The 72,089-nt window shown below is 40.2% G+C and overlaps 1 protein-coding gene across 1 annotated transcript; it reads left to right on the top strand.

Annotated features, from left to right (window-relative positions):
- The first annotated feature begins 16,556 nt into the window (after positions 1-16,556).
- zswim5 (zinc finger, SWIM-type containing 5) lies at positions 16,557-64,732 on the top strand. Its single transcript, XM_073849162.1, has 14 exons — positions 16,557-17,130; positions 45,438-45,794; positions 47,089-47,237; positions 47,667-47,817; positions 48,804-48,980; positions 49,069-49,245; positions 50,332-50,478; positions 50,618-50,755; positions 52,936-53,193; positions 53,822-53,957; positions 55,513-55,670; positions 55,775-55,938; positions 56,909-56,990; positions 61,272-64,732. The coding sequence occupies exons 1-14, from the start codon at positions 16,632-16,634 to the stop codon at positions 62,132-62,134; spliced, it is 3,456 nt and encodes a 1,151-aa protein (XP_073705263.1). The 5' UTR covers positions 16,557-16,631; the 3' UTR covers positions 62,135-64,732.
- Positions 64,733-72,089: the final 7,357 nt, after the last annotated feature.

The raw sequence follows: 72,089 nt of genomic DNA, 5'->3' as shown, positions 1-72,089 counted from the left end.
TACCTTGGCCGATATGGTGCAGACCATCTGGTGGTTCCTCTAGCAGACAATGGTCTCGTGAGATGGGGGTTGATGGAGAGCATTTGGCTTTGCTCAGGGTATCAGCTTTTAATGCAGTGGTCCAGAACACTATGCTTAGTCAAAAGGACAGGATGGGACTGAGCTCTTCGGAGGCCTGCGAACGCTCAATGCCATTAGAGGGGGAGAAGGGTTGCAGGCAGTGAAAGGACCGGATGGAGACTCTTATGAATAGTGCATGATTTATTATCTTTAATTTACTGTGCTTTCAGAGTGCATGATGTTAAGTGGACCGGTGCTGTTGCAGGTATAGTGAGATCCGTTGGCTGAACGGAGACCAGACCGCGACCCCAAATGCTGGACGGAGCTCCTTTTATGTTGACATTTCTGCAGGACCAGGTGTGGGAAAATGAGCAGCCCGGCAGGTGCCTGTTTTCAAAACTGTTGTGTTGAGAGGGAATCCTTAAAGAACTGGAGACAGCAGGAAAGTAATTAAACATGATTTCACAGCCTAATTGTGTTTACAAAGAGCTCCTTTTGCTTGTCATGCTGTTGGAGAGAATGAAAGGCTAGTTGTGTTGCCTACTGGCTCTTTAGTCACAATAAGCGGGCAGTGATGAGGGGATTTAAAAAAAATAAATAATGAGCGTTTCCTAATTTTGCCACTAAATCATTGCAAATGGTGGACTTGAAAACAGAAGGAGCGTGATCACACTTACCAGCAATCATGAGTTCAAAAGCAACCGAACTGTTTGTTGTTTGAAAGAATGGACCTTTTCTCAGATGTTGTGAAATCCCCATGATTGGAAAACCATGTTTGAAAAAGAAAGAAAAAATCTGTGGTGGTCTTTCAACACTGTGACCAGGTCTTTGCAGCATTGAGAATTCCTAAATTTGAATTGAATTTGAATTAAGTTGCAAACAGGATGCAGAAAAATGTACAGATAATTTTCCTCTTTGCCTTCCAAGATAGTCATGTCTTTCTTTTTTCAGTCGTAAAGAAATTATGTTTTTTGAGGAAAACATTTTGGGAATGTTCTCCATATAGAGGACTTCAATGGTGCCCCCAAGTTTGAACTTCCAAAATGCAGTTTAAATGCAGCTTCAAAGGGCTCTAAACGATCCCAGCCGAGGAAGAAGGGTATTATCTAGCGAAACGATTGGTCATTTTTTAACCTCAAATGCTCGTCTTGTCGAGTTCACGCAGACATAAACAAGACAAGCGTTTAAGGTTAGAAAGTACATAAATAGTGAGTTTGTTTCAAAAATGACCAATGGTCTCACTAGATAAGACCCTTCTTCCCTGGCTGGGATTGTTTAGAGCCCTTTGAAGCTGCATTTAAATTACATTTTGGAAGTTCAAACTCACGGGCATCATAAAAGTCCATTATATTGAGAGAAATCCTAAAATGTTTTTCTAAAGAAACATAATTTCTTATTGACTGAAGAAAAAAGATATGAACATCCTGGATGACAAGGGGGTGAGTAAATTATCTGTAAAGTTTTGTTCTGAAAGTGAACTACTCCTTTAAAGGATTAGTTCACTTTCAGAATGAAAATTTTCTCATAATTTACTCAAAGTTTTTGGAGGAAAACATTCCAAGAAGTTTCTCCATATAATGGACTTCAATGGTGGCCAGTGGGTAGAAGGTCCAAATTGCATTTTGAAGGATTAGTTCACTTTCAGAATGAAAATTTTCTCATAATTTACTCAAAGTTTTTGGAGGAAAACATTCCAGGAAGTTTCTCCATATAATGGACTTCAATGGTAGCCAGTGGGTTGAAGGTTGAAATTGCATATTCAATGCAACTTCAAAGGACTCTACACGATCCTAGCCAAGGAATAAGTGTCTTATCTAACAAAACGATCAGTCATTTTCTTAAAAATAAAAATTTATATATTTTTTAACCACAAATGCTCGTCTTGCACAAGATCTTCACGCATTCCATATTTGATGTTGGAAAAGTCATGCGTGGTAAGTACTTCGGTGTACTACCTGTGTACTTCGGTTCAAAAAGGTAGGGTAGGGCGAAACACTCATTTTCTCATGCCATTTTCTCCTCCAACTTCAAAATTGTCCATCGTTGTTTTACCATTTTGTAAAGGACATTTGACTTTCTTTTAAAATTTGCTTTGTGAACACTGGGTCCGTACTTCTGCCTATGTCACGTATGCTAGTGCATTTGTGGTTAAAAAGTATGTACATTTTATTTTTGATCGAATAGAGCCCTTTGAACCTGCATTGAAACAAAAATTTGGACTTTCAATCTGTTGGTCACCACTGAAGTCCACTATATGGAGAAAAGTCCTGGAATGTTTTCCTCAAAAACCTTAATTTCTTTTCGACTGAAGAAAGAAAGACATGGACATCTTGGATGACATAGGGTTAGTACGTTATCAGGAAATTTCAATTCTGGAAGTGAACTAATATTTTAAAATTTGAATGCAAGAAAGTAGAATTCATAAAATTGTAATTTTAAAATAAAAAGCAAAGATTGATAAACATTTTTGACTTCATAAAGCTTCCTTTATGAAGTGGAAGAACAAAGAATGCATTACCTGTGTTGGATTTCTTTAAAGGGATAGTTCACCCAAAATGAAAAATTCTGTCATTAATTACTCATCGTCATGTCGTTCCAAACCAGTAAGACCTTTGTTCATATTCAGAACACAAATTAAGATATTTTTGCTGAAATCTGAGAGCTTTCTGACTTTGCATAGGCAGCAAGGCAACTGACACATTCAAGGCCCAGAGAGGTAGTAAGAACATTGTTAAAATAGTCCATGTGACATCAGTGGTTCAACCTTAATTTTTATCAAGCTACGAGAATATGATGTTTTTCCTTACTACCTTTCTGGGCCTTGAACGTGTCAGTTGTGTTGCTGTCTATGCAGGGTCAGATAGCTTATTGAGTTCTGAAGATGATCGAAGGTCTTACAGGTATGGAATGACATAAAGGCGAGCAATCCAATTAAGGAATTTTCATTTTTGGGTAAACTATTCCTTTAAATTACAATCCAGTAAATTTCTCTTCCTGTCTTTCTATTCAAAATTCCAGTTCAACTTCCTGTGGGTGTGGCCAATTTGTTTCTAGTTCACACTCTTGAATTGAAAGGGAACCAGTTCTTCAGTTCTGCAGCACATCAAACAGAATCCCAAAACTATTTGTGGTGTGAATTATATAAAAATGTTTACTTTCCAAAAATAGGGCTGCTAAAAATGTTGCTGATGTATTATAGGAGGGCCAGAATGTGTCTCTGTATCTTTCTAGTCTGACTACACACAGACCCAGTGCTTCCACCGCAACAGCTCTCTCTCCTGTCAAACTGTGTTTCACTCATGCAGTAGTGAAGAGCAGACTCTCAGCAGGGTGAGGCCTCACTGAAAAGACAGCAGAGAGCTGGAGGTATGAACTCAGAAAGGTTCAACAATGGCTGCCGTAGAAGTTGAGCAAAGAATGTATTCAGAGGTTGCACATCCTGGCAAACTCTTGCTGGTTATTTTAAACCACATACCTCATGAGACAAACCTAAAATGAAACACGCCTTTAAAAATGACTTTAAAAGGATACAGAAAAATAAATATAGCTGCAAGCAGTGATTGTTGGCGTTCAAGCGCTGTAAGGCATTTAAACACATATGAAAAAATACATTATTTAGCATTTTTTCATACAAAACATTTTTGGCAAATCCAGATAATTTGCCATAGAAATATTATGCTTTTTAATGTTTATGAGTCTTATAACGCAAGCTGTGGTCCGATCTCCTTAAAACTTTGCATGCTTGTTTAGAAGCACCTGTCGCATGTGTTCAGCAGGTTTCATGAAGTTTTGAGTTTTCCTTTAGACTTTATAGGATTTTGGGTCAATTTGGACAGGCCCCTTTTCTAAACTACCCCATTATAGCTTCTCAAAGGGTGAATTTCAACATTTTTTGATAATTGTTGGCCTAGAGAGTCCAGATAATTGTACTGCAGTGTTTTTTTTTAAAACCCGACTACACTCTTAAAAATAAAGGTGCTTTAAAAGGTTCTTCACAGCAATGCCATAGAAGAACTATTTTTGGTTCCACAAAGAACCATTCTGTCAAAAGCCGCTTTTCCACTATCGGGCCGAACCGTTCTTAGAATGGTCGGGTACGGTTCCAGTTGTGTTTCCACCTGAGCCTGGTACGGCACGGCGCGATTACAAACCGTTCTCGACCCGGAATTCTCGTCACGGTTAGACAACCGTACTGAGCCAGGCTGGTAAAATGCGTGTGCATGACGTCGCCCCTCTGTTGCCTGGCTACCAGTTTCTCTATGGCTTAGCGGAAGCGCAGTAAACAGATACGGTAAATATAAATAAAAATGGCTGAGACACTTTTGTCTGTGGATGAAACATTTGCTCTAATTGATATTTGGGCAGAGAGAAAAATTCAACAACAGCTTGAGGGTGCAAAGAGAAACGAAAAAGTTTTAAAAATTATAGCACAGTGTCTTGCAGAGAAGGGCATTAAGAAAAGTTCAAAACAGTGCCGGGAAAAAAAACAAACAAACAAAAAAAAAAAAAACTCAAACATACATATCGTGTCCAAAAGGAAATTCTATGATGCATTGGACAGAGTTTTGGGATGCCGCCCAACCATGCGGAATGAGTGTTATGAATGAACCTGCGTTTTTAAACAAATCTTGCGTTACCAAGGCAACGACTGACGCATTTGTATTTACATTCCAAAAGAGTTCCATTATCTGCACCACAGTGTAAAATCAAACCGTATCCATTCTGACTGGCCCAGATCAGCACGGAACAGAACGGTTAAGCATTGAGAACGGTTCGGCCCGATAGTGGAAAAGCGGCTAAAGGTTCTTTAAAGAACCATCTCTTTCTTACCTTTTTATAATCTGAAGAAAAGGTTCTTTATGGAACCATTTAGACAAAAAAGGTTCTTCTATGGCATCTTGAAGCACCTTTATTTTTAAGAGTGTAGTTTGCAAAGTAGGTTTTTTACATCTTCATTTAAGAAACTATTTGGTTGACAGCAGTGGTTCTGGATGCAAAGTTGTCCGGAATTAAGAGTTCTATCATATGATACAAGCATTGCGCATATATGCAAAAAAAAAAAAACGTGCAACGCACAGTCGTTTATGCCCCTGCAAAATGCGATATCGCCATCCCCAGTGGCTGATTTCTTTCTAATTTCTCTCAGACGTTTGGGGCCATGATTCGAACAAGCCCACAAGGTTCATTCCAATCGGCCTCAGTTAACCTTGTCTAACAAGGGCTGAAACTTTGTCGGCCAATAGTGGCCATGTTTTTTTTTTTTTGAGATGGCACTTTGGACCAAGACCGTGCACACAGATTGTCATGTTGATAGGACAAATAGCTGCGCAGTTATAGCCAAGCTCCACAATGTTTTTCCTCTGAGCTCAGATTGAGCTCTTACATAAGTGTTCTGAGTTGGTGAAGATATCTCATTCTGTTCAGGAGTTATAGGTATTTTACTAAAAGTGGCCCTGCCCTTTTTGATGGTGAGTCAAAAGTTCTGCTCTTTTTGATAATTATTGACTTTCACTCTCCAGAGAATCTTTCTGCACTGGTTAGGTTGCGATCAGGTGAAAAATCTAGAACTAGTACGGAAAAATAGGTTTTTCAAAAAATGTTACATTTTGCCAAGCTCACAATCGAATCTGAGGCATGTTTTGTTCGGCATGACTGACAGTACTTTTGATCGCTGTAGCGCCCCCATCAGGCTGATTGGGGCAAGCCTTGGTCAGGTTGTAGGCGGTGTGGGTACTACCATCCCTCTAAGTTTCAAGTCTCTATGACTTACTGTTTGGTCTGCGCGATCAGTTTTACATAGAGATAGCTAATCTGTGACCATTCTAACAATTGGCATCTACACAGGGTCAGAAATCTTTTGCATTTCATTAGAAATATCATAATTTGTGTCCTGAAGATGAACAAACTTACGGGTTTGGAACGACATGAGGGTGAGTAATTAATGACAGAATTTTTATTTTTGGTTGAACTATCCCTTTAAATTGGTGAAGTCTGTTAAACAATCAAACAATGCTTTATGCAAATGGTGACCCAGAAACAGTATCAAGATGAAACATTCATTTATCCATAAATCCATTTTCCAAATCGCTTGTCCTATGTAGGGATGTTGGAAGACTCAGCAAAGAAAACTGTGTCTGTGAGCAGAAGAATGAAATTAGGCAGACAAATCAAAAGAACAAAGACAATGGCAATATCCAGCGTATATGCCACTGTTGTTGTAAGTTCACTTTCATGGTTGCATATCTGCATTGTATCTAGACGACTGGTATCCATAGAGACAAGCTTCACAGATCAGGGTGGCATTCCGAAGTAATATCTAATCTTCAGCAACCTGATCTCATTGTCATTCATCTAAAGCTTTGCCCTTTTGGTGGTATTTATTCTATTGTGGATTTCGACTTATTTGAACATGCAAATGAGGTATAATGTAGACCTGGGGCATCTGCTGTGCTCAAATACACACATCACGGTTATCGGGATGAGCACCCACCTCCCCGTAGCCTATCGCGCTAGTCACATAAGCCTCTTGGACCGCATGGAGGCGAGCGAGTCCTAGAGGCCTGCTGTGCGTAAAATCACCCTCTAACACCATTAGAAACATCCAAGCAATCACACTACATGGGTGTGAGACAGACAACAGTGCTTTCTGTCCGTGCCGTTTTGAAGCCATTCAGACTATTTGGTGGAGAGGCTCATTTAGGAGACTGGCCATTTCCATTGACTGTTTCCTTTCTCAAAGAAGCTTGATTACTAGAGAGCGAGAGAGACAGACTGTACAATTCACATGAATGTGGTTGTTACAGGAAAACATGATTTAGGAGAACTGATTAAAGAGAAAATGAAAATATATTGGCACCATTTTGGCTCATTTCCATAAGTAGTTGGTGAACACAGTGTAAAAAGAGAAACTGTACTTATGTAAAAGTATGGGTGTACTGTGGCAACACTGTATCCAATTAAGAGTTACTAAAATAAAAACAAGTTTATTTTTACTATAATATAATAGCCAAATTTCCTTTAACAGTAAGAATAAAAAACAAATCCACATATAGTGTTTTATGCTGTCAATTTTAGTTTGCTCACTGGCTTTAAGGGTTATAATAGATTTATGTAAAGCACTATACAAATAAATATTAAGGTTACGGAAAATGATTCTCTTTAAAATATTTTAAAGCGATAGTTCACCCTAAAAAGAAAATTCTGTCATTAATTACTCACCCTTTTTTCATTCCTGTAAGATCTTCATTCATCTTCAGAACACAAATTAAGATATTTTTGATGAAATCTGACAACTTTCTGACCCTGCATAAACAGCAATGTAACTGACACTTTCAAGGTCCAGAAAGGTAGTAAAGATATCATTAAAATAGTTCAAGTGACATCTGTTGTTCAACCATAATGTTATGAAGCTTCAAGGATACTTTTGTGCACAACGGAAACAAAAATAACGTCTTTATTCAACAATTTCTTCTCTTCTGTGTGCATTCCTCTGCTTGCAAACAAGGCGCAGTGCATCCGGGTTCTATGTCAGTGTCATGGTATTCTTGTAAATGTGCATAAAAGACTGACACGGAAGAGAAGAAATTATTGAATAAAGTTGTTTTCTTTGCGCACAAAAAGTACTTTCATAGCTTCATAAAATTACAGTTGAACCAGTTGAATTTTAACAATGTCCTTACTACCTTTCTGGGCCTTCAACATGGTAGTTGTGTTGCTGTCTATGCAGGATCAGAAAGCTCTCAGATTTCATCAAAATCAAAAATATAAAATATAAATTTGTGTTCCGAAGATGAATGAATGTCTTACGGGTTTGAAACAGGGTAGCCAGGTTTTCACAACAAAACCAGCCTAATTGCTACTAAAAACTAGCCCAAAAGTAGCCCAATTACTTTTCGAGGGGGTTCCCCGAGTAAAAATCATGTTCCAGAGGTAAAATACATGTTTTTTGATGGGGTTCCCCTGGTAAAATTAGCATTCCAGGGGCTAAATATTACGTTATTAGTGACGCTTCAACCCACGGCAACAGTTTTAAGGCCCAGAAAGGTAGAAAAGATATCGTTAAAATAGTCCATGTGAAATCTGTTGTTCAACCATAATGTTACGAAGCTACGAGATAATGACTTTGAATGAATGAAGGTCTTACGGGTTTAAAAAAGGGGTTGCCAGGTTTTCACAACAAAACCTGCCCAATTGCTACTAAAAATACACATTTATTGGCGGGCCCTGGTAAAATTCCACGCGCTAATGGTTCAACCCGCAGACATGGAAAAAAAACCTGCGGCAGTGTTAAAGTAGCCTAATTCCGCAGGCTACTTTAATTTACTTTAAAGTATTTACTTTTGCACACAATATAAATGTGTGTGAAATGTGTAGTATAAATGTGTCTTTATGCATTAAAATATATACAGTATATAGTCCCCTACAAGGCAGTGATTAAATTTGATGCCGATAATCAAAACCCCTGCTCTAGGACTGACCAGATGTTAAATTCTCAACTGTTAATTTTAGATTTGTTTGAATTTAGCAATTTACATGAATGAGTTTTCAACAATGGCTACAACAAAGTTGTAAACGTCTTGCTTAGGGTAAAAAGACTCAATATTGTGGTGACTAAAGAGACATTTTTAGAAAATTACAAATACATGATGAACAGTTTTTTTGAGCCAGTTACAAAACACATTGAAATTGATTTAAAAATAAAACTTGTTAGTTTGGTAGAACAAATGATATAGGTCTATATACACAGTTTGGGGTCACTAAGATTCTTTTGAAGTGAAAAAAGTCTCACCAACGCTGAATTTATTTGATAAAAATACAGTAAAAACAATTATATTATGAAATATTTTTTACTATTTCAAATAAATGGTTTCTATTTTCATATATTTTAAAATATAATTTATTCCTGTAATGGCAAAGCTGAATTTTCAGCAGCCATTACTCCAGTCTTCAGTCACATGATCCTTAAGAAATCATTCTAATATGCTGATTTGCTGATTTATTTGATTTCATATTGACAGTATTAAAAACAGATGTGCTGTTTAATATTTTTGTGGAAAATATGATGTATTTTTTTCCAGGATTGTGATTGAGTAACATTATTTCAACAGCCCCTAAGTAAAGTACAAATTCCCCCAAATAATACTTGAGTAATTGTACTTTACTGGAGGATTCCTGTGGACAGGTGAAAGGAGGCGACACAAAGGCCTTCATCCGTGCTTTTTCCTGCAGCTGCATGCTCAGCACAGCCCCAAAGGACATATCAGTGCCTCCACAGTAAACACTCCTACTATTTGTCCTGGGCCCTCTCATGAGACCAGCTCCATCCTGCACCCTTAAATAGCTTTAGGCCACAACAAAGAGTAAGGACTGGGGGAGGAAGAAGGTGAATGAGGTAAAGAGAGAGAGAGAGAGGGCACGGCACAGAGGAGGAAAGAGGGTGAGGATGTGTGAAGAGGGGCTAAGAGCTTCTGTCACTTCTGGTGTGAACACCGAAGAACCGGGGGGTTGAGTGGACGAGGACGAACCCGATCATAAATTTAGCTCCTGTGAGGGAACACACAGACAAAGAGGCATAAAGGAGGTGACGCTGGCACACTTGTAGGATGAAGCCGGCACGCTAAAGTAATAGCGGTTATGCCGGGCCCAATACGCAAACACCTAATTGACACCAATGTCTCAATCATCACACTGTCAGCACAACAAATGCTCAGTCTGACCTGACCCTGACAGACATCTTATCAGCCCAATCAAACAGACCAAATGAGACTGAAAACCTCTCACCACAGGCAACAAAGAGGCTGGGCTTTATACGTTTTGCATGCCAAACTACATGCTGTCTTCTCTATTGTGTGGGGAGAAGGCTTTGTGAAGAGATCAGCATGCCTTCAAGACATTAGCTGAGCCACACTCTGTGAGACAAAAGGCTTAGGTAATTCTCTTTCTTTCTCACATGGGTGACTTGGGCTCTCCTCTCTTGCTAAAGTCTGACTCCATTTAATGAGCGCTGCAAAGAGCGATGACAAGAAGGGCCTGGGGGAGGGGGCCGCCACACCGCCGCAAAGATAAAAATCAGGCCCTACAGGTGGAGCTGGGTTCTCTATCAACACCGCCATTGTTCCCCTCGCCAACCGCCGCACGGCAAAGAGCCGCAACCTGCCCCGATTTTGCTGACATCATCGCGTACGAAGAGGGGAAGGCAGTCAAAACCTTCCGATACACACATATGCTCTTGCTTGTTTGGTTTGGTTATGCTGAAAATGACGGCCGTGACGCAGCCTCAACTATTAACCCTAGAGGCTTCTGCGCATTCTTAGACACTGTGTCAGGCTGAGCAACACCCCGCTCGAGTTTGCCAAGTCCAAACAGAGCCTAGAAGAAGAAAAAGTTGTGTGAAATGAACGGAAAGGTGCATCGCAAAAAAGAAAAAAAATTCTGTTGTAAAAAAGTATTATCACTTAAGAAAATATAGTGACAATATAGAATTTAGAATAACATATTGGTGCCTGTATATTTTGACAACTGTATATTTCATCAAATTATATAATATACTATACCATAACATTCCATATCTACTTGAAGTACCAAAACCTGCTTTTTACCTTAAAATGTGCTCATCGCCATTATAAAACCAAATTAATCAGAGTTCATCGTACAGCTAAAGTCAAAAGTTTACATACACCTTGCAGAATCTGCAAAATGTTAATTATTTTACTAAAATAAAAATGATCATACAAAATGCATGTTATTTTTTATTTAGGACGGACCTGCACAAGATATTTCACATAAAAGATGCTTACATATAGTCCATATAGCTTAGTGATAGTTGTTCATGAGTCCCTTGTTTGTCCTAAACAGTTAAACTGCGCACTGTTCCTCTGAAAAATCCTTCTGGTCCCACAAATTCTTTGGTTTTTCTGCATTTTTTTTTTTTTTGTGTGTTTGAACCCTTTCCAACAATGACTTTATAATTTTGAAATCTATCTTTTCACACTGAGGACAACTGAGGGACTCATATGCAACTATTACAGAAGGTTCAAACACTCACTGATGCTCCAGAAGGAAAAACGATGCAAGAGCCAGGGGTGTACATTTTTATTATTTTGCCTAAATATTTTTTTTTTCATTTAGTACTGCCCTTCAGAAGCTACAGAAGATACTTACATGTTTCACAGAAGACAAAATAAGTTTAATTTACACTGATCTTCTAATTCAGAAGGTTTTCACCCCTGGCTCTCAATGCATATTTTTTCCTTCTGAAGGATCAGTGAGCATTTGAACCTTCTGTAATAGTTGCATATGAGTCCCTCAGTTGTCCTCAGTGTGAAAAGATGGATCTCAAAATTATACAGTCATTGTTTGAAAGGGTTCAAATATACGAAAATGCTGAAAAACCAAGGAATTTGTGGGACCTGAAGGATCATGAACAACTATCGCTAAACAAAAAAACACAGCTGTGGATCATTCAGGTAACAACACAGTATTAAGAATCAAGTGTATGTAAACTTTTGAATGGTAATTTTTATAAATTCAACTATTATTTTCTCTTGTGAACTATATATAAACGTCTTTTATGTGAAATATCTTATTTAGGTCAGTACTAAATAAAAAATAACATGCATTTTGTATGATCCCTCTTATTTTGGTAAAATAATTAATATTTTGCAAGGTCTATGTAAAATTTTGATTTCAACTGTAAGTAGCCTGTCCATGCCATGCAATACAAATGTAACACAAAACACACTAATGTACATTACTAACAAAAATGAAACAAAATAATTTAGATTAAATGTAATCATATGTATTGTGTCACTCACAGTACATATGCTCCCAGGTGAAAAACAAGGTCACTTCCATAAAATTGTTCTTTAGTACGTTTTAAGATAATCTTAAGAACATCTAAGTTTACTCAAATGTGCTATTTTAGGACACAATGAATATGAACTAAAATGTGCTTTTAACATACTATCTCTGTATTAAAAAAATGTATTTAGTTACCACTTGTAGTACACTTGAACCCATCTTTCATACACTAGTGGGTTCAAGTGTACTACAAGCAGTAACTAAGTACATTTTTTAATACAGAGATAGTTATGTTAAAAGCACATTTTCACATATATATTCATGGTTTCCCAAACTAATTTTAGTATATTAAGTACAAAATCAGTGCACTTATTATGGAAGAGCACTTTTTTCGCCTAGGATTTTACTCCAGGGTTGCCAAGTCCACGGCTGATTAGGGCTACTTTTAAACTCTGCGTTAAAGTTTTGAAATATTGCAGAAATTATATACTGACTAAGATGTATTAAATAAAATAAAATATATATAAATATAATATTTTATATTTTCCCAATTTTTAGTGCTGGACAACGATTAATCTCATCCAAAATAAAAGTTTTTTTGAACATAATATATGTGTGTGTATATTTGTATACATAAACACACACACATGCATATGTATATATTTGTATATATATATATATATATATATATATATATATATATATATATATATATATATGCCAGTATATATTTAAAAAAAATATGTTTATATATTAAACATATTTATATATAATATAAATTATATGAATATAAATAATGTAAATATTTTCTAAATATATATTGTATGGGTGTGTCTTTATATATACATAATAAATATACACAGTACACATAAACAAAAACTTTTAGGATGCGATTAATCACAATTAATCGTTTGAACAGCACTAATACATTTTTTTATAGTCTGTTTTAATCTGTGTTAATTCAAACAGACTGGTTATTACTACTATAGTGATTTTAAGTTGGAATTGTGCGTATTGCATAATAATAATTGAAAAATATGTATTTTAGGTATGGAAGTAGCATATTTCGATATTTGAGCTAAGGTTATTGGGCTATTTTTGACTGGCCAATGGGTTAGTTGGTTACTTTTATTGTTTTTCACTGTAAATTAAATGGTAATTCCTATTTTTTGCTAGAAAAAATCTTTTATTAGACAATATTTTACATTAAAACTACATATAATGTGATACTAAATCGCAGTATATTACATGTAAGTTTGTCAGTGAAATGGAGAAATGGACTTCTGTAAAAAAAACAACAAAAAATTTAAAATATTCATTGCAGCTGAATAATTTTCGATGTCACTTCATTTTGCAATCTTTCCGTACACTTTCACATGACAGTAGACTGACAGATGTGTTGAATCCATTGAATTGGGCCTGCAGATAGATGGACAGGAGGCTGCCGATGACTCGAAAGGATGCAAGACCCTTTATTGTATTGTTGTTATTCCCAGAGAGACCATTCTTTGATAGGGTTTTTTTCCACTCTCTTGTACCCCATCAATCTTTTTCCAATTACCTGTCTTGTCTCCCCTAAATCTGTCACAATTGTTGCCTTGGAAACTGGTAGCGTCCAGCGCCATTATATTTCGGTCCATTGTTCGATTTGTGTTGATGTGGCAACATTCCCCCAGACGAACGATGCTGAAAAAAATCACGGCGCGATCAGGTTGGGAAGCACTTGAATCAGATGTAATCAGTACTATAACACAACTGCACTGGCTTAGAATGAAAATGTTTGATAAAAATGTCCGATAGCAGACAAACATCGTCAGGGTTGGCATGTGGGGTGCTGTGCGTAAAAAAACGGTGTCTCTGCCCTCAAGGACATTTCCGTACACTGGGAGCCCAGGGTACTTTGAAAAGCACCAGAAGTGACAAGACTCCCTCTTCCAGACTGTCATGCATATACATATACACATACACACAGAGACTTACACACTCACACAGAGGACTCACAGAATGTCATTAGACGCCTGGTATCCTGTGTGGTGAGCTGTCAGCTTGTCATCTTTCAGTCGGTGCACTCGACTGGACAGCGGCGAGCATGCTGGGATGTGACAGCCAGTAAAATGGAGTCCTGTCATTACTTCTCCCCACACCTGCTGTTCTGGTTCCCTAAGAGGTAGCAGACAAATAAACATATAAACAAACAATCTTACAAACATTCCCAGTGTTTAAAACCAAATATGCAAAAAACATGCCCTCGTGTAAATAAATGAACAAGATGTCACGGTTGAAAAATGTGATCTTTTACTTAATTCTGTCATTCCCGGGTTGCGATGTTAACATGACACCTTACAAAATGCATGTCAGCAGAGTGAGACAACACACAAATATCAGCAAGTTGTCAGCGGCCCTCAGGCCATCATGATGTGCATGAAGTCAAGAGAATAGCAATAGGGCAACATTAGTATCATCTGCACTCTTTGTCTTGCAGATCTAGGGATCTATAAAGGTCACATAGGAAATTTTATAAACCGTCAAGTGAAATGATTTCAAAATTAACAATAAAGCAGATAATTGGCCTGAGAGGTGAGGTGAGATGACTATGAGCCACTTTACAGGGCAGGAGGTGAAGTTTCCTCAGTGTGTCCATCAAAACTGCATGAAACTGAGAGAGGGTGAGGTAAAAACTGGAATGTTATCTTATGAAGATTTATGTTTGCATTGTTTTGGAGATTTGGGCTAGTTGTCACGCTCTTTTTTTTCCAGTGAATATTTCTCAGAGTATGTTTCTTTTCCAGTTACTTAGTTTCTGTATAGACACAAGCCTAGGAAAAAACAGTGTGGAGTTCACTGACACAAACACATTATCAGTAGCAGGAAGGTTGTCACAACAGAACCATTGCGTTTTGCCAAATTTTAAACAGTAAAACAATTAGGAAACACAAAACTCTTTTGTTTGATTGCTAAGTATAAATGTTTTGGCTGGCAGATATTGCATTGAATCGGTTTTATACATTTCTAACATTTAAAGTGTGTGTGAAAACCCAGTTTTGTTTAAAAAGCAAGTTTTTTCAACATTTGAAGATGAACAGAAATGCTGACCTTCTTTTTGAGTGGTTTGCAAAACATGAATTATATTATATATATTATATTTTTTTTACATATTCCACTTAGAGGTAAGTTCACTCAAAAATGTAAATTCTGTCAATAATTATTCACCCTCATGTTGTTCCAAACCTGTAAGACCTTTGTTCATCTTCAGAACACAAACTAAGATATTTTTGATGAAATCTGAGAGCTGTCTGACCCTGCATAGACAGCAACGCAACTATGACGTTCAATGCCCAGAAAGGTAGTAAGAACATTGTTAAAACTGTCCATGTGACATCAGTAATGCAACCCTAATTTTATGAAGTTACAAGAAAACTTTGTACACAAAGAAAACAAAATGAACAACTTCATTCAAATTTTTTTCTCCTCCGTGTCAGTCTTCGACCTTCACATGCATAGTTGACAGAATTTTTAATTTTTGGGTGAACTATTTTTGTGGTTTTTGTGATGCATTTTGGCTGGTTTCTTTGATGAATAGAAAGTGCAAAAAACAACATTTATTTTCAGTTTTTTTCCCCTGTTGTAACACTGATGCATCATTGTCTTTACAGTCGCTTTTTTGATTAATTTTTGATTTGTCCTTGCCAAATAAATGTGACCCGGGACCAAGTGGCACAGATGTATTTGTCGAAATAATCGTTTTTTCTTTTTTGCCAAAAATCATTAAGATTTTAGGTAAGGAACATGTTCCATGAAGACATTTTTGTAAATTTCCTATCACAAATACATCAAAACTTTGTTTTTGATTAATAATATGCATTGCTAAGAACTTCAATTAGACAACTTTAAAAGCTTATTTATTCAGCTTTCAGATTATGTATAAATCTTAATTTAAAACAAAAAGACCCTTATGGTTTTGTGGTCCAGGTTAAAAAATGTATTAATAATGATTTTTTATTAATCTGAAACTTTGAACAACACTAAGGGGAAACAAATTTCTGATTGCAATGTGAAATTAAAAATGACCTAAAATGTTTCAATGTGCGAACATAGTCCCAAGTTCATTAAAAAAAATCGCAGGGTGCAATACATAAAAGAAATACACGTTTCTAATGTATATCTACATGAGTTATGACAAGTACATACATTTCTAATCATGATTAGATGGACCTTGACAGCACCAATCAACTGACATTATATACTTGGCCACCAGGGTGGGTAGTAGACATCTGTGAAGAGTTACATTATCATACAAACATTTCAAACTTTTTGTCACACCAAACTCAAACGGCAGCTGGAGAGTTCTCCGCATTTTTACAACGCTTGAAGGCTAAAACATGCACTGCACACATCTTGCACATTCAGAGAAAGTAAATTGTATCGTTATGCTGGCACAAATAGGTGCTCTTTTAAAAAAAACACTCTTATTAGACTTCCGGTCTTTGAGCCAACGGTTGAAAGTTTAAAAGCAAAACACACTGCAGAACAGATTTAGAGTGCACGAGTTAATAACGAGGAGTTTGTAACAAACTGCCTGTCCGATCAACACCGTGCCTGTCAGTTCAGCGCACACATGCGCATCACCTCGGTGCAGCTCGTCCTCGCGATTGGCTAGAGCGCGTTTGTTATTGGTAGTGACGTAAGTGAAGTGACGACCCTCCCGTTGTGCGGTGCCTCCGTCTGTGCGCTTCTAGAGCCACGGTCCTTACTTCAGTGTTTATTTGGTTGTCATGGCGGAGGGACGTGGAGAACTATTGCCTCAGCCGCCGCTTCACCTCTCCCTACCCCCGGCCAGCAAGCGTCCGTGTTTGCGTCCCGCTCCTCGAGGACCGGGTCCGGGGCCTGGCCCGGGATTTCCGAACTCTCGTTTCCGTTGCCCGGAATCTCTACTGGACTGCGCTGCGAAGGCCGTAGCGGAGAAATGGGCCTTCGAGAGGGTGGAGGAGCGCTTCGAACGGATCCCCGAACCGGTTCAGCGCCGTATCGTGTATTGGTCGTTCCCGAGGAACGAAAGGGAAATATGTATGTATTCGTCGTTTCAGTGCCGAGTGGCGGGTGAAGAGGGTCCGGTAGTGGGCTCGAGCTCGTCCGTTGGATCTGGTACAGTCCCCGGAGGGGTTACGAACACAACAGGCAGCGCAGGGACGGGGGGTACCGGAGATGGACTGCCTTTCCGCCGGGGAATCCGGCTTTTGGAAACCGGTTGTGTGGACAACGTTTTACAAGTCGGTAAGTGCCGCTTTCGCCCTACGGAGTGCGTTGAAAGTTACATCAGAAATATTTGTTTCACTTTTCCCGTAAACGAACTTTCTTGAGAAAAAATGGAAGTGGTCTCGTTTAGAAACTCTAATGCAGCAGCTTTGTTTCTACACAGCGATTTCTCACTGCCAGTAAGGGAGCGTTTAAATGCCTGGCGTATTGCGAAAGAAACGGAGCGCACGTTTTAAAAATTAAAGGGCTTCCCGTTGGGCATGTTGCAACGGCTTTAATGTGGAATTCTTTGGAATCGGTGGCTGCAATGTGCATACAGCACTTGATAAAACACTTACATGCCTTATAAGTTACAGAAAAGACAGAAGTTGATACTAAATAGTCTATGTATTTGAACGAACACGACGAGGTCTGTCGAAACGGAACATTCTTTCCCAGGTCGCGAGGAAGAAAAGACTAACGTGCTGGTCACAATGAATCTCTGTTGTAGCACATAGCGCTGTTATTTTGTTGCTAATATTCCCGTTTAAAGTTGTTTTCGGCGAATTATTAGCTTTTCTCTACGTATGTGTGGTTGCTTGACGGTTGTTGGGTCTCTTGATATAATTAAGTCCAGGGTAATCCGCTTGAATCCAAATCCCATATCTTTTGTTTATTTGCTGGTTAGTCCAGACAAAGGGCTCGTATTTGCCGTAGTAAAACGACTGGTAAAGCATGTTGCTAGACTTTATCTAACCCTCTGCTGTTTTATTTGAAAGACATTTTGTTGATGTAAGCGTTAAAATTAGTAAAAATGCAATACTATTCGGCTAAATGTGTCGTTGGGTTGTCCTCGCAGAGGCTACAGCACAATAGCTCAATACCCCCCTCACATCGGGCTAGGGCTTCTGTATTCGCCGAATGGCAGTTTTTTGATGTGTAAAGGTGTTTTTCTAAACCATAAAAAGTGGTCACAGCATTTTCAAGCTTTATTTAAACGTACCACATCGAAAAAATGGTCAAAGTAACTCGAAAAGGCTTTGGTATTTAGAGCACGAAGGCAGTTTCAATGGCTGCCCAAATGTCTATACATTTTCCTCCCCCACTCGCTCCACTTCAGTAAACATACTGGTAAAACACTATCGTGAAAGAAAGGGAAAAGTGCTTTTTAAAAACACGTACAGTCCTTTGTATGCTTCCAAAGCACAAAATTATAAATGTAGTGCTCGTTTGAAGTCGTAAAATTGCAGCTCACTTGTAAGGCCCAATATGACATTTATAATGCTTGAGGCTTTAGTTAAGATCAACAAAACCTTTTGCAATATTAAATATTTAGCCTATGTAGCACATACTAACAGCATGAAGCAGAAAATCTGTCATTGAGTAGACCTGCCACAATTTTCCTATAATGTAAGTTTTCTTTTCTTGAAATAGCACTGACAGGAAGCCCCAAATCTCCAATAATTGTAGGTGTTATGAGAGTAGTAAAAGTATACATATAACTAATTCAATAAAGAAGCCATGATTCATTTATTCTCACAAAGATCCACTGTGTCCCTTTAAAAGGCCAGTGTTAGTGGAAACGTGATAACCTAGCTGTAATGAAATAACATGGGCACTTATTTAGCAACCTTGAAAAGCTCCCTTCACAAGTCAGTGTAGCCCCTTTTTTAAGTTGAATAAATCTAGCGAAAGTTTTGTGTTTTTAAAGTTACTGTATATTCAAAAATATCCTCAATAGTTTCTAGACTTTGTTATTCTGCATACATGATTTTAGTAGTGTTATGTGAAGTAGTTGCACTTTATATTTTTAATTCTGATAATGACAAAAATGCACAGTGTTTCTAGTGTACTGCTTGGATTGAGTTTTTTTAAACATTAACCTTTTAAGTTAAACAGTACAGTAGAGAGAATAGATCCTCCATAGATCAGGCATCTGACAGTGTCACCACTTGATAAACCAAGATAAAGCAGATTTTATTGCATTCTGTTTTGCTTTGTGTTCTTTTGCTGTTGATGGATACAGAACTGGACATGCATGGTTCTGATAGGAAAGTTCATTACTAGTGTGCTTAACCATGAGCAGTCTCAAGAATGTGCAGTGTGGGTGTGTGTGTGTGTGTGTTTTTTTTCCCTCACTAATACAACGACAAGATCCACCCGTGCATGCTTGAATAAACTCTTTTTGTATCCGTTTTTGTTATACCATTGACTCATCAATGCCACAGTTTCCTTTAGACCTGTTTAAAACCCTCAAAGACGCCATAACAGTGTAAACCGCTTTTAACGTTTATTCAGCATGTTCACCGAAACGCAAGCTCGCAAAGATTCATACACAGAGGCTTACTCACAGTAAGCCAGGCTTACTCCGAAGTTTGCCAGAAAGTTCACAACATAATTTGTACTCTTTCCAGAAGCCATAGCGAAGCACCAAAGCCTGCGGATGCGGTAGATGTTAAATTCATCGTTAGCTCAGAAATATTAAGAGATGGACAGCTTGTTACAGGAAAACGATTTGATAAGAATAATTAATTCTGGCTTGTGTAATTCAGCCACCCCACCCCGGCCCACAGCCTCTGTCTTATAAAGTCCTTAGAGAGGAGCTTCTAGCTTTGAGTCAGGCTTTAGGATTATTGGGTCATGCTTTGTTACCCAGCTGTAGAAAACTCCCCCCATTCACAGAAGGGTGGGGGGTTGTCGTTGTGTGTGTTTGGGGGGTGGGAGGGTGGTTAAGAGTATAGCTTTTCGCAACCAAGCACAAAGCTGTGATGTGAAGTCTTTAGAAAATCTTCTTCTGTGGTTAGGAGGCAAAAGTTCGGTGGGATTATGGCTGGAAGAGCCACTGAGAGGTTGTTTAGTTCCCTTAGTGCCTCTGTAAAACCTAGGCAAGCATTGAATTGAGTTATGTTACTCTTCTGCCAAATGACTCAGAAGGCTTTAGGTTGTTTTGGAGACTTAGCCTCAACTCCTTTTGCCATTGGACACAGAACTTTTCACTTTGGGAAATAGGCCTTTCTCAGTCCTTTGGTTTCAACATTACAGTGTTATGTGGAAGATAGATTGAAGCCAGTTTGTTTGAGTTTGGAGGATGGCAGCCATTAGGCCCGTGGCTGCTCTGTGATGTCACTAGGCCTGTTTTTAGCTCTTTGTCTCCTTTGAGTGTTGCCATCATTTTGGTCTTTGTAATCGGGACACATCTCATTCAGCACCATACAAGTTCAACAAGGGACCGCTAATTCTGCTCTATCTTTCATCAGCCGTACAGACAATATTTAATCAAGGTAATTAATTCCATGCCTGCAAGTCTCAAAGAAAATCACTTAAACAAATCTCCTTTTCACACTTATTAGCACTCTTAGTTTTGAAGGACACGGCCATTAAACACTTTTCCCCCCCCCTTTGTCTTTATCAAAGGAGGGAAATTAATTTGGAAATAGGGGAGAGGGTGGTTAGCCGCCTTGTCAGCTAATCAGCGGCGACTGGAGCAAGGTGAAAAACAACTCACCGCATTCCAGGACAAAAGACCTGTCAGAGACTTTGATCAGGTCCTCGTTTCCGAACGCCGAGCTCAGACTTGATTAAAAAAAAGTGACGCAGTCCTACATAGGGTTAGTTTTTATAAGTACGCCATGGAAAAGCCTGCATATCGCTATGCTATATGTGTTTTTCACACAGTTTGACGAGTGTTTTTATTCCCTCGGTGGATCTGGCACCCGCCCAGCCTCTGAAAATCAATTGCGACCTTGCCCTCTTTGCATTTTGCTGCAGCCTGCCCCGTACCCTCTGATTTTAGTTTATCAGCGATGTGCTTCTCAGTGTGCTTCACAGCTGTGTTTGGGGCAATTGGTTTAGTTCAGTATCTGTGCTTCTGCAAAATGGAGCTCCGATTTTGAGCCAGGGGCAAGGTTCCTGCCCATACCCGACCCACGTGCAGCTGGGCTTGCAGCGAGCTTCGTCTCCCTGCTGTGGCTTATCTGCGTTTTATTGGAACTCAGTGAGTTGCACGCACTCGCGCATTCGCTCATTATGCATTATTGCCCCTCACAATCCTAGTTTTAAAAGTGCTGGCCGTTAAAGGTCCCTTATGATGGAAGCTTTACCTCTTTGATCTCTGCACACAGGCGGCTGATTATTTTGTCGATATTTCGTCATGAAGTAGATGCTTTAATGGAACTTTTATGCTTTTATGCACTGGGAGGAGCGGAATATGGCTGGCGAGCCTTTAAAGCTCCGATTTACACAAGATACACATGTTTCAAAGCTTTTGGAAGTGCTGTAAACCTTTTTATTTACTTTGTCGCTGGGAGGGACATGGCCCTTTTCTCTCTCTTTTTCCTCCCTCCTGCCTGCTTCTCTGTTTGGGTGTCATTGTCAGAGATAGAGGCCGCTGAGAGTTGCTCCTCTTTAAAGAAGGGGCCTCCAGACATGCCTAATAGGGCCTCATTTGGCTGTAATTGCCTAACAAATGTAAGAGAATTCCAGAGGAAACAAAAAGAGAGAAAGGAGAAGGCAAATCAGCCAAGCGAGAACAGAGGAAGGGGGAAAAATTGGTTTGGAGGTGAGATTGCACAGAGGAAATGGAATCATATACTATGACATGCTATGTTTAGGCAGGCAGAAAATAGAGGACGGCCCCTACCTTCAATTTGTAAAGACGTGGAGGAAAATCCTTACATCTGGAGCTGTAACACTAAACGCGGAGTGCAGGAAACTCAAGCAGCACTCAGGCAGCTACCCTCCCCCATACAAGGCCTTTCATCCAGCTGAGATTTTGTGTGCGGGGAGTTTTTGTGGCCAGTTCACATGGAAACTTAATTTTCTCAGTCTGGACGAGAGAGGAAGGATAATGTGTATTGGAGATGAGGTCAAATATCCTGCCAGAGGGTGAAAGAAAGAGGCCCCAGTCAGTGGCAGTTAGCAATGTGCAAACCTCTATGCAAATGTCACATGGGAGGCTGTGGACTTTTTAAAGCCATCACTTCATACGTGTGTTTATTCTAGCCGTACGAACCCTTCCATTGCAGTTCCTGTTTTTAGCTTGACTCCGTGCCAACCACCAATCACACGGGTGCACCGAGGGCCCCACCATTAGCACTGTGTGCTTTAAAGGTCTCTGCGTGATCGTATTGATTCTAAAGCCATTTTTTCTCCATTATTTAATTCTGCATATTGAATAGCTTCATCTTGTGCTATTGATTTGTACCTGTCTGTTTCAGCAACCTTTACTTTTTATTTAGCTAGTTTCTGCCCAAAGCTCAGTCACAGGTGGTCTTGTTTACAGAGTAGCATATTATTGCTAGCATAGAAAAAATAGCAGATTTTGATTAATTTTTTGTTATCCTGGTGGTAGCCTGAGCTTAATGGGTCATTATTTTGTCCTATTGATTATGTTTGGAAAAAATACAATAACAATTCATACAATGTCTTAAATACACCATCTTGCGATTAATCACATCCAAAATAAATGTTTTTGTTTATATAATGTGTGTAACTGTCTGTATTTTTATGTATACATAAATACACACAGACTATATATTTTGAAAATATTTACATGTATTTATACGCATATATTAATATTCATATCATTTATTATATATAAATATTTTAAATATGTAAACATAACAATTCTTATACATGCATTTGTGTGTATTTATATATACATAACAAATGTACACACACGACATATTATGTAAACAAACTTTTATTTTGGATGCGATTAATCACGATTAATTGTTTGACAGCACTAAAAGATATGTATATAAAGCTTAATTTTCTAAGAACTTGATGTGTTCTAATGTACATTTATCCTTTTAGATATATTTTGGAGAGGTCATTAAACAAGTGTTGCAACCTACTTGCTGCCTTTTTACTGCCTTTACAATTAGATTTGCACACAGATGGCAGAAGTCTACCTGACTGTGAATATTTATTCAGCTGGTCGCAGGATCGAGTTGTTTGGATCACTTAGGCGTTGGGTTAACTGGTTCAAAGGTCAGATTTGATTTGATTAAAACACCATTAATTGATGCCAGAACTTTTTAGTTTTAAACCTCTTTTAAACAAGTGAAGCAGACCCCAAGCTGCCTTCGCACAGATTTCAACAATTTAGCACAGCCTACATCCATTATTTTTGCATTTAATTATTTGTCTCAAGTGGGCTTTAGAAGGTCTGGCAGGGGTCTTTGAAGGGCTGATGGGTCTTTGAGCATAAAGCCCAAAGTATGTGAATTCTCTACTTCAAACGCCTTCACACCACTAACCGAGGTGCCTTTTGTTCTTGCCTTCTCCCTGCACTTTCAAAAGAGGATGAGCACTTACAGTTTTCACTTTTTCCATTGGGTGGAAAGGCTGAGTTATGCTAATTCGTGGCTGTCAGTCTCGGCTCCCCTGAATAAACATTAATTGCCTCTAAAGCTTAAATACACATCAGCAAGGTAGATTCCCAGAGCTCTATAACTACACCATTTAGGTACATTGACATATCTTAGATAATCAGCTGACGTTGTTGAGACTCTTAGTTTGTTCTGAGCTACTAAACATGGAAGATTTCTTGTGATTACCACACTGCAAGGTCAGTGCATTACTCAAAAGTAAATTCTAGGATATTGTATCTTTCGTCCTAATCTCTCTGGAGTTTTATGGCTCAAGGCTTTGACCTCTCTTTGACTTACAAAGCACCGTGACTTTGCATATCTTGTGGAAAACATGACTCTTGTTCTTGCGTCTCCCCAGCTCATATCACCTCTGAAACATCCTGCCTCCCCCTCAAGTAACTGAAGTGAATAGTGCACGAGCGGTTAACAGTGAGAAAGAAAGCAAAACATGCAAGGAAGCACATCAGAGAGACCGAGAGCTGGGTTTCACAAGAACATCATCTTCCACCTCAAGATCAACGCTCGTGTTTAGCACGACATGTTCTCTGTCATGTGATCGGGGTGGAAGAAACGGGCATGTTCGTGCAGTTGCAGATGGCCGCGCTCTCTATTATGCTTGATTAGCATCAAGTATTTCAATCCCCATTCTCTCTGTCAATCATTACTCACATATGAGAGGCATAAAATGATTTGGCTACTGAATAATACAAGAACTATTCATTAGCCAGTCTTAGATTTGTACGCCTATCTTGCGGACAGGACCACCTCTTTTTTTTAAGCATTAAAAAGATATTCTTGATGAAATATTGATAGCTCCTCTTTTCAAAGCAGGGTTTGCAGGAAGGCGTCACACGCTGATCTTAGTGCCCTGGTAGGTGCACACAATATAAATATCAATGGCTTTCCGTCTCCCCCTCTCCCTGCCTACTGGCTTCTTTTTCAATATAGCCTAATGACAGGCCTCTGTTTCCCTGCAGTGGCTGTGCTGATATGGCCCATTAGGCACCGGTTTCTCGCAGGCAGCTGAGTGAACAGATGACTGCAGGAAAATGGTTGGAGGAGAGAGGGGGAAACGACAGAACTAAAAGGCAAATATGAAAGGCAGAGTAAATAACCAACCTGTCATCCCCTGCTCCCCACCTCCCCAGCCACCCTCCTCTGGAGGGCAAGAGAGACATGTGAAAGAGCGAGCGAGAAAAAGAGAAGCACCTCATTAGTCTTCCAGCCCTCCCTGACTCTGGGACTGACAGTGAACACGTCAGTGCAGCAGCAGACATGCAAACATGCAGAGAGGGGGCTACCCCGTCCCCTCCCATCCGCTCGTACTCCAAACATGATTAATGTGCGCAACAGCCGTGGGTCTATACGTCTGGACCGCTCCTCCCAGCGCCGCACGCTCTTGAGAGCCCCAGCCCTCGGCGTCCTCCCCGGGACGCCCGCACCCTAGCTCCCTGCCAAACTCACAGACGCGGTCTGGAAATGTAATTCGCCCTGTCCTCCACAACCAGTGCTGTGGGACCCAGAAGTTTGACTTCTGCACCGTTCAGCAGAAATAACAGTTCAGATAATTGGTTTTAGTCTCTCCTAACCCCCAATAGTAAGCTAGAACGCCGGCGCAAGAATCAATTGATTCGCTCGGGGCTCCTTACATATCGAACGCAGGCGAATCGGGCTCCGTAGTGTGTGGGCAACCTGCGGTTTCCAGGTCATATTCGAACACCTGACTTTGCCGAGGCCCAACGCAGAAGTCATGTGCTGGAAAGAAAACAATGCGATGAATAGGCTTGGCTCTTGTATAGGCAGGGGGGAGAATATGTGCTCTTCAATGGGGGATTGTGGTACTTGTCATGGTGTAACAGGATCAGCGCGCCCTCCACCCTAGAGCGCAGAGGGCAGCCATTGTTACCCTGCAGGAGAAAGGCAGTGGGGGCCGTCGACCCGGGTTGAGCTCGTCTTGTGGGGGTGATGTCCTCCGAGCCCTACACCAGAGACAAATGCAGAGGACACTTCTTTAGAGGTCACTGGGGAAAACAAATAAAGCTCATCAGAGACAAAGGGTGTAAAAGTTTACAAAATTGAATTTTTAACTTCGGCAATGCAAGGGCATCCTTGATACCCTTTCAGATAAACACGTTCGCCAGTACACCACAGTTACTTCTTAAGCATCTCGAAAGCAACTTCTCAGCCGTCTTTTGATTTTAAATTCAAATTTTTTTTGCCTAGTATAATTTCTCCTCAGAAGGAAGGAACACTAAGCACTTTTTGTGCTGTGGCAGCAGAATACGGCAGGCGGCGTCAGAAAGTGTAAATCAGTGTTGAAAGCGCACTGCCTTATCTACTGGATAAAACCAGCCTGCAACAATGGCATTAAAGCACATCTCATGAAAGCCGCAATTAAACACTATCTGATCTGATTCTGTTCGAAAGACATCTTTTTTTCACTTTCTGTATAATGAACACCCTCTCCACTTTGGTTGAAAGACACAGGACTGTCAGTATAACTGGGAAGTAATCTTAATAGAACCCAACAGAAACTTCATAGTTTCAACGTAGCAAAGGGTCAAAAGCAATCCTACTAGAAGCAACTACTTCTGAAAAATACATGCAGTGTACTTACTGGGTTCGTATTGTATTGCAAAACACTTTTGCTGCTATTGAGGTGGGATATGGCTAAGGTTAAAGAGAGGTTTGGTGGTATGGGTAGGTTTAAGGGTTCTAAATAAATGTGACCCTGAACCACAGAACCAGTCATAAGTAAAATAAGCTTTCAATTGATGTATGGTTTGTTAGGATAGGACAATATTTGGCAGAGATACAACTATTTGAAAATCTGGAATCTGAGTGTGCAAAAAAATCTAAATAATAAGTTCTTAGCAATGCTTATTATTAAAAAAATACATTTTAGTATATGTACAGTTGGAAATTTAGAAAATATATTCATGGAACATGATCTTAATATCCTAACGATTTTTGGCATAAAAGAAAAATCAATAATTGTCACCCATACAATGTATTTTTATCTATTGCTACAAATATACCCGCGCTACTTAAGACTGGTTTTGTAGTCAAGGGTCACTACAGAAATTAATTCCAGATGTAATTACATGCAGGTATTTTTTAAAATATAAGTACAGTGCATGTACACAATAAGTGCATTGTATCAAATTAATTAATTTAAATGCAAGTGCATAGTAGTTAAAGCCACCTAATATAAAGTGGGTCCTACTGTTTTAACCAAAACTAAATGAAAAATTAGCAATGGTGACTAACTGAAACAAGTTTCTTTTTTTTCTCCTGCACCACTTTTATTCTAATCACCGTTCTGCAGCATAAGCTCTAAATGATATAATGACGCTAACACCGGTGGCTCTTTATTTGTGAATCGTTTGTTTGCTCTCACCTTCCCTCATGTTGACTTCAGATATTGACATTGAGCTGGTGGCGCAGCATTACCTTCTTTATAAAACTATTACCATTCTAAAGATATTACAGAGTAATGGATTTGTCTTGCTGTATTTTGAGCTAGCCAATCTGGGCTTGTATTGAAGCACCCGGTGCACAATTTGTTTTCATCAGCAGTAAATGGTGGATCATTGTGGCCGTGACGGGAAAGCACAAAGACCAGCTAATGAAAGGCAATGGCTGTGGCCCCAGTCTCATCACCACTCACTGCGCTCATGGATGAAAACAGGTGTCCTCTTGGGGCTGGGGTTTCATTTAAAGAGGGATTTTAAAGGAATATTCATGACAGCTATCCTTCATCGGGTGGGTGAAGGGAGGAGATGCAGAAAAAGAAGTAAGGGGGGTGAGAGAGAAAACGTCAGTGGGGTAAATCAACCAGTGATTGAAGAGGCCTGTCTGGGATAATTCAGTTTGATTGGAGTCTCGGTCTCTCATTACCATTCCAGTTTCAACAGGGAGACGCCCCTCAGTCCCCACTTCACCATGCTCATCTCTTTCTGAGGATGACAATGCCCTAGTGCGGGCGCCGAAATGAACAGGAGGTCTGGAGTGTGTGTTTCAGCATTACTATTCTGCGGTGTACAACACTTATAACACCTTAGGCTTGTTTATTTTGTCACAGATTGGAAACTTGTACTCTTCTTGTGATGAAAAGGATCAGTTATTAGAGGCTATTTTCACAGTTTCTGGTTGAGTCATAGCATCTGGGGTCCAGAAAGTCTTGGGCACAAATACAACATTCAAAACCCTGTGTTTTAGCCTAGACAATACACCATTACCATGAATCATAGCAGTTGCTGTTTACTTCTATTGCATTCTAAAGGAACCTGGTTTCAATATGCTGCCTGCACAGGAAGTCAAGCTCATAATGCTTGTTCATGAACAGGCAACTATTTCCTTTGTGGCATCCTTGTGGCTTGAGACCACATCATCTTCACCTGTGTCATAGTTTCATAAGATCTGGCCTCTTTTCATACCATGCACCAGGTATAAAGGTTAGGATTACGTTCCGCTTATAGAGACCCCATTTCGCACCTGGCATGTCTGTAGTCACCATTTGCAATGTCTAACCTGTCATGAACACTAGCTTGCATTGTCCTCTCAGATGGCGAAGCTAATTCTGCAGTCCTCTGTAAACTGAGGAGGTTAGTGGTACACTTGATTACAAAAGCCCAATCTTGGGAACTCCCTAAGGCTAAACAGCCATTGGACCGTGTCTGCAATTGTCCACTCCCACCCTCCACCTCTAGGCACTCTGTTTTAATCAATAATATTAGTGTACCGATGCAGATCTGGCGTTGCTGTCATAAAAGGCTGGTTTAGCTTAGCTTGTAGCCCCTTTTGTAAAATCTAAAATACCTTTATGGTTACATCACTTACCCAGGATGCTGCAGGCCTCAACTACTGTCAAATTAAAACCAGCTTGAGTCGAAATGGTGATCCCTCATTCTCTTCCTGATCCCTTTCATGTAGTTCCTGCTTTATTTCACTGTGTTTCAGCATGGCTGGAGTTGAAGGGGTTTCCCTCCTCTCCCTCGGGTGCCACAGTCTCTCCGAGTTCAGCCTGATTCGAATAGTGCGTGCATGTGTCATAAACACACCCTGGCTTTGAAGTCAATAGATCACCACAATGGACGGCTGCCTCTCAATTCCCCCAGTTGTAAACCTAGAAGCCTCTTTGTGCAACACACTGTCTTTCGGTTGGACTTCAAAGCGTGCAGTTTGCTTCAGTCATGGAATAATGTATTCCAATGTGATGTCCAGATGAAAGTGATGCAGATCCATGTGTGCACCTGCATATAGATGTTGTTCTCTAATACAGTATGCTTTAGTTTAACATCGGAACTGAAGAGCACTTCTCAGGCTATTCAAAGCAAGTCCTATAATCTGTAGCATAAGGGCGCCTACACGCTAGAGTTTATGTTGTGTGAGAGAATATGTATCCCTGCTTGATTTCAACCATACCCTGCTCTTTTCCTTTTCTCAAAATGTGTCGTTTGCATACTAGGGATGCACAATATTAACCCCGGCTCATGAAAATGCGGGCCTCTATATACATTTCTGCAACACCTTACTGCATATTTTGTGGCAGTTTCAAAGCTAAATGTTCAGAGAGGGGTGCTAAAACACATTTAAAATGTGACCGTGGCATTTTAATATGTGACGTTTTTTCAGTTTTGCATAAATATATAGTGGCACGTATTTTCAATTAGCCTAGGTTGTACAATATATTTGTACTAAATTGGACAACATTAAGAGATTTTGTCAGTATATTGTGCAGGCTCATTTTTCCCCATACCTTTCCAAATCCTACCATTGAAATCATCTAAAGTGAACACTTTTAAATGTAATATTTCCCTCATCTCAAAATGAATCCACTTTTTAATATTGTACAGTTTACTCATTAAATGTGTTAGCTTTTAATGATAATAATAATTATATGTTCCAACTCTTAGTGCCATGGTACCAAAATGAGAACTGTGACACTTTCCCCGTATTAGCAATTTTGGTTTTGGGACAGCACTGTGTTCCGATCAGTCAAGTGTTCCATTAGACCCTGTTGTTCTAATGTGTAAACGCCCATAGTAACAGTACCAGCATTTTTAAGACCTTCTTGACAGGTGCTCTGAGATGCTCAAAAGATTTGCCTCGTCTTTCTTGATTGAGAAATGTTTTCTGAATTTTCCTCAGTCTGCGCTGATTAGACAGAAAAGACAGCACCCCCCCCTCTCTCTCTCATTCTTCCATTAATATTTCTTTTCCAAGCCTCCTTCCTTACATTATTAATGAGGCCTCCCCCAATTAAGATGGATGAGACTGCTCTTGAGGGTATTTGTTCAGGTAAGATCTCTGATTAGCATATCTGATGGATCTGCCTTCATGCGCTGATTAAAACCTTCCTCTTTCCCTGGGGCAACTTTAAAGAAAGAGATGTTCAAATGAGGACCCCCACACATACTGCTAAGACAAACCATATCAGACCACGCTACAGTGACAGTTTCATTGCCTGTATCCCTGCTAGGCCTGCCCCATCTCCTTATTACTTTAAGCTTCCTTCAGAGCACAAAACTGGCTTGTCATGCATTCCCTTTATTGTTAGGGCATATATAACAGGATTAGTCCTAACAGAATTTATGAGGAACATTGCTGAAAGTTAAGAAGTATTTGAAGGAGCTATGCTTGCTTGAACTTGTAAATGTCGCTGATTAACCAAAGAAAATGAAGCCTAGTCTCAAGGACACAAAAAAGCAGCCCAATGAAGATTCATGCCCATGACCCTTAGGTCCAGAGTCCGGTGCCGTGGTCATAACTCATGTTCTGTCCGCGTAATACGAGCGAGATCGAGAGTAATGAGCTGTGTTGAGCACCCCAGCTACAGCACAGATGGGACTTTGCTTGTACATGTCAAACACAATGGAGTGGAGCATGTTGGGATAGAGTGCTGAGGTTGTTTGCATCAGTACAAGGCTTTTTGCTTTGTTTATATTGTTTTTAGTGTTTCAGGCTGTAGCTGTGCGAATTTCATAGACCATGCGCACCTGGATGTCAGCATTTGGCTGTCACCGCGTTTCCTGAACACGCCGATCTGGTCTGTCTCAGCACTGCGGCAGTTGGGACGATCTAGGGAGCTGCCTTGTTTTATGAGGTTGTGAGGCCGTTCGGTCCACTTACCTCTGAGGTCATGCAAATAAAGCCCTGACGGAGAGGGGACGGTGAGGAACCTCGTGCTGCTAGCTCTCCGGCACCTGCTCCCAGCCTTTGGAGACAGACTGCACCGGTGTCTGCTGCACCCGGCTTGGCAGGATCATCTGTAACACTCTATTTTTGTCTTATTCTGCAGCTACGATGGGAAGTGCTTGGATGGGCTTATTTTTGTACACCTGGATCAGCACTTGGGAAAGGGGAAGCTGTAGCTGTGGCATTGCTTGTTGTACTGGTTTGTTGAAGAATATCGATTAACACTGGTGTCACATTCGTGTATATATATATAGTGGCAGATTGATATCTGCTGATGTTTCCAAGTCCGGGTGTGTGGAGGAAGAACGCCTTAGATGTTTCTCCACTCAGAGGAAATTAGAGATGATAATTTTCATGCTATGGCTGTTAACTGCTAAATTTAACCTGATGATGAAAACATACCTGTGGGAACATTTTTGCAGAACTCTAATGCTCTGTGTAATTTTAAAATAATGTACCATCTACACTAAACCTTCTCGATAGTATGAACAAAAGCGAATGTGATGTAAAAACGTATTCGCACTCATGCCATTTTAGCTTGTTTTTCGCTCTCGCATCTTTCAGCTCTTTCATCGGGAGTTATGTTTTTGACAGGATTCATACCCAAGGATTTCGCATCCTAAGTCCAATTCCATGCCGGCTGAGCTACCGAGCAAGATTGTTACATCTGGAAAGCGAAACGCATGGAACTGTAATCAAAAATGTGTACAGAAACGATTACAAGTTCTCGCTGTTTTACCACCTCAAGTTTTCATTTCTGTTGGAAACTGCAGTGATATTGGTACTATTTCGCATATTGTAAAAAAGTTCCCACAGGTATTCATCATGAGATCAAGTAAGCTAAATTCATCTGTATAATTTTGAAAAGAACCAAGTTTCCGAACATTGATAACTAATATGGTACAGATACGTTTAGCATCCCTACCTCAAATTATAGATACATCTATGGTAATCTTATCTACGTTTCTCTTCTTCTTCCACCTGTCCTTTTATGATTCTTCCATTTTTCCTCAGTGTTCACTGTTCGTTAGCCTCAAGTAGATATTATTTGATCCGAGCTCCGTGTCTCATCCTCTAGAGAGTCTCATTGGACCTCTATCCACACTCTGGTAATAGAATTGCCGTCACCCCTGGAAGAGACATCAGGCCTGGTTCCTACATCTCCTCCCTCAGTTCTCTACTCTGGCTCTTTTACTTTACTCCCTCCTCTATTGTAATACTGGAGTTTGGCTCTGTGCCCGGTTTTCTCCATTGATGTCTTCCTCCCTCCCCTCCTCCTCCAGCTGTCCCTCCATCTCTGTGAAGTCCACACACTCCGCTCTTTGTGGCTGCGGTAAAGAGGCAGCGTGCCCGTGGAATTCAAGTACCGCATTCCACTGGATACCCCTCCTCTGCCTCACATGCACACTAAAACCCTCCTGTTGCCACCCAGTGCTGTGCCAGTTGTGTGTGTGTGGGTCATTATGTTTGGCGCGTGGCCCTAGATGGGGTGTCCTGCCACCCCTCACCCCCTGCCTGATTCCACCGGGCCTTGGCAGATGCCTCCTGCTGACTCAGGATCCATGTTTGTGTGAGCCGCATTGCTGGATTGACTGCTTCCATTCTAGCCCGTCACCCTGGAGAGGTCGATAAAACTATCATCTCCTCCTCCTGCTTCGCTTTTATGTTCTAGCATTGTTGATTTTCTTTGCACATACTCACATCCGCAAAGCAGTTATTTTGAGAAAAGACGGACATTTAATCTGGCGGTGGGATGTGCTTCCGGGCTTCCATTTCATAAGCTTTCTATCGGAGATCCGTCTGAACAGATCCTCTGCTAGGGCAGCACCTCCTCAGCTTACCTCATGGGATAAAAGAACCTTTCACAACTGGGTTTCCACTTTACAAACGCTCGGGAAAGATATCTATACTTGCGTACAAAAACCATTATGGATCGTACGCCAACATACAAAACTCTCTAGTAGTGTAAGAGAGCAATGTAACGGGAAACCCCAAAGAGTGGCATTTTTGAGTGGGGTGTACAGAATTTCATCCTCCCTCATAGCGGTCAAAGAAAGGGGCCAGAATGCTTTGGTTTAGGAGTGTATGTTTTGTGTTTGTTGTTGCTAGTGTGCCCATGGTTCGTCTAAAGGTCTGCCAGACCCTGCTGGGTCCTCTAATCTCAGGCGGTGGAGAAACACCCTTCACTTTCCATCAGAGTGCTGCTAGAGCAGGCCAGATGAAGGTGCCAACTATCTCTATCCTGTTTATCCTTCAAATTAACAATTTGAATGAGAGGGAGAGGTTTTTTTTTTGGTCCTCTGCAAACCACACTCAGTGTTTCTCTGCTCTGGAGCTGATGGATGTGCAGAGCTTCCAGAGGCCCTGCCTCTACCTGGTTAGGTGGGTTTTTCCAGCTTGCCCGTGGCGGTGCCAAGTTTCGAAGGGTCCAGCTGGCACAAGCTAAGCCCTTTGTTTTACTGCACTCTGCATTCAGCCCCAGTCGCACAATGTTTTGTCACCGGCCCGAGTAGGTATGCGATGGCGACGACCTTGGCAAAAGAGCAAGGTGACAAACGCTGTATGTGCAAGCTGTAATTGTTGCCTGTGTATGTAGATACTGCATCATGATAGTTTTATTCTCATTCAACAATGCTGAACGTCTCTATACGTGCTTTGAATTCTACCAAACCATGCTGTTGTGTTCTTGAACAGCAGGGCACGTCTGCAGACTTTGGCGAACTTTCTGAGAGACCACAAGTACCTTATTGGCCAGCTTTCTCACAGAGACCTTCCTTCGGTTGCCCTCTCCAACAGGGACATAGGGCGATTTATGAATATTCATGCAGCTGTCCTTGGTTACTAAAAGCAGTGCTTAAATCTACATAATTTGTTTTTAAGTGCCTTTCAGATGGCCTTTTCCTTTTTTGACACTCTCAAGAAAAGGAGCCATACTTAGTAATCAAGCTGCCATTGTAGAACGGATCCTAACAGTCGAAAAGCTACTCAGATGTTCTGGCTTTAAAAGCAGCCAAAGGCTGTTTTTAAATCACTTGTGTCAGTGTCCAGTCTCATAAAGCCTGAATGAAGTGCAATTGTGTATTGTCAAAGCTTTGGAGAAAATACAAAGGTGTTGAAGTGCTTTCTTGTGTGAAACACTGATCTTAAGAATTTAATTTTAATTGCCTCATCTGCGTATAGTTGTTTTTCTACACTGATAATATACAGTGCATTTTACCTTATTCTGAGGAACTGTTTAACGGTTTGTCTCTCCTGGCTTGCCGTAGAGAGGCTGTCATTGGTGAGCTGCTCTTTTCAGAGCTTCAGGGCTGTTTTAATGAATGGGTATCTGGCAATAGGCCTTTTCTTTGTACACAGAGCCCAGCTAAAGTGCATTGTGTTGTATTGTTTACAGAGCATTTCCTATTATTCTGAATGCGAGCGCATGTGAATGTCAATGAAAACCTTTAAACAGCCCAGTTTGAAATAGGCTGTTTTACTTATTTGGGATGAATATTTTTGTTTTTCCTAAATGAGGGCCGTTTAAGGAGGCGTTCAGCGGTCCCCCCTTGCTCAGTTTTTATATTTTAATGGCAGTATAATTGCACACATGAACTAAACAATCAGTTTAATGCGATTTATTCAGTCACTATTGAATTTAATGCAGTAGGAGGCATTCTGTCTTGATCAACTAGCTTTGTTAAATTAAAGAAAGTGATCATTTTTGATTCATCAGTGCACAACAATTATTTTCATTCTAGCTTTTTGCCTAATCTTGATTATTTGTCCCCAAGCTGGGAAAACTATCATCACAATGCACCAGGGGCAACCATTCTGCACTTACAATAGGACATTGTCTCGCTTTAAGTGAACACCATTGCACTCCAGGCCTCTTGGGTGCTCGAGTTGGTGCTGGCAACAGCGTCCCTACTCTACATTCCTCTATCTCCTATCTGTCTGTTCCTGTCCTCCTCCTCTCCTCTCCGTCTGGGCTGGCGATCTCCCAGCAGCGGTGGTCGCACAGGACCCTGCTTCCAAGCTGACGCCTGCTAACCGCTGCTGGCTCTTTGTGGGCAACAATGGCAGGCCAGGCCCCAGCCTGAGGCCTAGACAGACCCGTCGACAACAAAGGGGGCCTGTGAATCGGAGGCCCAGTGGGCAGCCGGTGCAGGGGGAATAAAGCAGGTCAGGGCCAGATTAAGAGTGCTGAGGGGAACACAGCACAGGGCTAACGGGTGCATGCCAGCTCAAAAGGCACTCCTGAGAGAGACGGAGGGAGGGAGGCTGCAGACAATGGGGAGTTTAAGAAGGAGGTGGAGGGGATAGTTGGAGGAGGAGCGATTGTAATTAGAGATGCCGCCATTGCTGCCTCAGCTGATTCCTTAGCTGTGCACACCTTCAGGGTCTCATCACCGTAATGCATGCAAAAGCTAAGCTGGAAGGGTTTGTTGGGAATGAATCCTTTGTGTTTGCATTCCCCCTCCCTTGTTTTTTGTCCTTGTCCATATGCTTAGCTTGGTTTGATGAGCATTTTCTGCAGGAAATTGTAAGGAGGGGCTGATTGGATGTGGTGTTTTAACAATGTATAATGGAAAACTCCAGATAATATGGTTTGGTTTTTTCAGCACAATTAAGGCCTCTTTATTAGCAGTACATTGAAATGAAAACTCTTGGCTGAAACTGAAATTTGTGGTGGAAACTGACTTGCACTGACTTTAATCTTTGTTTGGAATAATTAAATTCTGTTAGTATTTGGCAGCCTTACAAATAGCATCTACACTCCAACACTTTTTTTTTTTTACACTCAAATTGATGTAACAGATGAGTTTTGACTAATAAAAGCGCTATAAATGTGGTAGGGAATATGCATTTTTTTTCAGGAAAGTTAGCAGGTTGTTTAGTAACTCTGTGTTCTCAAATGAGAGACCGTCTTCTTATATATTAGATACGATGTTGCACTAAATAGCCCCACATGGGAAAACATTCTTTATTAGGGTGAATGACGGATAAGGATTTAAAATGTGAAAAAAAATAAAACTGGCAAAAAATTTAAATGTTAGGACTTTCTATACTTATTACAGTGTTGTGTATGTAATGCAATGATATTTACACATTTCAAGAATGTAATTTACCATTTTTTTTGATGAATCAGATCTTTTTCCTCATGAAAATGTCATTCCTGGGTAACGTAATGAATTTTTAAATTAATTACATTTCTACCATTGTTGGCATATACAAATGTACTGATCTCCATATTTGGAGCTCAACAAACAATTAGTGCTCAGAAAACTACATTTTAATCACAATTAATATAATCAATTTGGGATTTCTTATAGGCACAGGCTCATTTTTGGCTGCTGCTAATTCAAAAATTCAGAACCAAATAAAAAAAAACCTGGAAAATGTTTAAAAATGTTTTCCAATAAAGTAAATAAGACTTGTTTTATCATTAACTCAACAAAAAACTGAATTGTGTAATCTAACACACAAATATGGGTTAAATGAATTGCCCGTGTCATTGTTAGCCGGAATGACATACTGTTAGACGGAATGACATTCTGCAATATTTTTCAGGATTACCATAAAAACCATCATCAGTATAATTTTTCTTTCCAACACTCAAACTTGAAACAAAGTAAGATACACTTGACAGTTGCAAAACTCACAGTTTTTAATGATTTAAAAAAGTACAACAGGCTTTTTGGGACACCAATTTCATTACAATCGTATTTTCTAAATATTACAGTAAATCTGTAAAATTATAATGCTTCATAAACAATGGCCAGGGGTATAGTGTATAATGTGTAATAACACATTACACCGCTAAAACATTTAGGCTTATTGCAAATGAGTGTGAACCTATTTCGATTAAAGGAACATTCCACTTTTTTTGGAAATAGGCTCATTCTCCAACTCCCCCCGAGTTAATAAGTTGATTTTTACCGTTTTGAAATCCATTCAGCCGTTCTCCTGTTCTGGCGATATCACTTTTAGCATAGCTTAGCATAGATCATTGAATCCTATTAGACCAATAGCATCGCGTTCAAAAATGACCAACGAGTTTCCATATTTGTTGTATTTAAAACTTGACTCTTCTGTAGTTATATCGTGTACTAAGACCAGTGGAAATGCAAAGCTGCGAGTTTCTTGGCTGATAAGATTAGGAACTACACTCCCATTCTGGCGTAATAGTCAAGGAAGTTTGCTGCTGTAATATGGCCGAAGCAGGCGGAGTATTATCAGAAATATTCCCAGCTAGTTTAGCATTTGCACATGTGCTGCGTGATATTACTGCTCCTGCTTCGGCCATATTACGGCTGCAAACTTCCTTGACTATTGCGCCGGAATGGGAGTGTAGTTCCTAATCAGCCTAGAAAATTGAAGCTTTGCATTTCCACCGGTCTTAGTACATGATATAACTACAGAAGAGTCAAGTTTTAAATAGGACAAATACCGAAACTCGTTGGTCATTTTTGAACGTGATGCTATTGGTCTAATAGGATTCAATGATCTATGCTAAGCTATGCTAAATGTGATATCGCCAGAACAGGAGAACGGCTGAATGGATTTCAAAACGGTAAAACTCAATTTATTAACTCGGGGGGAGTTGGAGAATGAGCCTATTTCCAAAAAAAGTGGAGTGTTCCTTTAATATTTCAAGTTTGCTTGTTACTGACACATTATTGTTCCACTGAATCATCACCATAATACCTTGCTCTCTATTTTCAAAGATACTCAGCCCTAGCTTCTGCATCTGTGTTTATTCTGGCTCTGAACCGTCTCTGCCTCTCTTTATTAGACAGAGGCATCTGGAAGAACAGAATTGACCTTAAAACACCAGAAGCTATACAAAAGTTTTAAAATAGGTAACACTTTATAATAACGGCACGCTATTAATCATTAGTTAAACATTAGTAAACAGTTAATTCATCATTTATAACGCATTAAAAGACATTAATAAGCAGTTTATAAATACAGCTATAAATGCTTTATTCTTGATTTAAAAGCATATCTATAATGTGTTTAATAATTGTATTTCCATACTTTAATTTCATACTTGTAGGTAGGCTTATAAATCAAGCATTAAGAATTTATAGCTGCATTTTAAATCGTAAATTTATTGATGAATTAACTGTTTAATGATGTTTAAATAATGATTAATAACGTGTAGTTATTATAAAGTATTACCAAATGTGGATATATTAATAATAATGATTACATTATTCATGATTTTGACCATTAACATTACAAAAGTTAAATTCAATGATAATTAAATGTGAATCATATGAAATCAAGATGAATGACAGCAAAAATACGGCAAAAAACATACAATTATGTAAATAATGTTAATGTTAATAATATAACTATAATAACTATACCTAAAAGTTTACAAATGTTAATTAAAAACTAGATTGTTATGCCTATGTCATTCTGGATAACGGATGACATGTCCTGGCTAACAGAGTTTTTTTGTTATCCAAGAATGACATGTTGTTATCCAGGAATGACAAAACGAATATTTTTCTTTATAATCAGGCACTAATTTAACCACCTATGGAAAACTACAACTTAGCCATCATCGCTTTAAGGTAATCTTTTAGATCAAATAGATAGTTTTTCATATAAAAACATTATAAATAGTTTGTCAGTGTTATCCAAAAGGACACATGATATTGCTACAAAGTGCATCAGTGACCGAAAAGGTCAAAATATCAATATTTTAAGAGACGCTTAGTCACCTTTGCACATGTTCTGGTGCTCATTCAGGGTCTTCTTTTTGATACAATATTATGTCACATGACATACCACAATGCATTATGGTCTAAAATGGTCATTGGTGTCTGTTATCCAGGAGTGACATTACAGAAATCACAATTTGGGGACAAAAGTCTTTCTGTCATTAAAATTTAATTAAACTTAGTATTATAACCATATTTGCAGGTATCGTTTAAAACATCAATACAATTATGCCCAAGTAGATTTTAAATATTTTTATTTTTATTATTTACATTTTTATTGTATTTTTGTACTCAGATTTTAAGCCGGGACAGTTACCCGGAATGACGTTTTGGGACTTTTGAGCTCAATAGTTCCTTAAAGATTAATTATTTATAATGAATTCTCACAAGAGTAATTAAAGAGGGGAAAGTTGAGTCATTTAATGAAATGCATTTAAAAATGTATAAATTTTTAATATTATGAATATGCTTTGGACACCAGAATTGACATGCCACGTCATTGACCCTTTAACCAAGAGAGTGATCGCTTCTGGGTATAGGGGCTTCAGATTTTTGTGCATCTTTTTTCAGTCACTGATATATCAGTGCATCCCTGCTTTATATGAGAGAGAGAGAGAGAGAGAGAGAGAGAGAGAAGAATAGTTTAGTTTAGAAGGCAGCAGGAGAGGAAGGAAATGCAGGCGAGGTATTGCTGCTGGGACAAGCCCAGAGTACATATTGACATTTTCTTACCTTGTAGATGAAAACACAAAGCACACAACAGATGTGAGCTTATTGGTCCTCAGAAGTTTTTTTCCGTCTTTTATCTGATACTGGTTTTACAGCTGCAGGGCAAACTGAAGTCATACCTCCTCGTAGGAAACGGTTTAAAATGGAATGCCGTGGGAGAGCAGAACAGAGACTTGACGCTGTGAGGCCTGCGCGAGTTACGTGCAAAGCCGTTTCCTCAGTCAATCGGTTTTCTTTCCTTTTCTAGTATTGATTGGGTTTTTTTTTTTTTTGGTTTTGAATGGATGAGTCATGAAATATAAGCTTCTTAAAGCATTATCTATCAGTGCAGGCTATGCTTGTAGTGTGAGCAGAGCTCAAAAGAGCCATTGTGTCCTGCAGACTGCTGCTTGTCAATTGCAGGCCAGCAGATGGTTTGTACATGTTCGCATATTAAACACAACCAAGTCTGCATTTAGGGAAATGAGTGGTAAAAGACCAGAGCACTGCAGAAAGTCTTGGAGGGCACATGCTGATGCACAAGGGCTGATGGTGGTTGGCTGTTCACAAACAATCCATCAGTGATCAGGGAATGTGCAGGCCGGTGACCTTTCCTAGCTGTCAGATTGTCTTATGCATGCAGACTGCCCACAAAACAATACCAAAACTGCTTTCTTTTCATGCACTTGATACTGACTGCAGTTTAATAACACGGCTTATTTTGCACGAGACAGGCATTGTTTGATCATCTTTTCAATCCATCTAGCAAAAGAAAACGCAACGGCGTATTTGAGCGTAGCTCTTTTGTGCGTCACGTGTTTGCGAGGCTTATTTGCTTTCTTTTATATACAAGAACGGCTCAAGAATTACAATCTCGTGCGCTCTGTGTACCGCACACTGTTTTGGAGAAGCATGCTTTCCCTATTGAGCAGGCGAATGGAAACGTATGCATATTCAGCTCGCTTTTTTAGATGCAATAGAAGAAAACCTTGAACAAAAATAACAATGAAAGGATATCCCCCCGCCTCTCTTTCCACACCGCACGGTTTCACTTCAAGTGCATCTGCTTTTATCTCAAGCAGGACATCTGGTTGCGCTTACGGCCTGTCCAAAAGTGCGATTCATCTCCTCCTTTTCGCCCCGTTCGCCTTCAAATTCATCCGCCTCTCCGGCTTGTTTTCAGCCTTCGCCGGGTGAATTATCCGAGAATAAAGGCTCTTCAGCCGGGGCTAGTTTGCATCAGATGCTAAATTGTTGGTTTTGAACTACCCGGCGCTGTATGATTAGCCCAGCTTTAATTTCCCCCCTTCAATTCGTGCACAATGCACACGGCTCGGTCTAATGGAGACCACATACTCCTCTCCGGGTCTTATCTGCTATTTCCATGGACGTCAGACCTGCTGCTCTGCGCTAGCCCGCTGAAAGGGCCGCTGATTGAGCCCCGTGCGCCTCTTTCTCGAGGTTCACAATTCGGTGGATCAGAAATCAATTATGTGTGATCATGACAAATGACTCAGGGGGCTGCTGTTTGAGGGACATCACAAATGAATCAATCAAGCCTTTATCAGGGCAGATAGAAGCCCCTGTGCACGCTCTGAATGTGTGTGCCTGTGCATATGCATGTCTGTTGTGTGGAGATATATGGGTGGGGGAGCTAGGATGCTGATGTGGTGTTAACCATATTGCTGCTGGGACAGATGGAAGATGGAGAGGAGGGGAGGGAAAGGGCGGGAGGGGGGTTGGCTCTAGTGCATGTGGCGTTGGCCCGGTGCCTGCTGTACAGGACCCCGTTTGGCCTCCACGGCTGATTAGAGGTTAATGGTTTAAGAGTGTGTGGGGACTCGGCCGTGATTGGCCGAAAGGCTCTCGAGTGGGCGTGTCCGAGGGGGTGGCAGATGGCGCCGATAGAGTGAGGCTATGAGTAAATGAATGAAAGAGGGGGACTCCTCTCCTGTTCCCTGATCAGTGGCCATCGTAGCGGTGTGAGCTCCCCCTATACGCCTCCCTCCCCAACAGATGGCCATTGGAGCTCAGTGGCTAAAATGACTCCGAAAGCCCAGGCTGGATGAGCGTGCATTAGCGGGCATCGCCAGCGGATTAATTATGACTGTTACACATACATAGAGATTCGTAACGTAGCCTGCTGACTCTGTGTCGTGATGATGCCGCGAAGCTTGGCTCTGCGATTAGGGTCAACCCAAGAGGGTTAGTTTCCTGAGAGAAAACAGTCTCCTGTCATATGGACGGTGACATGGATGACCTTCCCCAGAGAGGCAGTACATACTTACTTCGCCCAAACTCTGTTTTATGTTCTAAATGTGTAAAAACATCCATTTAAAGTTACTTTTGAAGGTTTTTGTTTGCGTCTCTTGAATGAGCAAAGGGAACACATCTGTTTTTAGCACTTTTCAGCCGTTGGAGTTTGGTTTGATGTTCTAGTTTCTTCTACTTTTGTCACTCACCTAGTTTCCTTTGCTGTCAGTTTAAAGTTCAAATTACTAAGAGTTTAACTATTGTTTGTCATTGTTTTTTATGCTATTCTGTTATTGCTGTTCTTTCCAACCCCGTAAGACCTTCATTCATCTTCAGAACCCAAATTAAGATATTTTTGATGAAATCTGAGCACTTTTTGTCTCTGCATAGACAGCAACGCAACTACCATGTTTAAGGCCCAGAAAGGTAGTAAGAACATTGTTAAAATAGTCCATTTGACATCAGTAATTCAACCTTAAGTTTATGGAGCTACAAGAATACTATTTGTGTGCAAAGAAAACAAAAATAACTTTATTCAACAACTACTTCTCCTCCGTGTTAATCTTTGACACACGTTCATGGGAGTACCACGGCGCATGTCCTTTCTACCTTTATGGGTCTTGAATGTGTCAGTTGTGTCGCGAGTTGAAGCGACCGCAGAAACAGCATATTTAGCCCCTGGAATGCGAATTTTACCAGGGTGGACCCCCCTCGAAACGCGATTGGGCTAGTTTTTGGCTGGTTTAGAGTAGCAATTCTGTTCTGTTCTGAAGATGAAGAAAGGTCTTACAGGTTTTGAACGACATGAGTAGTTATTGTAGTAGTTATTGACAGAATTTATTTTTTTGGGGGGGGGGGGGGTGAACTATCCCTTTAATAACACAACTATAACATCACGGAGGAACATTGACAGCCAGTCAGAATCCACCTGAATACAGTTGAAGCATCAGATGACACAACTGCAGCACATACTTACAATAAACAGATTGTTACTATGTGTTGGTAACGACACTATTGTTATCGTTCTGGGTGTGAACGGATCTTAAAACTTGTGCACAGTTTAGCAGGCCTCTGCAAAATGACGAAATCATCTGTTGTGCCTGGTGCGGACACAACAGACATGCTCAAGAGTTTCTTTGTGTGGTCAGAATGACTGATATTAACTACAGCAGTGTCATTATTTAGTCTAGATGACGTTGCATGCCTCATTTTGACTGACAACAACACTCCATCTGCTTATGACATCCATCCTTGCTCCATTTCCCAGCACTGTTCATCTTTCTCTCTCTCTCTGTCTCTCTATCCGTCCCCCTTCCTCTAACCCAGGTAGAAAATGATCGAAAAGCCTCTAAAGGTGGGGGGAGGGTCCGATCTGTGCTCGCACCATGATGGAGGTTAGCCTGAAAAGAGCAGTTGTGGAGAGCATGGTGGAGCAGCATTCAGTACTGCATCTGAGCAACAAAAGGCCTGGTGGAGAGGGTGGGGGGGAGCTAGCGATATGAGAGAGAGAATAAAAAGACAAGGAGGGCTCTTCATGTCCATCAGTAGCAGATGCGTGCTCTCTCCAATGCAACCCCTGTCACATGAGCCTATGGGCTCATCTGCTCTTTCGTAACCTCACCGACGGATCACGTCATGGACAACCGTCATGACCGATCCTAGCACACGTCGCTCAGAAATCCACTGTCACTGATCAGCACATTTTCTAATAGCTGTGCTTACTAAGGCTATTACTAGTACAATATTTAAACAAACCCTTAAACGTTAGCATTGAATTTCAGTGTACAAGTGTGACTATTTATCTCTTATTCTTTATTATGGACATAAAAGCCCTGGTATCTGATAAAGCATGACACATAGGAGGAGTGGACTCGAAAAGCACAGGACAGCAGAATGACTCCTCTTAAAAGCAGCTGGGAAATGTACTTATTTCAGCCACCATTACTGTTAAACATTATCATTGTAGGGAGGCTCACTCTGCTCCATTTGATACTGGGTGGGATGTGTCCATGTGACTAATGCGACTCGGCCGTTGGAAAGATCAAGCAAAGCTGATGGTGATAGCCAGTTCAAATTCAGCCCTGTTTAGTCTCAACTGTAGTTTTTGCAGGCCAAGATAATGCGTGATCTGATAATGCAAAGGTTCACATGAAGGCGCCCTCATTGCCTGGAGCATTTTTGAAATGTAAAACAATTCAGTCTTTGCATGTTGTGGTGTGCAAGATGAGCCATTGTTTGCCTTGCAAACATGCGTTGGGCCTAACGCATGTTTGAAGTTTTTGCCCAAAGAGAAAATAAAACAGGTCATAAAACCTTTCCATACGTCATGTTCAGCTGTACTAGCTTCATAAAGAAATGTCAGTTGCGGCCCAACGAAAGCGCAGGGTTTGATCATTCTCGCCATAGTCCTCAAAAGCAAAATGAACCTTATAAATGCACTCCCTTCTTACACACTCCTGTGGACATTTGTCTCTCTAACCAAATTCACTTTGAACTCCGCATTGTGCCAGAAGTAATTTGCAACACATAGGGGCACTCCCTCTCCTTTTCTGTCTTTTATCAAAATGAAAACAGACATCACCATAAACTCCCCTTAATCAGATGGCTCTGTTGTGTTGGCTGTGCCTGAAAGGGTTTGGCAGTAAATTGGACGTCGGATTTCTTTTCTCCAAAATCTCGGGGCTGAGGAGGGGGCCGACTTCTCAGAAGAACTCGTCTGGAAAAGCCTTTTGTGGGATTTGGCAAGGGAACAGCCGGCTTTGCTCATGCTTATTAGGCACCCCTGTCGCACCGAACCCTAGAATTAATTGTGATGTGTGCGGTTGTCTGTTTCCCTGCACATGTGTGTATGTGTGTGTGTATATATGTGGGCACATGTAAAGACACCTCCTAGCTCTGGTGCAGTTTGTTCTGGTCACGGAGGCTTTATGCATCAGCTGGACACATTTCTGGGCATATGGGTTGGTAACGAATGAGACTCGCCCTGCCTGTTCCTGTCGACAGCCTGTTCCTTGAATCATCTCTGCTGTTGACTCTACAAGGATACATGGAATCATGAATCTATCACTTGTAAACCTACAGATTCAAATGATCTCTGGACCTATGTAGTTTCCTGTGCATTGTGATGAACGGCTCTATTGCAATGGTTTAGAGTGATACAGTAATTCTAGTCCCCCAACCCCCTTTCCTTTGACTTCAATCATTAATAATTAAAGAGTCAAAGTGAAGAATGAGCCCTCCTATTGGCCACAAAGACATGCGTACGGTTTTTCTTCCTTCTTGCCTTTAGTTCTTTGGTTCTATAGGACCTTGCAGTAACTGGAACCAAAGCAACATCTTTTCATGTTTAAGCGTAATTCGTCTAATATTTCCAAAAAAAGCTTCAGACCGGGATTTTGAGTAAAATGATGGATTTTTGATTTCCTGTAGGGCTCTACTGTAGCATGATCTACTAGGATTTGGAGATAGCACTCTGGAATTGGATAGCATCTCACATATATCTTGCGGTTTGGTAACCACTAGCTACCAAACCAGTCTTGTGTACAGTCAAACAATCAGATGTGGATTTGGTAGCAGCCTAGTTTTTCTTGAGCCGTTCCTGGTTAGCAATCTTGACTTACAACGTCCAGATCCATTTACACTCACGCAGTTAACAGAAGATTTGTTTAGGACCAGTGAAAGACATATGTGACCCTGGAACACAAAACCAGTCATAAGGGTCAATTTCATGAAATTGAGATTTGTACATCTTCCGAAAGCGTTCCATTGATGTATGGTTTGTTAGGATGGGGCAATATTTGGCCGAGATACAACTATTTGAAAATCTGGAATCTGAGGATGTAAAATATTGAGAAAATCGCCTTTGAAGTTCTTAGCAATGCATATTACTAATCAAAAATTAAGTTTTGATATATTTATGGTAGGAAATTTACAAAATATCTTCATGGAACATGATTTTTACTTAATATCCAAATTTTTGGCATAAATCTATCATTTTGACCCATGCAATATGTTTTTGGCTTTTTCTTAGTCAATGCTACACAAATTACATCAAATGTCATTGTTTAATTTTTTTCTGTCTCTTCCTATGCAGGTTTTCACCTCAGTGGCACAGTCACAGAACCGGCGATGCAATCCGAGCCAGAGACGACACACAAGGTGGCCATCAGCTTCGACCGCTGTAAGATCACGTCAGTAACATGCGGCTGTGGCAACCGAGACATCTTCTACTGCGCGCACGTGGTGGCGCTGTCCTTATACCGCATCCGCAAACCCGAGCAAGTCAAACTGCGGCTGCCCATCTCAGAGACACTCTTCCAGATGAACAGAGACCAGCTGCAAAAGCTGGTGCAGTACCTTATCACAGCCCACCACACAGAAGTGCTGCCCACCGCCCAAAAACTGGCAGATGAAATCCTGTCCTCCAACTCTGAGATCAACCAAGTACACGGTGAGCAGCATAAACGAAGAGTTTCCTTCCCCCTCCATTTTGAAAGCTTTATTCAACACATTGTGCAAAAATAAATTCTACCTCTTCCTGGTCCGTTTATCCAAGGAGCCTCTGAAACCAGGAAGTCCATCCTCTTGAACTCTGACCTTGTTTTAAATAGGAATGAAGGGGTCAAGCAGAAGCCCCATATCAATGTTTAATCAGTGAATCCGGAATGTGCAGAATGCGTTAACCTGCCAAGATGTTGGATCAAAAGTGCAAAAGGACACCTACACTGGAGTCCTGCTTATACAAGGACACACAGCCCCTTCTGTTTATAGCAGTTTGCACCTCACCAGCCCATTGCAGCCATTATAAAGCCATTAAGTACACTAATAATTTACTATTATGCTGAACAGGGTTACAGTCTACCGCAATCTAACGCATTACAACAAGCGCTCTTATTTCAAAGCACTTTACATCCAGCACAGCTGGCTCCATAGATATCCTATACGCTCATAGTATATAACACCAATGCTTATGTCACACACTGATGATAATCTAGTATATGTAAGTTATTATTGCTCCCCTAAGTCCACCCAAGCCTTTTAAAAGCTAATCTCTAACTCAAGATGGATCTTCTTATCATATAACGCATGCCAAGGACAGGGGAAACGTGCAAGCGATGCAGAATCAAGAGTTCCGCTTCCATATATAGCGTTTATATATGTTTAATACCCGCAGGGGCACCCAAAGGGGGCCAATAGGCAGATCAACTCTCTGTGCAGAGTCTGTATATGAAGCAGCTTCATGGTGTCTTTAAGTGGAATTCAATAGGGCTGAATGTGCTGATGTGTTTTGTTCTGGAATGGGGGGGTTATAAACCTAAAGTGCATCGACATATTGGAAATACAGTAAGACCTTCCTCAGATAAAGTGATTGCCTCTAATGCATTTGGCTTTTCTTCCCTTTTTTTCTTTTTGCAAATCACAGTGGCAATGGAAAGCAATCTTTTAAGAATCAAGCCCTGATAGCTATGATTTGACTCACCTCGGTTTGAAATGTAAAAAAAAATAAAGTATGGGTATTCTGCCAAAAGGAAGTGATATTATTGATTTCGGCTGTGGTTTAGAGTAAGCAGGCTCAGGAAGTGCTGTTTTTCAAAGTGTTAATGTGCACAAGCAGATTTTTTTTGAAAATCTGGCTATTGTTGAAATTGCATAAGCTTGTAACCCAAGCTCTGTTTTTCCACTGATAAATGATATATGTTATTGCCGAAAGTATCCAAAGTTAACCGGCTGTATTTCTCTCCCAGGGGCTCCGGATCCCACAGCAGGGGCCAGTATTGATGATGAGAACTGCTGGCACCTGGACGAGGAGCAAGTGAGGGAACAGGTCAAGCAGTTCCTCTCTCAGGGAGGATACTATGGCTCAGGCAAGCAGCTCAACTCCATGTTTGCCAAGGTGAGACGCTCTCGCTTTCTGTGTGTGTGTGTGTGTGTGTGTGTGTGTGTCTGTGTGTGAAATGCTCAGTGCGAAATGTGCTATTATAGTGAATTATGGGCCCATGAAATCCTAGGAGGCCCATTTAAATCAATGTATTTTAATTAAATGTCAAGCTGCCTCTTATTTTCAATAGCCAGCGCAGTTCATTGCTTTACCTGTCTGCTATCTGAAGATTTGAAGGACTGCACTACAGCCTTTGATATTGATGCTGAATATAGTGCTCAAACACATACATAAACATTCTGATCTCATAGTCCTTGCACAAGATGCTTTATGTACTAATTACTTGCTTTGTTCTTCAAAATATGATGCTGATTTGTGTTAGACACAGGTGCGTGTTAGTCTTTTATGTGATGCATGAGGTTAAACCAGGTTTTTTTTGTACAGGTAAGGGAAATGCTGAGGATGCGCGACTCAAACGGGGCGCGGATGCTCACACTCATCACGGAGCAGTTCATGGCTGACCCGCGCCTATCTCTGTGGCGACAACAGGGCACAGGCATGACAGACAAATGCAGACAACTCTGGGACGAGCTGGGTGAGTTTTATTCTTCTTAACCTGTAGGGCATGTTTCTTAATCACTAATAGGATGCGGTTCAAATGTTGATCACATTTTTCGAAGCATTCGTATTTGAACACTGACGTATATGCTCATCCCTCTTATGCAGTTCTACAAAACTGAACCTTAATCATTAGTACTTACTCTTCTGCTCATTGGTTCAATATCCTTAGCCTTAAGCACATTCGTGCATGTGCACCGTCTGAACCGCAGCAGTTCAGTCAGGGCAAGTGGATCAGCCTACGACTGACTTAGTCTGCGGCACATGCAGTGGACCGGCCGCCCGCCTCTATCGGGATGGCATGAAAGGGCCAGGATCAATGAGCTTTAAAGCTGCCTCCTATTGATCGGGCCATTTAAAGAAGTTGATGAGAGCACATCCTGAAGAGGCTCATTTGAGAGCTGCGTCTCTGGCTTCCTTTTCCTTCGAAACGGTTGTAGCTGTAAACAAGGCGCACCTGCCGGGTTGACCGCACATTTTGATTTCGCAAGAGCATCACTGTGACCGGAGCATCCAATAAATGTGCAAGACAGTTCAGTGTTTTAGTTGACAGCTATTCTGATTGGCCAGAGCTCAGCAGTTTGGCCAATCAGGGCTGCATGTACATGACAGCAATGGAAAAAGACGCAGACCAGCCATCTGTTACCTAGATACAAAAAGGCATCGCCAGTTACACGAGCCCACCAGACAACCCTACACCTGCCAAATTTCATATGCTCCCCAGTGCCAGTGTTTGACGTTGATGTGCTAGAGCCTCATCTATTAAATCTGGTGATTTTTCACATTTCGCATTTAAGAGCAAATCAAAAGCTGGCTGATTTAAACTAGTTAAAAAGTGTATAAAAATAGGCAACCTAAAATTCAATATCGCCTTTCTTTATTCTTTTATGTACATTTACCTTTTTAGTTTCTCTCTCACTCACACTTCAGTTCTAAAGATGTCTGTGCGCTGTGGGTTTGCAGGTGCGTTGTGGGTGTGTATCGTGCTAAACCCGCACTGTAAAAGCGAAGAGAAGAGTGGCTGGCTGAGACAGCTGAAGAAATGGGGAGACATGGACATCTGCCCTCTGGAGGACGGCAATTACGGCAGCGAGCTGCCCAACATCACCAACGCTCTGCCACAGAGCAACCTGGCTCAGGGTAAGCCTTCGTTCAGTTGCTCCAAACCTGAAATTATCCACTTATCTCAATGTCTGTTGCTCACATAACTATGTTTTACTCGGTGTAGACTCACTGGCCCGGCCTAGAAGAACTGTGTTCACGAGAGCAATGGAGGCCTGTGACCTGCACTGGCAGGATAGTCACTTGCAGAGAATCATCAGTAGTGACTTCTACATGTCGCCGGCCTACCAGAGAGAGGGAGAGAGCCTGCTCTTCAACCCCCAGGGCCTGCCACTGTGGCTGGGTACGTATTTACATACTTCTCAGGCATTTTAAACAATGTTTGTCCATGTTGATTCTGTTCAGAGCAGCCGGAAGGCACGTTCGCACCACTATAAAGTTTTAATAATCACTCTAACTCTATGAGAATAGGGAAGTTCACACCACAGCTATAACTATAATGACACAGAGATAGTGAAAAACAGTAAAAACATTGACAGCCATAACTATTTTAGTGAAAAATAAAAATTAATTACTCACTTTCATGTCGTTCCAAACCTGTAAGACCCTCGTTCATCTTCGGTACACAAGTTGAGATATTTTTGATGAAATCCGAGAGCTTTCTGACCCTGCCTAGACAGCAATGCAACTAACATGTTGAAGGCCTAGAAAGGTAGTAAGGACATCATGAAATATGACATCAGTGGTTCAACCTTAATTTTATGAAGCTACAAGAATACTCTTTGTGTGCAAAGAGAACAAAATAACAACTTTATTCATCAATTTCTTCTCTTTTCAGACGGCTTCTACAGGTTCTAAAGTTGTGACTTTTGTTTTCTTGGTGCACAAAAAGTATTCTCGTCGCTTCATAAAATTATGGTTGAACCATGTGGGCAATTTTATTGATGTCAGTGGTTCAACCAAAAGTCGTTATTTTCTTTTTTTTGTTTGTGCGAAAAAAATTTTTTTTGTAGCTTCATAAAATTATGGTTGAACCCACTGATGTCACATGGACTATTTTAGCAATGTCCTTTCTACCTTTCTGGGCATTGAATGTAGTAGTACTGTTGCTGTTTATGCAAGGTCAGAACGCTCTTGGATTTCAAGAAAAATAGCTTAATTAGTGTTGCGAAGAAGAACAAAGGCCTTACGGGTTTGGAACGACATAAGGGTAAGTAATTAATGACAGAATTTTCATTTTTGGGTGAACTATCCCTTTAAGTCTGTGAGGAAATGTCACTCTTAGTAAGACCTTTCCTGCTGTGTGTCATAATCTGATTTCACGTCTGCATGATCCAGCAGTTTCAATTAAAATTTGGTCTGAAATTGAAACCGTCCCATTTAAAAGGAGCCCCACCATGTTTATACGGTGTCATGTGACTTGTTCCAGATCACGTGCCTACAGCATGCGCCAGGGTGGATGCTCTGCGTTCTCATGGTTACCCCAGAGAAGCCTTGCGACTGGCCGTTGCCATAATCAACACTCTCCGGCTGCAACAGCAAAGGCAATTAGACATATACAAGCATCAGAAGAAAGGTAACACACATTGATCAGCTTTGAATAAAAATTCGTTATTGTTAATCAGAAGCTCTATCTTTTGGAGAATTGACAATTTTCAACAGTAATTGTGCAACTGGTTCCTAATACAAGTATATATCTCCTGTTGTGTCCTCAGAGCTGCTGCAAAGGGGAATGACCAACACCACCAATCTGGAGGGCTGGGTGGGCCACCCCCTCGACCCCATTGGCTGCCTTTTCGCTACCCTCACGGAGACGTGTCGAGTGGAGGATGACAATACCATGGATACCGGAGGTACACAATTATAGGCTGTCATTGGGCTTCTGTCCTTTTACGACTCTCCGAGACGCCTTGGGCATTATTCGGTTTCTCGCTCAGCAACTGGCCTGTGTCTTTGAGAGCTTCATTCAGTCTGCTGGAGCCCCATCTCCTCGCTCTTTACAATTGCCCTCCTTTTCTGAGCAGTGTTAAGGGGTGCTATTGTATCAGAAAGGTCATTCTGCCCACTCAGTGGTGTAAAACGTATAAAATCAATCAGCATTTGCATTCCATACATCCCTCCCAGCTCAGGCCAATGGAAAGTGTCGGCCATTGTATTCCTGTAGTGAGGAACCCACAGAGAGGCATTGTGTGCCTGAATAATACTGGCAAATGGTACTGTGACTTGGAAGAGTTTGTGCATATCTGTGCGCCTGTCCCGTCGTAGCGCTCCCCTTTTGGCCGCGACGCTGTAGCAGTCGTGTTGGCTTGTGTGTGCGCCTGTTGTGCATTACACTGTATGTTTGTATGTGTGCTAGAGAGCATAGCTCTTTGTTTGACTCTGTTGCACAGTTGGAAACATCTGGCATGTGCTGGGATGGGGGCGGACTCTTGGTTTTATCCAATGAGAGTGTCCGAAGGTCAGGATCTTAGCTTAGCAGGACCAGCAACAGCAGCTGTAGCGGCGGCAGCAGCAGTGTGAAAGCCAAAACATTGCACTCTCTAACTCTTTTGCTTTACTACTTAGGCAGTTTACTGTTAACCAAATCTCTAGATAGGATTCCGTAACTTGGTTAAATTGTTTTGTGTGGATTTGTTATGATGATATTGAGATGTTTTCCAGTGTAGTAAGATGAACCCATTGATCCCTGTTCGTTGCCCACTGTACAAACAGGCCAACAGGATAAATTTGCCAGGGGATTTAAGTGAGCTGGTGATGAGGGTCTAAATTCTTAGCAAACAGATGGTGTTTTTCCTCAGTTTCCATGCAGATATCCTTAGACATTGATATAGACTTAGTCTGTGGTGTTTTTATGTGTTACAAGTTTGGGGTCAGTAAAGGATTTTTGTTTTTGAAAGAAATACTTTTATTCAGCAAAGATGCATCAAGTACAAAAAAAAGAGAGTAAAGTAACAGTATACTTTTAAATTGTAACAAAAATTTCGAATAAACTCTTCTTTTGAACCTTTTAGTCTTGAAGAATCCTGAAAAAGTTTTAAAAATGTTACTTGATTTCCAGATCAGCATATTAGAATGATCATGTGATGCTGAAAACTGAAAATTCAGCTTTGCCATCTCAGGAATTAATTTTATATTTTGTATTAAACTGTATTGAAATAGATTTTTTCATGCAGTAATACTTTTCTATTTGAATATATTTTAAAATGTAATTTATTCCTGTGATTTCAAAGCTGAATTTTTCCTTCAATTATTACTCCAGTCACACGATCCTTCAGAAAACATTCTAATAATCTGATTTGCTGCTTAAAAAAAACATTTATTATTATTATGTTAAAAACAGCTGAGTAGAATTTTTTTTAGGTTTCTCCGATGAACAGAAAGTACAGAAAAAATGCATTTATCTGAAAAACTTTTGTAACATTATCACTTATCACATCATCACTTTTGATCAATTTAAAGCATCCTTGCTAAATAAAAGTATTAATTTCTATAATTTCTTTCCCAATTTTTTTTTTATTATACTGACTCCAAGCGTTTGAATATTATATTGTATAATGTTACAAAAGCTGTTTGTTTCAAATAAATGCTGATCTTTGGATCTTATTATTCTATTCATCAAAGAATTCTAAAAAAATACTCAACTGTTTTAAATATTGATTATAATAATAAAATGTTTCTTAAACAGCCAATCAGCATATTAGAATGATTTCTAAAGGATCTTGTGACACTGAAGACTAGAGTAACGATGCTAAAAAATCAGCTGAGAAAAAAGCTGTCAGAAAAAAGTTATTTTAAATATTAAAAATATTTCAAACTTATACTGTTTTTCCTGTACTTTAAATGCAGGCTTGGTGAGCAGAAGAGACTTCTTTAAAAAACATACAAAATCTTACTGTTTGAAAACTTTTGACTGGTAGTATATGTACTTGCTTCATTTTTAGCATCACATTTCTTTATTGCTTTTTTTTGCAAAAAGAATATTTGCAGCAAGCTGTAAATTGACATTGACAAACCCCACTTTGTGTTCTAATAGATTCCGGTGAGCCCAAGCCTCCAGTGTACCAGCATGTGCCGGTGTGGGGATGTGCAGATGGAGGAGAGTCGTACCTGGCGCTGGCGCTAGAGGTGGCGCTGATGGGTATGGGGCAGCAGCGGTTAATGCCCGAGGGCCTGTACGCCCAGGACAAGGTGTGCCGGAACGAGGAGCAGATCGTGGCCAAGCTGCAAGAGATGGAGCTGGATGACGTATTAGTGCAGACACTCCGCAAACAAGCCATCCTCCTTTTAGAAGGTACAAACTCTTTGTTCTCAATATCACGTCTACTTTTCAACCTTTCGCTCTTGTCGTCACCCCATAGGCACTATCCTCCCTGTGTGGAGCTGTTTCCTCCCCTTACTGTTCTCTTGCTTTTCCCACAACCTTTTCCCCCATGTGGATCTCTGTCTACTTTTATCTTTTCCTCCTCCCCATCTCTAGCCTGTGTGTGTGTGTGTGTGTGTGTGTGTGTGTGTGTGTGTGAGAGAGAGAGAGAGAGAGAGAGGGAGAGAAAGAGAGGGAGTGCTATGCCTGTAAAAAGATCTGCAGGCTGGCCTCTGCAGTGTCCCCAACTCCCTTCCCCAAAACAGGCCACCCTGCATCTGAGCCTCCCACTGACACGCGGTGTAACCTTAGAGCAGACATCTGCGCTGCTACTAGGGAGGACAGACTCTGTCAAAGCCCATGAGGCCTTGCCGCCTGTTTGCCTTCTCATCGTCCTCCCCAGCCGTCCCAGCGATACGCTCCACTCAGATTTCTCTCTCTCACTTGCTCTGCGTGCCCTCACTGACTCAACAGCCTCCTGTCCATCAAGCCTGACTCAACCCTGCAATCTGATATGATAGACAGCGCAGTTCTGATGTGCTCTTCTCCATATGTCCAGGTGGGCCTTTCAGTGGTCTGGGGGAGGTCATCCACAGAGAGAGCGTTCCCATGCACACGTTCGCCAAGTACCTCTTCACCGCCCTCTTGCCACACGACACCGACCTGGCCTACAAACTGGGCCTTCGTGCAATGAGGTGAGACTCCATTTTTATTAGCTTTGTTTTTGCACCCAAAAATTAAAATTCTGTCACCCTCATGTTGATCCAAACCCGAAAGACCTTCACTCATCTTGTGGTACTCTCCAATATGGTGCTAGGGTGATGCAGAGGAGAATTGTTGAATAAAGTTTGTGTTCCAAAGATGAACGAAGGTCTTACAGGTTTGAAATGATATGAGGGTGAGCAATTAATGACAGAGTTTTTATTTTTGTGTGAACTAACCTATTAAAATGTAGTCGGCGCCAATAGCTTTGTGGGTGTCCCAAGTTTGAATCCTTGCTTGAGGACCTTTCCCAATCCCGCCCCATGAAATATTATTACAATTTCACCTGTTTCTATTTTAATATATTTTAAAATGTAATTTTTCCTGTGGTGTTAAGCTGAATTTTCAGCAACCATTATGCCAGTGTTCAGTTTCACATGATCTTTTAGAAATCATTCTAATATGTGACCCTGGACCACAAAACCAGTCTTAAGTAGCATGGGTATAATACATTGTATGGGTCAAAATGACAGATTTTTCTTTTATGCCAAAAATCATTAGGATATTAAGTAAAGATCTTGTTCCATGAAGATATTTAGTAAATGTCCTACCTTAAATATATCAAAACGTAATTTTTGATTAGTAATATGCATTGCTAAGAACTTCATTTGGACAACTTTAAAGACGATTTTCTCAGTATTTCGATTTTTTTGTATCCTCAGATTCCAGATTTTCAAATTGTTATATCTCTGTCGCATCCTAATAAACCATACATCAATAGAAAGCTTATTTATTGAGCTTTTATGTAATGTATCAATCTCAAAATTTATATTTCAAAAAATTTACCCCTATGACTGGTTTTGTGGTCCAGGGTCACATAGGCTGATTTGCTGCTCTTATTATTATCATCAGTGTTAAAGTGTGTGTTTTAAGCAATGTAGTGCATCATTGCTAAATAAAAGTTAATTTCTTACTAACTAAAACCTACTAACCTAAACAGTACTACTTTGAACAGTAGTGTACTTCAAAACTGGAAAGTCACACCGTCATGCAGCGACTTGCAAAAGAATGTTGGATGTTCTTCTCTTTGTCATGTTTTTCATGCTCATTCAAAATGCATTGTTTACACCTTTAGTTATTGAGCACATTTCCTCCCATTACACTGAATCTCCACGTGATGAGCAAGTTACGCTATATGGCTCCAGCTTTATAAAGCCTCTGTGGGACCTTATTACTGTATATCTGCACTGAGGCATCATTATCCGAGTCTAGCTCATCACAGTCCTCACTAATACACAATCAATAGCACTGTTCCCTCTGCGCACCTTCTGTGAGTCTGAGCTAGTGTGGTCTAATATGTTCACTCAGGCAGGAGTAGCAGAGCGTAGAGCATGGTTTCTAATCACTGGCCATCAGACAGATCTAGTGGAAACCAGAGCCAGTGTGTGAAAGTAGCACACTGTAAACTGAGTAAAAGGCTGTAGAAAAAATGTGTTGTTATAGAGTCATGTATGTGTGACTAATCCTGAATAATTATGTTTACCACAGGCTTCCAGTACTGGAGTCCACAGCTCCCTCAGGTGATGTAGGACACCCTCACCATGGCATCTCCATAGTGCCCAGTAGATATCCACGCTGGTTCACCCTGGGCCACCTAGAGTCTCAGCAGTGTGAACTGGCCTCCACCATGCTTACTGCTGCTAAGGGTGAGTGAGATCGCTTGCAACGGGTCACATGTGAGGTTCACTTTAAACAAACTTTTATGTGCTGTGCCAGTGTTTAGCAAAGTGAAGTCTGTGTTGTGTCTTAGGCGACATGTTGAGATTGCGGACTGTTTTGGAGGCCATTCAGAAGCACATCCACTCCTCTTCCCTCATCTTCAAACTGGCCCAGGATGCCTTTAAGATCGCTACTCCTGCAGATAACCCTCCTGACATCACACTGCTCAATGTAGCACTGGAGCTCGGCCTTCAGGTAAATTTTTGGCATAAAAAATAATAATAATTTTGACCCATACGATGTATTTTTGGGTATTGCTACAAATATACCCGTGCTACTTAAGACTAATTTTGTGGTTCAGGCAGTGTTGTTTTTGACAACCATCTTAGATTTAGTCTTAGTCTTAGTCTTTTGGACTAAAATGCTTCTTAGTTTTAGTCAAATTTTAGTCACTTCTATATGTGATAGTTTTAGTCCAATTTTAGTCGATGAAAAGTCAAAAAGGTTTTAGTCTAGTTTTAGTCAAAAAAAGGGGGAAAAGTAGTCTTTTAACAAATTAATGTAGGTCAGTAAGTATTTTGCTGTTGGGTAGTGTCACTTATAAGTTCTGAAAATAGCAGATCTATAGTTCAACACAATGTGAGCTTCCGGATCGACTATTTTCACCAATAATTACAATAATGAAGGAATGTCATAGAACATAAAAGACAAAAAAGGATGGAATGCTAAAACGGCTTGCCATACTAGTATAGCAAAGAGTATTTAATGCTAAAACAGCTTGCCATAGCGTCAGATACTTTTTAAGTTTTGATTGGCATGCACAATAAGCGGAAATGTCATGCATTTTAAACGTCTGACGGACCACCCACTAACATTTTCGTCTATTCTCGTCTCGTCAACGAAAACTCACACACGTCTCGTCATGTTTTAGTCATCAACGAGCCATTTTTATCTCGTCATCGTCTCGTTATCGTCATGAAAAAAAGTGGCGTCAACGAAATGATTTCGTCGTCATCGTTGACGAAAACAACACTGGGTTCAGGGTCACATTTGATACAGTAATATTGTGAAAATTCATTACAAATTGAACCTTTTATTCTCTGGTTTTATATGGTAGTCTTATTTTGAATAGTTTTCAGTGGTTTTATGTACACTGTGTGTATTTGTTCCAGTACACTGTTCTGCATCTTTTGTTCGTCTAATCCAACATGACATTTCTCTGCAGGTGATGAGGATGACTCTTTCCACACTCAACTGGAGGCGGCGGGAGATGGTTCGCTGGCTAGTCACATGTGCTACTGAAGTCGGTCTGTATCAAATTGATTTTTTAAATGTTTTTTTTCCTGCCAGGTTTAAATGAACACTCATTTCATTTAAGACACTGACATACACTTTCATAGTTCTGTCTTTTTAAAATGTCATGTAAACCCTGTAGTTTGAATGAAATCCAAACTAATTTTTGTCAAACTCAAATTAGCTGACCTAAATAATGCAACTGCAGCTCAGCTTTGTCTTTATTATACACAATAATTGGACTAGGTGATGCCCATTGTGTATTTTAAAGGATATTTCAGCCAAAACTGAAAATTCTGTCATTAATTACTCACCCCTTATGTCGTTCCAAACCCATAATATCTTCGTTCATCTTTGGAAGACAAATTAAGATATTTTTGAGGAAATCCGAGAGCTTTCTAACTAGGGCTGCAACTAACGATTATTTTAATAATCGATTAATCTGTCGATTATTTTTTCGATTAATCGATGAATCGGATAAAAAAAAAAACAAGGGATTTACAACCCTTTATTCAAAAACAGAACTAAAATCTTTAGAAAGTGCACGAACATGTTGCTCCTTGAACTGTTATAATAATAATAATAAAATAAAAATGGACTAACACAAAAAACATACACATGTATGCTTTACATCTGCCAAATAAACTAAAATTACTATCCGTCAAGACAGCGGCTTGCTGTGGTGTACATGCTGCATGGTTGGCATTTCCCATCAAGAAGCCTCTCAAATTAAATTCCTCAGTGCGCATTAAAAAAGTCATGTGACTTTGCACGCTGGAACGGGATAACTTGACTAACTTTCTGCTACATTCATTCTGCCATGGCGGTGTTTAGTGTCCTGCCATCAGCAGCGACCAGCTGGAAGAGTTCCGCATTCAAATGCACGCAAAACTGGCCTCAAAGCTAGCCTGGCTATCACCAGACCACGTTATGACTTCGTCATGATTCGTGGTCTGGGAACCACATGTTCATTTTCTCGTATTTGAGGCGTGGTTTACGAATGCCCAGAGCCGTTTATTGGGCGATACGAATGTCTATCAAATGCGCCTGTGCGTAGCTCATAGCCAATCGTTTCAATTATACCGGATGACGTATGTAGAGCGAACGCCAAAAGTTGCTCTTTTTTCAAAATAAACTTGCGTTCTAATGTCATTTGTCGCGCCGCTCGCGTCCAGTGTAGACCATGGTGTAGACACGAAAGATAACTTTGCGTCTGCTGCCATGCTGGATCCTTCGGTGAGTCGCATAGAAGGCGTCATCGTCTTGCTGCTCCCTCCCCGTTCTGTGATTGGTTCCCTATCTTAGGTGAAAATTAGGTCCATGGTTTCCAGACTGACTAGAAGCGTGAATAAAATCGCGCTGCGCAAGGCAGTATGGGGACACCCAGGCTACCTCAAAGCCCCAGCAAAAGTAATTACCATGAATGTGTCAAGGCAAAAATTAAGAAAATATTCGAATTACTTATTAATAAACTAGTATTTTCTGATTCAGTGTTGCAAAGATGAAATTGACGATCCTGCCATCTGCTCATTAATGCCCAATGCATCTTTATGGATTAGCTAATGAAAGAGTTTTGTTTTCGATTTTAATTATTTCGTTTAGTAAAATAATAATTTAAAGCTTTCTATAGATATTGTGTTTGTGAGGCAATTACCTGGGTTTCGGTTAATTATTGTGAAGCGCTCCTGTTTAAACCAAAGATATCAAGCGTATTCTGTTTGTTTTCTTTAAGAGCACATTTTGTTGATACTGTTAGTACACACAAACTAAGGTAGACCCTTTACAGTTCCGGCCCGGGTGGTAAATTACTCTTACCTTTATGAGCAAAAAAAGAAATTCCACATTGCACTGGCGTCTCCATGTCCTGCAAAGCGCGCTTCTCTCCGCACAAACTTTGGAATTATCTTGATTGAATGATTAAACTAATATTGTGATATGTTTTAAGTTTTTTATATCAATGGATTTTAATTTAAATCGCGATGAATTAAGCAGGCTTTAGATCTGTCTGCCGCTGTTTGCTATATAACTTTAAAAAACAAAAACTTGAATTTAACAAACAAAAAGTGTTCCAAATATATCTCTAAATTAACTTTATAAACTAAAGGAACGAAAATAAATGTAATCACTTTGCTATTAAAAACAGCAGCTGTGTAATGAGGAAGAGAAAGAGAAAAAAAGACAGTCGGACTGGAAATTCAGTCGGCCAAAAATTGATGAGCTGTCGGACATTTTTACAAGGAATGTTTGTTTAATAGCCTATTTAATACTCTTAGGCTACTTTCTTAATTAAATATATTATTTCTTTGATTTATTTTAGCGTTTTTAGGCTGCTTGTTTGCTGACTGAAGTGTAGGCTATATATAAAAAAACAATGTGCCACCGTCACAGCCCTATTCAAAACTGAGACGATTTCACCTCAGCAGAGCTCCTCTTTCTCCTTACGGTTGTGGTATGTTTTCGACACATTATACAGACAGACAGTGTTACAAAAACTATAGAAGTAGTTTTCTCCATCTCCACTATCCAACGACCCGTACAGCAGCTGTTTTGCGATCGAGCATTGGCTGCTGTGAAAGTACGCTAGCCAAAGTAGGCTTATCAAACATGTTTGATATAAATCGGGGCAGCATAGGCCTATATATATAATGTAGAAACGGTGCTTTATGCTCAAATGTTCCAGTTTTGCGCATAAGTTAAATTCGCATTTTTGGATGGAAACACAGCTTATGAGGTGCCGAACTCTGCTGGCATCAGAGCGGGAGAGAGACCGAATGTGTCCACTCCGCTCTGCGCTCAATTTTTTTTTTTAATATATATAATAACAACCAAATGTCTCTGCGTCGCGCGACACAACGAATCGATTATGAAATTCGTTGCCAACGCTTTTAGTAATCGATTTTTATCGATTTTATCGATTCGTTGTTGCAGCCCTATTTCTAACCCTGCAAAAACAGCAATGCAACTGACACGTTCAAGGCTCAGAAAGGTAGTAAGGACATTGTTAAAATAGTCCATGTGACATCAGTGGTTCTTTTTGTGCACAAAGAAAAAACATTGTTGAATAAAGTCGTTATTTTTGTTTTCTTTGCACATAAAGTATTTTAGTAGCTTCGTAAAATTAAATGAGAACAAAAACTTGTCATCCAAGATGTTCATGTCTTTCTTTCTGCAGTCGCAAATAAATTGTTTTTTGAGGAAAACATTTCAGGATTTTTCTCCATATAATGGACTCATTTATGGTGCCCGAGTTTGAACTTCCAAACTACAGTTTAAATGCGGCTTCAAACAATCCCAAATATGGTTGCAAATGATCCCAGCTGAGGAAGAAGAGTCTTATCTAGTAAAAACGATCGGTTATTTTTTTATTAAAAAAATGCAATTAAAATACTTTTTAACCTCAAATGCTCGTCTTGTCTTGCTGTCCCTGAACTCTGTGTATTCTGGGTTAAGACAGTTAGGGTATGTCGAAAAACTCCCCATCGTATTTTCTCCCTCAACTTCAAAAATCATTTCAAAATCATCCTACATGGCTACAGAAGTACTGACCCAGTCTTTGCAAAGTGAACCTGCAAAGAAGGTCAAACACCCTTAAGAAAAAAGTAAAACAGCGATGTAGAGGGATTTTGAAGTTGAGGGAGAACATGTGATTCTCTTCAGGGAGAGCAAGACAAGCGTTTGAGGTTAAAAAGTATATAAAGTGTTTTTTTTTTTTTTTTTTTAATGAAAATAACCAATCGTTTCGCTAGATAAGACCCTTCTTCCTCGGCTGGGATCATTTACAACCGCGTTTGGAAATCGTTTGAAGCCGCATTTAAACTGCATTTTGGAAGTTCAGACTTGGGGAACCACTATATGAAGAAAAATCCTGAAATGTCTTCCTCAAAAATGATAATTTCTTCGTGACTGAAGAAAGAAAGACATGAATATCTTGGATGACAAGGGGGTGAGTACATATGTAATATTTTTGTTCTGGAAGTGAACTTCTCCTTTAAGGTTGAACCACTGACATCACATTGGACTATTTTAATAACGTCCTTACTATCTTTCTGTGCCTTGAACGTGGTAGTTGCTCTCAATGCAGGGTCAGAAAGCTCTCGGATTTCATCAAAAAAAATCTTAATTTGTGTTCCAAAGATGAGGGTGAGTAATTAATGACAGAATTTACCTTTTTTATCTCTTTAAACTTTCAAATGAAATTCTCTGAAATTGGAAGTTGAATGACTTGGGTACTTTATCATGTGGTTACTGAATGCATGTAGAAGTTTATTCTGATTGGTTCTTCTGTCTCATTGCAGGTCTGAGAGCTTTGGTTAGCATATTGCAGAGCTGGTACACTCTCTTCACCCCCACCGAGGCAACCAGCATAGTGGCAGCCACAGTGATGTCCCACAACACCATCCTGCGCCTGAGCCTCGACTACCCACAGCGGGAGGAGCTCGCCAGCTGCGCGCGCACCCTGGCCCTGCAGTGCGCCATGAAGGACCCCCAAAACTGCGCCCTGTCCGCCCTCACCCTCTGCGAGAAGGACCACATCGCCTTCGAGACGGCTTACCAGATAGTGATCGACGCCGCCTCCACGGGCATGACCTACTCTCAGCTCTTCACCATCGCCCGCTACATGGAGCACCGCGGGTACCCCCTTCGAGCCTTCAAACTGGCGTCTCTCGCCATGACCCACTTGAACCTGGCCTACAACCAAGACACGCATCCAGCCATCAACGACGTGCTGTGGGCTTGTGCTCTCAGCCACTCGCTGGGCAAGAACGAGCTGGCTGCCATCATCCCTCTGGTGGTCAAGAGCGTTCACTGCGCCACGGTGCTCTCAGACATTTTGCGGCGCTGCACGATGACGGCCCCCGGCCTGGCCGGCATCCCTGGCAGACGTAACTCGGGCAAGCTTATGAGCACTGACAAAGCCCCGTTGAGACAGCTCCTGGACGCCACCATCAGCGCCTACATCAACACCACCCACTCCCGCCTCACGCACATCAGCCCGCGCCACTACGGAGAGTTCATAGAGTTCCTCAGTAAGGCACGCGAGACCTTTCTTTTGGCCCAAGACGGCCACATTCAGTTCGCCCAGTTTATAGACAACCTCAAACAGATCTATAAGGGCAAGAAGAAACTCATGATGTTGGTACGGGAACGTTTCGGTTGAAACCCGTTTTTCTTTCATTCTTCATTTATTTAAGGCATTATTTTATTCCTCCTTTTTTGGTGAATTTTTCAGTTTTATCCGTTTGTTTTGATCTGTTTTGTCTTTTATATTGTGAACGATTCGTGTTCACTAAGTTATTCTACCAGGTCAAACCTGTGGAGGGGAGAAGAACAACTGTAACTATGACCATTTATGTTTTTGTTTTGGCTAGTTCTTGATTTCGTTTAATCAAGATATTGTGATAAACATGTAAACGTGGCACATAAAGAGAAACCAAATGATTACGTGGTAAATTGAGCGTGGGGGAGGCGTTGAACACTCGAATCAAAACGGTCATTCCTGAAACACTCGCACACAGTGTTATCGTCATACCTCGATCGTATTTTACGGATCAGCTTTAACTCTCTCTCTAAGTCTCTCTGGAAAAGGCCTGGTTTTAAGAGTGAGACGGGCACATCACCTCAAACTTACACTCTGCCGAACCTCCTAACCACGACTCGAGCGAGCCACAAGATGTGAGCCCTCCCCTCTCTCCTGTGCTTGTTACTATCGGCTCATCTTAATCTCTGTTGGAAAATTCAGCTCGAGAGTGCTCAATCCTTCCGTGCGGTTTGCTGAATTTGAACACAACAGAGATATTTACCCATCAATATCAGCCATATATGTTTCTCTGTTACCTCTCAGCGGAAAACGGAAACGAAAAGACTTGTGTGAGATTGAGTAGCAGTAATAATATATATGTACTAGCACTTCATTAAATTCCATCCCCTACACGACGCATTCGGATCAGCAATTAATTACTGCGTACAAATTAGGCGAATTGTATAGACGCATTTGACAACAACTATTGGCAGAAGAAGGAATTAGCTGGCTTTAAAGTGTACCATAATATCTTCCACATTCCATGACCTCCGCCCTCCACAAGTGCCCCAGTGGATCCGAACACTTAGAATGCACTCCGCGGCTTCCATCTGAAGGAAAACGAGAAGAGAGGAAACGAGAAAAGAGATGCTCAACTCCGTTCTCAGGGAATCACTTAAAGAAACAAAACAGAAAAAAATAGTAGCATAAGCATTTAAGATATTGTAAATATGAAAGTGTCAATTCAAAAAATTGTAAAGTTATAATTATTTATGATAACTGTATGTTTTTCTTTTCGGATACTTGAATTTGTTGGGCTGGGAATGTGACGACCGTAAGAGGAAAGACTTCAGAAACATTTCTCAGGTGCTCCTGTGTACATTTCTGATTTTACTGTTTTATTTGTATCCTCTTTTATTTTATTTTTTTGTAATACATTTTTGCAAGAGGAAGCATGTAAAGAAGAAGAAAGGAGAGGACAAATGTTTATGAACAGACTATGCAGAACCACTTCACGATTTGCCCTCTTCACCCCGATCTTCCTCCGTCTTTTCTCCTCGTTTGGCTCGGGGGGTCGGGGCGCTCTCCCAAAATTCAACCGTTTGTATCTTGTAAGTAAAGTAATCTGCACGAGCTTCGAGTTTTGGATGGACTTTGCCTTTGATCTACGTACAACTCTTTACTTTGAAGCCTTATAGTCTTCTCTGAAAGCACTGCATGTGTTTCAGGACATTGTGTTGCCAATGTCAGTGGAGTACGGCACAGAGAAAACGGACCTACACCTTCGACTGGCCCGAACAAGGACGAAGGGCATCTGCTATTCTATTTTCCTTCGCTCTGACACGGTCGTGATTATCTTGTATTGGGGCTTTTTGAGGGCAATAAGGTCTGTTTTGAGGTTGCGACTTACCATTGCCTAATTGAGACTTTGATAGATGCTTCATTAATGGCTAAATCTTGAGGAGATTTCTCTATGTTGTTGGTTAAGGTTGGTCACTTTCATTTGTATGGTTTGCTAGTTTCCATTTTGGGTTAGTTTTGTTCACAGATTTTGTTTCAAAATTCATACTAGTTGCCTCGACTGTGGCATACTCGAACCACAAGGTGTTTAGCCACGTTATGCAGCCTTTGTTCCTCAACCGGACCTGAGAGAAAGCTCACAGATTAGGGAAATTTTTCTTTTCTTTTCTTTTCTTTTTTATAAACAAACATCTGCAGAATGATAATAGTGCTGCCTGTACGGTTAAAAAAAAACAAAAATACATAAAAAGAAAAAAACGAAACAAAAAGGTAAAAAAACGAGCATTTTCTGTAGCTAACTAGTTGGTCCAATGGCATTGCAAAAAGAGAATAACCTCCTCTGGCTTTTGATTTCTCTCTTCCATACTCTTAAGTGTCTGTATGTGTTAACTGTACCAGTGTTTTGATCTGTCCCTAGAGTTTAGAAGGAAAAAATAATCGCTGGTAGAGATTGTTCACTAGTTCATCTACTGTTTGATTTTGTTTCGTTTTAATTTAAGGGAAAGTGTTTGTCGCCTCTTTGTGCTACTGAATTATAAAAAGGTATCCAGTATTTGTTGCCACAAAAGTATAGTTCATCAACACTTTTTGTTTGTGCAACCTCTTGAGCTAATGTCTATAAACAAAAATTTATTACTATTTATGTAATGCTACTACCATTTTATATGATTTGTGTTGAATTTCAGTGCTTTTCTATGAATAAAGTGTGAAACACGTCTTTGCCTCTTTTGAAATTTAATGTTATACAGCTAGTTCAGGTGCAACTTTTATTCCTGTGATGTATTTTCTCTAGAAGCAGGAATTTTGTGCATTGAAGGGCTTATGCAATAGTAGCATTAAAAGTGGCAGTGAATACATTTATATTGTTTAAATAAAAAAAAAAAAACTATTTCAAATAAATGTTCTTTTGAACTTTCTATTCATCAAATAAATCTGTAAATAACATTTAGTGCAGTTTCCACAAAAATATTAAGCGGCACAATTGTTCTCAACATCATCGGATGCCTATTTTTCACAAGTTGGTATGATTCTTTAGGGTCTTCATAAGATGTCTGTTACAAATTTTGGTTAAAATTCCTCAGCGGTTGTGAAAAGGCCTGTTCACACCAAGTACAATAACTATAAAGATAATTATATGTGACCCTGGACCACAAAACCAATCATAAGTGTACATTTTTTTGAAATTGGGATTTATACATCATTTGAAAGCTAAATAAATATGCTTTCTATTGATGTATACAACTATTTGAAAATCTGGAATCTGAGGGTGCAAAAAAAATCAAAATACTGAGAAAATTACCTTTAAAGTTGTCCAAATGAAGATCATAACAATGCATATTACTAAATAAAAATTAAGTTTTGATGTATTTACAGTAGGAAATTTACAGAATAACCTTCATGGAACATAATCTTTACTTTAATGCTTTTTGGCAAATCGATAATTTTAACCCATGCAGTGTATTTTTGGCTATTGCTACAAATATACCTGTGCGAGTTCACTTCCAGAACAACAATTTACAGATAATGTACTCACCCCCTTGTCATCCAAGATCTTCATGTCTTTCTTTTCAGGATTTCTCTCCATATAGTGGACTTAAATGGTGCCCGCGAGTTTTAATGCAGCTTCAAATGGTTCTAAGTGATCCCAGACGAGGAAGAAGGGTCTTATCTAGCTAAACGATGATGAAAAAAATAATAGTTTAGATACATTTTTACCTCAAATGCTCGTCTTGTCGAGCTCTGAGTGAACTCTGTATATTCCAGGTCAAGACATTGTCAAAAAAAACTCATTTTCTTCTCCAACTTCAAAATCTTACATCACTGTTCAAACTCGCGGGCACTATAGAAGTCCACTATATGGGATAGCAGTCAGGATAGCAGGATTGATTCTGATTGGGTGCCAATATTTTTTTATTGTTTATTAGCTTGAAAAAAAAATAATTCTGAAAGTGATTCCAACATATATTTTGTCTGTGCCTTTATTGTTATAGCTGTGGTGTGGACTCTGCTGTTTATAAATACTGAGAATGATTTTTAGAACTATATCTTTATCGTTATCGTCCTTGGTGTGAACGGGCCTTAAAACAGCACCCTTTTTACCTGTCCCTTACCATGTCTCTTTAAATGATAATGGGCTACTGCTCACCCCGCCCCTCTCTTCCGTTCTTTTTGTGCGTTCCAGGCAGTTTTTTTAACTGGTAAATCACCACTTCAAACCACGACTTACGACTTTGTAGCGTTCCAGGCAAGTCACGCCAAATTGCCTGGACACATTTATGAATTACTATTATTTTTATATTATTATTAATTTGATTGCAACGTTATATTGTCCTAAGCTCTATTTTTCCGCCATGTGCCACTTGCATAAACACCGCACGCATTAGGGCTGACTTTGTTGTTTCGCGGGCTATGTTACGTCAGAACTCGTAACTGGGAGTCCATCGATCTAGTACGAGTTCACGAGTTGGAAGTCACGGGTTTGACTGCCGTTTCAGTGCACTTTCACTGGTAGAAGGTCGGAAAAACACGAGTTACGGGTTGTCTGGAACGCGGCATTATTTAGTGGCGTATTAGCGTCAAAAACAAAACTAATTCTCTGCGTCCTCAGTGGCTCCTATGTCGGGAGAAAATGAAGACTATTATGTTCACGTTTACATTAAACTACAAAACACCTGACATTGTTACGATATGTTGTCGCTACAACTTCACGAGCGTGAAGAAAATGGAACAACGGAAGTCCGACTGAGGGCGAAAATATGCTAATACGGGACAGGTCAGCGGTCGTGGGTTTGGCCTGGGAAATAAGAAGTCATACTGCTCAGGTAATCAAAACGGCTTGATAATTCAGACTGTTTAGGTTTTTCAGGTAGTGAATGGATTTTTATCATTGTAGGGTGGTTGTAGGGTGACCATACGTCCTCTTTTACCCGGACATGTCCTCCTTTTTGGCTATAAAATTATGTCCGGGGGGATTTTGTAAAATATCATAAAATGTCCGGGTTTTTTACCTCATTTCACTGACCGTCATTAATTCAACACTTTAAATGCAGCCACTGCCCACCGGCATTATTCTGAGGTACCTGTCTGATGACGTGAAAGACCCAGTTGTCAAAACAAAACAAACAAGGAGCTGCCCTGCAAGAGCTGTGTGTCACTATCATGCAGAAACGCAAATGTAGTTTCACAGACGAATTGTAAAAAAAATACCCGATGTTCATTCTTGGTCGTGATAAATGGGAAGCATTGTGCACCATCTGCACCTATGCTGCCCTCCAAAGGCAAAGTGCAGTAACTACACCAACACTGAAATAGAGAAAAATGCCTTTAAAGTTTTTAGGCCAGCTAGTCAAACATGTTGACACTCTTGTTTCTCGGAAACACTCTCGTTTCTTTGGGACAAAATTGATCAGGAGACTTTGCCACAAGACAAAACAATTTTCATAAAGTGCATTTTAAGCCTCAATTTTGACCAAATGCGTAGTTACTGCACTTTGCCTTTGGAGGGCAGTATGTGCATCCTGGGGAGGGTGTCCTCTTTTTGGATTCCTAGAATATGGTCACTAGGGGTGGAACGGTACATGTATTCGTTTCGAACCGAATCGGTACGGGGGTCACGGTTCGGTGCATGAATTTAAACGGAGAATACACGGTATGAAAATAAAAAAAAAACTTGCCTGCAAAATAATTAATGTAATGCGGAACTACTGTTAGATACGCGGGTTCTTTAGGGACAGCTAATATTTAGCCCCGCTTTAGCTCTGAAGCTCTGATTGAAGTCGATGCAGCCGAGCTCCGCCTATGTATGCGCTCTATCAGTGCCCGTCTACATTCTCTGGCACTCTGCAGTTTTTTGTCAGCTCGATGGTCCATCCAGTGAGTGAGTCAGAGATAGCAGCGACAGCAAGTATGGCAAGTGGTGGTGTTCCACAAGAGTTAGAGGATCCGCCGGCCTCTTTAAGATCGCAAGTTTGGGAAAACTTCGCTTTTCCAGTCAGTTACAGTAGTACAGGCGAGAGAGTGGTGGAAAAGACGAGGACTGTGTGTCGCCGTTGTTCAGCGGTTATTGGGTATGTGAGTGGAAATACATCTAATTGCCTTCTGCATTTTTGTTTTGCTTTTCCCTCCACTGTACCGAAATCATACCGAACCGTGACGTCTGAACCGAGGTACGAACCGAACCGTGACTTCTGTGAACCGTTCCACCCCTAATGGTCACCCTAGGTGGTTGTGTCCACACACTGCTAAGACATTTAACACCATGTAAAAGTGAATTTTGCATCCAATGTCCGTTTTAATGTTTCTTAAGCTTCAAATCATGTTAGCATAATTTGTGAAGGATCATGTGACACCAAAGAACAGAGTAATGGCTTTCCCATCACTGTAATAATTTAGAAAAATAGACAAATGTGATGAGAAATAGATTTAAGCAGAAATAAGTTATTTGTTTAGCTATGAGTGTGTATGCTAGTTTGTATGCGAACACACGTCTCCAATTTTGATGTGATGAGATCAGAAATATCACCGCAGTTACGCCAAAAAAAGTTTGATACCCGCACACATCCTGTCCAAACTACAGCTCCAGCTCTCCTCCTGTCTCCTCTTTAGAAAGTCAGCGTCTGAATCACAATAAACTCCGGGAAAACCTCGTGTCAGAGTGATCGACTGTGTTAGAGATGCAGTCGACAGGAACAATGCTCTTTGGGCCTGCTTATACAAACTATCCCATCCATCAGGGTCCCTCACAGCTGCTGCTCTTCATTGTGTCTTGGACCCAATGCAGCGCCGTGCTCCTGTGAGGACCACTGAGTAAGTGTTTGTCAAGCATGGCAGTGCTGCCGGCTGAAATATGGATGGGGTTGGCTCTGTTAGACGCGCTGCAAAGAGAAGGCATTTCCTTAGCTCAGTGATTTAGCAGAAGTGACACGCCAGGAAAAGAGAGACGAGTAATTGGCTTTCCCACCTTGTTGCGAGCTTCCAGCACGGGCTGAGCCTGTCAGATTGGAGCGAGGAGTAGGTGTTGGGCTTGGCGGGGGGAAAACAAGCATTGTTTATAAGTGTAACAATGTTACGGAGGCTTTTCTTTAATTAGAACCCGGCCCATCGTCAGAAGGAGGACGTCGAAACGCAGTCATGGAGCACAGGAGCCTGTCAGGCAGCTCGGAGAACTGTTGTGCTTCTGGGCAGGTTTGTGCAGCGAGAGGAAGCTTTGTCCTTTGCACCCTGCGTGGCAGGTTCTGCTGTCAGCGTAATCACATATTGTGTTCATAGGGGAGCTGATTTGCAGAGCTTTGTTCTGCTGCTCTGATTTTCCCAGAATCCCTCTGTAATTGGGGTGTCGGAAGACTGGGTACAGAGGGGCGGGGCAGCTTGGGACTTTTTTTAGGTGGAGGGAGGTGGGGTGGACTGAGTGGGAATGGAGAGCTCTAGTAGATTACGGAAGAAAGAACATTTTGCCATCAACGGAATGAAAGATCATGCTGAACAGCTGTGATATGTGTGATTGCTTACACTTTTTAATAAACCTCAATTAATAAATGATGTAATTATGTAAATCTATAAATATACTCATTGTTAATTAGTTCATTGTTAATTCATGTTCACAATAGTTAATGTAAATTTACACAAATTACTTCCTGTCCTCTAACTTGACTGGCTGAGTGGAGTTCCAAGAATCCAACAGCACTGTTTTTTGACATTTATTCTCTTCAAAAAGAGGGAAAAATGGTAAGAGATTGATAGAGGCAGTCAGAAGAGAGAACAATGTGAAAGTGATAACTAGTTTTATTATTATTTTTTTTTTTGAGAGGTGGGACAAAACAGGGTGCAAAATTTAAAAAAATAAAACTTTGTACTCAGCCAAAAAAAACTATATTTATGTATCTTATATGTACTAAGCTACTGAGCTATGCTTTGATACAACCTCCCAACTTTTCTCTTTTTTTTTAAAAAAAAAATTGTTTTTTAACTTGGAATGTGTAATATAATTTCAACTTTATCTTTAACAGCTTTCTAGATGTTTTTAACATTTCAAAACACATTCTCATGTTAGTAGACAGATTACACTTTCACATGTGACCAACAATTCCACAACAAATATAAAATATCATAATGAAATATCATCAAACTATTCATCTGACGGAGGTGACAGAACTGACGGAGTTGACACATCTGACGGTGTTGACCAAAACCTGAATTTGTAGTCATTTTAACTATCAAATACATTGAATCAATTAATTACTGTATTAAAACAACCACAACAAACAGTGAGTATGTTATTGTTTATAAAGCTTCTATTCAAGAGTCACATTTAAGTATTTTGATATATTATTGGAACACAAAATCTTACGGTGGTGACATCTGACGGTGTTGACAAATTTGCCATTTCTTTCACAAAACAAATGGAGTTCATGTAGTAGACATTTTGTTTTTTTTCTGTTGATGCTAGAGGCTAATGGAACCTGCTTCAGGAGAATAAAATGGTTTAAAGATTTCAAATAATTTTCTCAGAAATTGGATGTTTGGTGTTGACATATCATAGTTGTGACACACAAAATATTAACATTAGAATTAAAATATTCTAAAACTATAAAACTTAGCAGAGCCTGTGTGACATTGATGTACTCTGCAGAAGAGGACTGTGGCAAGGGGGTCCTTTTAGAGTGATAGCCCCTGATATTCCCTGATTTTATTACATTTTAAGTAATGTCTGACGGTGTTGACAAAAAGTTAGGACACACCTTCGAAACCTTATTAAACACACATGTCTGACTGAAAAACAACCTTGCTTTAATATGAGATATTATTAAGTGTTGCCTTTGATAAAACAAGGTCTTTTTCATCATTAAAATTTTTTTTAATCCATTTTATAGCATATGAATGAATAAACCCTTCTCTGTGGACACACAGTTTTAGATGTAGTGAGAAGACAATGTGTCATAGATTTCACATAATAATGAGCAAATGATATTTAAGGGGATAATTGTGTTAAATACATTCTATTATTAATCCCCATAGCATTTACAATTGAAAATATGTTTTATTTTTAAAACTATATCAGTTATAATTGGTGGACATGTTTTGTCCCATGTCTCAAGAATGACTGATAATACAAAGTATATAGTAATACTATTGTATGTGGGGAAAAAAGCTTTGTCTACAGATAACACTGAATACATTTAAACATGCAATGTTAAAAAACAAACTAGTATTGCGATTGTTAGATTTAACCATTGGTTAGCGTGATTTATGGTAACACTTTTTTTTTCAGTTGGTCTGGCTGACATGTTACTTGTTCAGATGACATTTTTGGGTAAAACTTCTTATTTTGGACATACTTCCAAGATGTAATGTCTGTAATAGAGAGTTTTCACAACGCGTCATCAATTGGCCATATTGGCGCCACTGAACGGAACAGAACTTGCACATTTAGCTGATTATTGCTGCTGAAAATGGTCAATTGTTTACATGTTTTGGGCTGTACTAATTGGTCAGATTGGGAAAAACATTTGGAGGACTAAAGGCTTTCTGAAAGTTACAACAAATCAAGAAGAGTGCAAAAAAAATGAAAGACAGTGTTTGTGGTTGGCCAAACTGAGCCAGGATTTCCAGGGCAAGAATTTTGACAACATTCGAGTTTGTTCTTATCATTTCTGGTCGGGTAGGTATAATATAAGACTTTATAACTGTTGAATATAAAGTGACTTTAGGTCTTGTCCACACAAATATGTTGTCATTTGAAAACACATCTTCTTCTCTCCATTTTGACCTTCCTTCCACACAGAGTTTTTGTCAAGGAAAATTGAGCTTTTTTGCTCCATAGTGCTCCAAATGCTCTCCAAAGTGGATACATTTGAAAATGCAGGTTTTTTTTCGTTGTGAGAATTGTAAAAACAGAGGCTTTTGAAAATGATGATGCCTGTTTAGTCATGCGACACATATTGTTCAAATAGATATGTTTATACTGGTATTGTGCCTGTACTACTTTCACACTGTTGCTAAATATGTTAATTTGTACGCTCTTCATTTTTTTTGTCCTGCAAAGATGACAGAAAATTTACTCAATTGCTGTCCTGCA

Source organism: Garra rufa, chromosome 10 (assembly GCF_049309525.1).
Source record: "Garra rufa chromosome 10, GarRuf1.0, whole genome shotgun sequence".
In the NCBI taxonomy this organism is placed as follows: Eukaryota; Metazoa; Chordata; class Actinopteri; order Cypriniformes; family Cyprinidae; genus Garra; species Garra rufa.
Note: the sequence above shows the minus strand (reverse complement) of the source record. Positions and strands in the feature narration are given on the sequence as shown.

Coding starts and splice junctions, on each gene's coding strand:
- zswim5 (XM_073849162.1), top strand. CDS start 16,632: ATGGCGGAGGGACGTGGAGAACTATTGCCTCAGCCGCCGCTTCACCTC. Junction 17,131..45,437: donor GGACAACGTTTTACAAGTCG/GTAAGTGCCGCT, acceptor CTTCCTATGCAG/GTTTTCACCTCAGTGGCACA. Junction 47,818..48,803: donor ACAACTCTGGGACGAGCTGG/GTGAGTTTTATT, acceptor GTGGGTTTGCAG/GTGCGTTGTGGGTGTGTATC.